The 72,089-nt window shown below is 42.5% G+C and overlaps 1 protein-coding gene across 2 annotated transcripts; it reads right to left on the bottom strand.

The window, feature by feature from the left end:
* Window positions 1-20,112: 20,112 nt before the first annotated feature.
* Window positions 20,113-57,226, bottom strand: LOC142752211 (cytochrome P450 3A29-like). 2 transcript variants are annotated; one of them, XM_075860204.1, is made up of 13 exons: window positions 56,976-57,226; window positions 48,936-49,029; window positions 35,460-35,512; window positions 29,775-29,874; window positions 29,574-29,687; window positions 27,970-28,058; window positions 27,221-27,369; window positions 26,617-26,744; window positions 25,818-25,899; window positions 25,048-25,208; window positions 23,340-23,566; window positions 22,970-23,132; window positions 20,113-20,945 (listed from the first exon to the last, which is right to left on the bottom strand). In XM_075860204.1, the coding sequence occupies exons 1-13, from the start codon at window positions 57,044-57,046 to the stop codon at window positions 20,850-20,852; spliced, it is 1,527 nt and encodes a 508-aa protein (XP_075716319.1). In that variant the 5' UTR covers window positions 57,047-57,226; the 3' UTR covers window positions 20,113-20,849. The 2 variants fall into 2 exon arrangements, with proteins under 2 accessions (XP_075716319.1, XP_075716320.1); XM_075860205.1 differs by lacking the exons at window positions 35,460-35,512; window positions 48,936-49,029; window positions 56,976-57,226 and adding an exon at window positions 31,849-31,982.
* Window positions 57,227-72,089: the final 14,863 nt, after the last annotated feature.

Below are 72,089 nucleotides of genomic sequence, written 5' to 3'. Positions count from 1 at the left end.
GGCTGTATTGGCGGTCACGCACGTCACGTGACAGCCTCTGCAGCCAATCACAGGCTGTCGCGGCCTCTGCAGCCGATCACAGGCTGCCGCGGCCTCTGCAGCCAATCAAAGGGTTTGTTTGTAATCGGTTACCGTAGAGACACACATTGTGTTTTTAACTGGGCGTGTTTATGTGTATGACGCTGACCAATCAATCAGTGACCAGTCAGCGTCATACACTCCTCAACATCTGCACGCTCCTCTCCTGAAATATTCTGTGCTGCTGTGAACTCTGCTCTTACCATTACGTAGCTCTCAGTCTGTTACCTCTCCTCCACTCCTGTCCTCAATAACACCTTCACATGATTGGCAAGTCACCACCCCGCACAAGATCCACACGCTCATCTCCTGAAATACTCTGTGCTGCCTTAAACTCTGTGGACAGGTCAGGATCCTGTTTCTTTTAAATGCTGCTGGGGAACCCGCTCAATCCACTATATAAGGCTGCGCCTCCATCCTCTTCTGCCCCAGTCACTTATTCCCAAGCACTGTAAACTTTCAGATTGGTTGCGCTGTGAATATTCGGAGAACGGGATTGGTTTATGTGCAGGGTAATGAACATATAGACAAGCAGTAGAAGACTGAATAAGGGCTGAGCATTTCATTGAATTCAGTCTTCTACTGTCTGTATGTTCCGAGCTACGTAATGGTAACAGCAGAGTTCACAGCAGCACAGAATATTTCAGGAGAGGAACGTGCAGATGTTGAGGAGTGTATGACGCTGACTGGTCACTGATTGGTCAGCGTCATACACATAAACACGCCCAGTTAAAAACACAATACACGCCCAGTTGGACATAACGAAAAAAAAACGCCCAGTTGTCCATTTCAAAGCTCATTTGCATATATGCACACGACCGTAAAAACTCCCGTTATTACGGGTCGTATTTACGACCCGTAATAACGGGCTCATAGACTTCTATTGGCCACGGATACCTTCCCGTTTTCTTACGGGAAGGTGCCCGTGCCGTTGAAAAAGATAGAACATGTCCTATTTCAGGCCGTAATAACGGCACGGGCAGCCCATAGAAGTCTATGGAGCTGCCGTAATGACGGGTGGCTACATGTGTGCACCCGTCATTACAGCAGCGTTGCTAGGCGACGTCAGTAAATAGTCACTGTCTAGGGTGCTGAAAGAGTTAACTGATCGGCAGTAACTGTTTCAGCACCCTGGACAGTGAATTCCGATCAGAATATAGAGTAACCTGTAAAAGACGTTCATACTTACCGAGAACTTCCTGCTTCCTCCAGTCCGGTCTCCCGGCCGTTGCCTTGGTGACGCGTCCCTCTCGACATCCGGCCCGACATTCCTGGATGACGATTCAGTCCAAGTGACTGCTGCAGCCAATCACAGGCCAATCACAGGCCAATCCCAGGCTGCAGCGGTCACATGGACTGCCGCGTCATCCCGGGAGGTCGGACTGGATGTCGAGAGGGACGCGTCACCAAGGCAACGGTGACGCGTCCCTCTCTTGACATCCAGCCCGACCTCCCTGGATGACGCGGCAGTCCATGTGACCGCTGCAGCCTGGGATTGGCCTGTGATTGGCTGCAGCCTGTGATTGGCCTGTGATTGGCTGCAGCGGTCACTTGGACTGAATCGTCATCCCGGGAGGTCGGACTGGAGGAAGAAGCAGGGAGTTATCGGAAAGTAGGAACTTCTATTTTTTTTACACGTTGATGTATATTGTGATCTGAAGTCACTGTCCAGGGTGCTGAAACAGTTACTGCCGATCATTTAACTCTTTCAGCACCCTGAACAGTGACTATCTCCGCCGGGTTCGGTCAAAACGTATTCGGTTGTCCCGGTTCGCTCATCTCTAGTCAGGAGACATGACAACAAAAAAATAAATGACGTTCTCTTCCCTTTCATGGCCAATTTGTTTTTGGGTGGGATCTGGATAAGATTCTGGAAAATGTTTTTGGCAAAAAGAACGGTTTCCCTGAAAAGAAAACTCAAAGAAAGATATAGATTCAGCAGTTCCAGATTTTAGAGGCAAGAAAATAAAAGGCATAAAGGTGAAACAGGTTGTTGGAGCCATCAGAAACAGAGCAGAGAAAGACTATTTCTCTTCAATCCCAATCAAGCTCCAAAACAATGAGGCCAGGGAAGTAGGAGAAAAACTATTCCTCTTAACAGAAGAATGGCTCAAGATCTGGGCTACCCAGGGCTTATAAAAGTCCTCCAAGAGAGTCAGGGTATGTTCACACGCTTAACAAAAAACGGCTGTAAAATACGGAGCTGTTTTCAAGGGAAAACAGCCTCTGATTTTCAGCCGTTTTTTAAGCATCAAGCGTTTTTTGATACGTTTTTTTACCGCTGTTTTTGGAGCTGTTTTTCTATTGAGACATTGAAAACTGCTCCAAAAACGTCTTAAGAGGTGACATGCACTTCTTTTTTACGGGGCATTTTTTTACGCGCTGTTTTTAAAAACGCCATGTAAAAAACCGCCCCGGGGGAACGAAAAGCCATTTTCCCATTGAAATCAATGGGGAGATGTTTGGAGGCGTTCAGCCTATGTATTTTCATCCATTTTTCGGGGGGTTTACGGCCCACAAAACAGCTGAAAATAGCCCGTGTGAACATACCCTTAAAAGAACAAGTTTTCCTCTCTTCCCCCAGAAAGATATCTTCTAACCAGTCTTCTGAAGAGTCTGCAGAAGAACCTTCTGGAAGGTGTGAAAGATCTCCTATCCCTTCAAGCCATCCAGCCAGTACCAAATGAAGAATGGGGTACAAGATCTGGTTCACCAGGTTATGTTCACCATCTCCACTCTTCAGCTACTAAGATGGCTTCTGAGCTAGGAAAAATCTTGTCCCATCATGCAAGACAAAATTCCTGGGACTCATTGTGGATTGATCTTCCCAGAAGTCCTATCTTCCAGTAGACAAGATATTGTCCATTGGTCAATACCTTCTCTAAGAAGTACACACCAAAGAAGAAAATTCATACAGAACCAAGAATAGCCCAAAAAAAAAATTCCTTTTATTAATTCAATAATAAAAATATGCATGTGCATATGAATATAAGAAAATGAGTACACTCACACGCTGGAAGGAACACAAAAAAATGGTGGGCTACCCTGGTGTCACAATCTGGTATACAGTTCCATAAGAAATCATGTAAACAGCTCAAAAATCAACAAAAACGCTTTTAGATAAAGATGCACGGATAACAGAAATCCATAATATTAAAAGTAATCATCAGTAATTAATAGAGATGAGTGAATCAATTCTACACAAAATCAAATTCGTTACGAATTTCCCAATAGTTTTGGATTTTAGCGAATCTGAAAGTTTTGGGATTCGCTCAAAACGGCAGGCAGCATTTTGCAGATCAAAAGAGGACAGAGAAGAAGAATCACATGATCTCAGGCGGTAGCCTGGGGGGCTTCCCCATTATGCCTTGCAGACATTCCTCACTTTAGCACAGAAAATCATGAGGGGTATAGGGTCTGGATGACATACCCAGTATAAATAGCCCAGCCAGGAAATGCTGGTGCTTTGTGGGGAGACAGAGAGGAGAGACAGGACATCAGACAAAGAGTTAGGTCCTATTACACGGCCTGACGTGGGCCATGTAAACAAGCGCTTATCAATGAGATAACGGGAGATGTGCTGCCGACAACGATAACATTTTCAGCTGCATAAACGATACAATTAGCCGATGAACGAGTGTTTGCTCGTTCATTGGCTGATCATTGCCCTGTTTACACAGAGCAATGATCGGGAAAGAGCATTCTGTGAACGCTCGTTTGCCTGATAATTTTCCCATGTAAAAGGACCTTTTAGAGAATAGAGATAGATAGTGAAGGCAAGGGCCTAGCTAAGGGTTCATGGGCCCCCGATGCAAAGGTTCTTCTTGGGCCACCCCCAAACTTCTCATGGCCGACGGCCCGCAGCTTTCAGCTGCATCGCTGGGTCTCCTAAGTGACGCAACGATGCAGCACTAGCAGCCAGGAGCGTCACTAAGGTCTTGAAACGCCAGGAGAAATAGCTCCAATACATATACCCCACCAAAAAAATGTGTGCGCGTGTATGTATAGGTGTATATAGGAGACAGCATATCTGTAGCACTACGACCCTATAGCTATGGATAGGATTAGATACAGTGGCTCAACAGAAAGTATGACACATGATAGGATTAGCTATAAGGCCAAGCAGACAGTATCACACATGATAGGATTAGATACAGCGGCTCAGCAGATAGTATCACACATGATAGGATTAGATATAAGGCCCAGCAGACTGTATCACACATGATAGGATTAGATACACCGCTCAGCAGACAGTATCCCACGTGATAGGATTAGATACAGTGGCACAGCAGACAGTATCACACATGATAGGATTAGCTATAAGGCCAAGCAGACAGTATCACACATGATAGGATTAGATACAGCGGCTCAGCAGATAGTATCACACATGATAGGATTAGATATAAGGGACAGCAGACTGTATCACACATGATAGGATTAGATACACCGCTCAGCAGACAGTATCCCACGTGATAGGATTAGATACAGTGGCACAGCAGACAGTATCACACATGATAGGCTTAGATATAGGGCCCAGATCGCTGACATTGCAGCTCCAGCGATGGAATCAGGAAAGGTAAGAATAATAATTGTTTTGCTTTTTTATGTGTTAGGGTATGTTCACACGCCCTATTTACGGACGTAATTCAGGCGTTTTACGCCTCGAATTACGCCCGAAGAACTGCTCCAAAAGACGGCGCGTAAAAAGTCGCCCGCTTCAAAGAAGTGCATGTCACTTCTTGGGACGTAATTGGAGCCGGTTTTCATTGACTCCATTGAAAACCAGCTCCAATTACGTCCGTAAAAGACGCCGTGAAAAATTCGTGCACTTGTCAAAACGTCTGAAATTCAGGAGTTGTTTTCGCCTGAAAACAGCTCCGTAATTTTAGACGTAATTGGCATTGCCGTGTGAACATACCCTTACTAATGACAACATGTAGAAAAGAAGACAGCACGGCATTTTCTATATGTTGTCATTTGCTGAAACTAACTTCAACATGCACTGAGCACCGCCAGACAAAGGCTGTCGAACCACAGGTCCCAGCAAGCTGAAACACAAAGTCTGTGACATTGCAAGCTAAGGCAGTGCCATTTTTCATTTCTACATTTTGCACAATACCGTTACTAATAAGTTCGGTTGTTGGACTACTTCAGATTCAAGGACTACTTCAATGACGGCGTATTTTTTTATTCTCAATAAAATGGATAATGAGGATTGTTTGGGGGATTTTTATTTCAATAAAACATTTTTCTATGTCTTTGTATTTTTCTAAACTTTATTACTACCGCCTTAGTAATAGCTGCTGGCTGATTGACAACGTCCATACTAAGGCGAGGCTTAATGTTAGACATGAAGAGGCTATCACTAACCCCCATTATTATCCCGGTACCCACCGCCACCAGGGATACCGGAAAGAGCTGGGTACGATCCAGTACCCGAACATCTGTAGTGAAGGTTGGGTACCAGCGCGGCCACAGGCTGGTTTTATTAGGCTGGGAAAGCCCAAAAACAATGGTCCTTCCCACCCTGGTAAAACTAGCCTGCTGCTGCTATATGGTATCTGTCTGGTTATAAAAATGGGGGAACCCCACATCGTTCTTTTTAATTATTATTATTTTTTTTAAATGACGTGGGGTCCCCCCCATTTTTTATGGTTCATGGTTTCAACAAACGTTACCGAAGTGTCGGGATTGTGAATAGACATCCCGTTCTGGCTGAATGTGATGTCTATTCACTGTCGAGACACTTCAGTAATGTTAATGTGGGTGTATGTGACAGTACACACTGTGCTGACTACATGAATGGAGAGAAGTGTATGATGCTGATTGGTCAGCGTCATACACTTCTCTCCACAACGCCCACTTGGTCAAAAGTAAAAACACGCTCAGTTGGGCATTAAGAAAATCATTAGCATAAAGTTAAAATCGCTCATAACTTGGTGAAAATAGATTGTTTTTCTAAATAAAAAACACTCCTGTTACCTACATTACAGAGCTGATCACATTATGTAGGAGATAGGGCACTTATAATGTGGTGACAGAGCCTCTTTAACTCCTTCCCACGATTGGGCGTGACTGTACATCCGGAATCAAAGTGATTTCCCGCAATAGGGCGTACAGTTACATTGTCACCATGTCAACAGACACGGTGACAGCATCCTGATCGCAACTGTCATAGACAGTTGCCGAGCAGGACTCGCGGCACAGGACCAATCAGAGTGGTCCCGTGCCGACATGAGCTGTGATTGGCCAGTCAGTACTGACAGATGTGCGATATTTCTAAAAAACTGCAGAATCAGGGCAATAAATATTCAGTTGTATGTCTCTGGTAAAAACCTTCAGTATTACAGGAAAAATTTATTCAAATGGAATTTCTGCAAAAAAAACAAATGAAATTTGCAAATTTTCCTTCCACTTTGCCTTATTTCCTGTGAAACGCCTAAAGGGTTAAAAAAAACTTTCTGAATGCTGTTTTGAATACTTTGAGGGGTGCAGTTTTTAAAGTGGGGTGATTTGTGGGGGTTTCTAATATATAAAGCCCTCAAAGCCACTTCACAACTGAACTGTTCCCTAAAAAAATGGGCTTTTGAAATTTTATTGAAATTGGGAGAAATTGCTGCTAAACTTATAAGCCTTGTAACGTCCTAGAGAAATAAAAGGATGTTCAAAAAACGATGCCAATCTAAAGTAGACATATGGGAAATGTTAACTAGTAACTACTTTGTGTGGTATAACTATCTGTCTTACAAGCAGATACATTTGAATTTAGAAAATGCTAATTTGTTTGCAAATGTTTTTTAATTTTTGGTGTTTTTTACACAAAATTATTGAATATATCGACCACAATTTTTAAACTAACATAAAGTACAATATGTCATGAGAAAACAATCTCAGAATCGCTTGAATAGGTAAAAGCATTCCAGGGTCATTACCACATAAAGTAGCACACGTCAGATTTAAAAAAATGAGGCTCTGTCATTTGGTCCAAAAGTAGCTGCGTCCTTCAGGCTGGGTTCACACGACCATGTTACGTCCGTAATGTACGGAACGTATTTCGGCCGGAAGACACGGACCGAACACACTGCAGGGGGCCGGGCTCCTAGCATCATAGTGATGTACGACGCTAGGAGTCCCTGCCTCTGCGTGGAACTACTGTCCTGTACTGTAATCATGATTACAGTACGGGACAGTTGTCCTGCAGCGAGGCAGGGACTCCTAGCATCGTACATAACTATGATGCTAGGAGCCCGGCTCCCTGCACTGTGTTCGGTCCGGGTCTTCCGGCCGAAATACGTTCCGTACATTACGGACGTAACATGGTCGTGTGAACCCAGCCTAAGGGGTTAAAGGGGTTTTCTCATCAGGGACATTTATGACATATCCACAGGATATCTCATAAATGCCAGATAGATGCGGGTACCACCTCCGGGACCAGCACCTATCTCTAGAAAGGGGCCCCCTAAACCCTGTTCCGCCGATCTCTGTTGCGGCTGAAGCGTGTGACTTCCAACCATGAGGAAGAAAACAGCGTAGCTCGCTGAGCTACGCTGTTTCCGTAGCTCCCATAGAACTGAATGGTAGTTACGGAAATAGCCTACCTCGCATGTTTCGCTGCTTCCGTGCCATTCACTACTATGGAACTTACGGAAACAGCGTAGCTCAGCGGGCTACGCTGTTTTCTTCTTTATGGTTGGAAAGCACATGCTTCAGCTGGGTTCACACGACCATGTTACGTCCGTAATGTACAGAACGTATTTCGGCCGGAAAACCCTTTAACAGAGCGGCGGAACAGGGTTTAGGGGGCCCCGTTCTAGAGATAGGTGTGGGCCCCAGATCAGGGACCAGCATCTATCTGACATAAATGTCCCTGATTAATATTGAAAAGGGAGAGATTAGAAGTCCTGCAAGGCAAAGCAGCACAGTATCTCCTCCTACAAACAGAGCTAGCCACGCCCTCCTAGAAAAGAGAAGACGCAGATGACTTTTATAGGTCACTTGTCACGGGGGCGGGGCTCGTATTCTAATATTTGGTGTTCCCCGCTTGCTTTACATATTTGCACTTATTTATCAATATCTCCCGTGTAACCGCTCAACGTTTACCTCCCACACTATGAAGAGACATATTATAACAACATAACGTTCCATTAAGCGGTGTTTCAAGCGTCGCCATAAGTTCAGATTACGCGCGGCTACCGGGGTATATAAAGAACAGGGAGCGCCTAGAGTGACAGGCATTCTGAAGACCTGACGTCTAGGCCACGTACCGAGGACGTCAGTTCCTCCCACAGCCTAGGGGAAAGTCCCCGGACCTCGGGCAGAAAGTGCCGTGTGCTCCCGAAGCGCGCAATAATCCTGCCCTACTACTCACAGCACGTCCGCCAAGAAGCTCTCAGAGCCGAGCGGCTTGGGTGAGGGCGGGACCTATCGTCAGTCGCCATAGAAACGCAGGTAGCGAGGCAGCGACCACGCTAACAGAACGGGGCTCATTCTCAGAATGCTTATTTTATTGTTCCTTCATCGTAACGTTTTATCTAAACTTCAATTAACATAACAAAACAGGCAGCGATACCCTGTAGTCATGAGACTGTGATGTCAGGACGACCCATCGCCTACACCATGTTGGTACACAATCACTGAGTAAAATAAAGGATTTTTATGGCACACTGTTTTTAATGCCGTTCACAGAAAAACGTAACATCTTTGGATAGCAGATTTTCCACTGCAGATCTGAAAGAGGCTGTAAACGTTTGACAAACTTCTGACATGTCAGAAGTTTGTATTGGTGGGGGTCCGAGCACTGAGACCCCCACCAATCGCTAGAACGAAGCAGCTGAAGCGATCATGTGAGCGCTCAGCCGCTTCGAGTCTGTTCGGCTTTTTCCGGAAATAAATGTATCGTGTACGGACGCAATAGAAAGTCTATGGGCTCGTACTCCGATACATCGATTTCCAGCACTTCAGCTGCTTCGTTCTAGCGATTGGTGGGGGTCTCAGTGCTCGGACCCCCACCAATCCAAACTTCTGACATGTCACTATGACATGTCAGAAGGTTGTCGAACGTTTAGCTTCACTTTAAGGATGGGTTCACACAGAGTTTTTTGATGCGGAAACCGCGCCGAAAATGCCTCCCATTGATTTCATGCCCTATCTTCGCGCGGTTACGCCTCTGACCTCCCATTGACATCAATGGGAGGCAGAGGAAGCGTATATCGCTGCGTTTTATGCCCGCGGCGCACAATGGCTGCGGGCGAAAAACGCTGCGAAAATCGGCGTGCAGGCAGAGGAAAATCTCCCTCAAACTTTCAAACGGAATTTTGAGGCAGATTTTCCGCCTGCAGGCTATGTTCACACGGAGTATTTTGCAGGAGGAATATCTGCCTCAAAATTCCGTTTGGAAGTTTGAGGCAGATTTTCCTCTCCCTGCACACCGATTTTCGCGGAGTTTTTCGCTGCATTTTTCGCCCGCGGCCATTGAGCATAAAACACCGCGAAATACACTTTCTCTGCCTCCCATTCAAGTCAATGGGAGGTCAGAGGCGGAAACGCTCGAAGATAGGGCATGTCACTTCTTTTTCCCGCGAGGCGGTTTTACTGCTCGCGGGAAAAAGATGCCGACGCCTCCCATTGAAATCAATGGGAGGCATTTTCGGGCCATTTTTGCCGAGTTTTGCAACGCGGTTTCCGCGTCAAAAAACTTGTCAAAATACTCCGTGTGAACCCGGCCTAATACTTCTCCATCTCCTACCTAATCTAATAAACGCTCTGTTGTAGGTAACTACTTTTTGTTTGTTTTTTTAAAAACATTTATTAGTGACAAAGTTCTGGTTATTTTTACATTTATGCAAATTTTTGGGTTTTTAGTTTCACCAAGTGGGTGTTGTAAAGAGCAGTGTATGACGCTGACCAATCATACACTTCTCTCCATTCATGCCCAGCTTGTTTCACTGCACAGCGTGATCTCACTAGATCACCCTGTGACGTGACTTCCTGAGCGACGGAAGGACCTGACGTGGAGGTCCTTCACCGGAGCGACGGGAGAATGACCAGACATCCCCTCCAGCCGTGCCAGGACTGCTGCTGAGGAGGATAATCACCCTGGTTGGAGCCGATGTCTGGTCATTCTCCCGTGGGTCCGGCAAAGGAACTGCGGGAGTAAGTGACTTCACAGCGTGATTGGTCAGCGTCATACACTTTTCTTTACTACGCCCACTTGGTGAAACTAAAAAAAACGCCCAGTTGGGCTTTTACAAAAAATTTGCAGAAATGTAAAAATTATCAGAACTTTGTCACTAATAAACGTTTTTTTAAAAATTAAAAAAAAACAGTAGTTATCTACAACAGAGCGTTTATTAGATTAGGTAGGAGATAGGGAAGTGTTAGGCTGGGTTCACACGACCATGTTACGTCCGTAATGTACGGAACGTATTTCGGCCTGAAGACCCGGACCGAACACAGTGCAGGGAGCCGGGCTCCTAGCATCATAGTTATGTACGATGCTAGGAGTCCCTGCCTCGCTGCAGGACAACTGTCCCGTACTGTAATCATGATTACAGTACGGGACAGTAGTTCCACGGAGAGGCAGGGACTCCTAGCGTCGTACATAAGTATGATGCTAGGAACCCGGCTCCCTGCACTGTGTTCGGTCCGGGTCTTCAGGCCGAAATACGTTCCGTACATTACGGACGTAACATGGTCGTGTGAACCCAGCCTAAAACTGGTGACGGCCTCTTTGAAATCCACATCATACATATTATGCCGTGAATTATCACTTCGCATAAGGGTGTAATCCCTGGAATATCTGCTGCTATATCCGGCAGAGTTTTTCTGCTGCGTCTGAACTCACCACGTGCTTTTTAGGGTATGTTCACACGGCTCATTTTCAGGCGTATTTTGGACCGTAAAAAGCTTGTATTCTGCTCTGAAATACACCTGCAAATAACTTCTTATTGATTTTAATGGGAAATACACTATGTAGTTCATATGAGGCGTATATTAATGCTGCTGAATTAAAGTGTAGCTAAACGTTTGACAAACTTCTGACATGTCATAGTGACATGTCAGAAGTTTGTATTGGTGGAGGTCCGATCACTGAGACCCCCACCAATCGCTAGAACGAAGCAGCTGAAGTGTTCGTGTGGGCGCTCATCTGCTTCATGTCTGTTCGGCTATTTCCGGAAATAAATGGAATGGTGTTCGGACTCAATAGAAAGTCTATGAGCTCGTACTCCGATACATTTATTCCCGGAAAAAGCCGAACAGAAACAAAGCAGCTGAGCGCCCACACGAACGCTTCAGCTGCTTCGTTCGAGTGATTGGTGGGGGTCTCCGTGCTCGGACCCCCACCAATACAAACTTCTGACATGTCAATATGACATGTCAGGAGTTTCTCGAACATTTAGCTACACTTTAAGAAAGACATGTCACTTCTTGAATCACTGATTTTCCATTGACACTACAAAATATGATTCAAAAAAACTTGCAGAAATCAAATACGCTTTGAAAATCAGCTCCAAAAACAGCTGGATTCAGAGGCTACTAAAATCAGGCTCACATGTTTCTGCCTCAAACATAAGCCGTGTGAACATAGCCTTATGCTCCTTGTCAGAATCTCCTGGCTCCAGAGGCGTGGCTAGCAGAGGGGGGGGGGGGTGTTTGGTGGTGGCATGTCCCGGTTTTAAAGGGAACCTGTCACCAGCATTTCATCTATTGAACTTTACTTATCCCTCACTGGCCGCTGCTATAAAAAGTTCATTGCCGTTATCCCCTCTCCTAAATTCCTCCTCTGACTGTAAATAACGGTCTGCAAACATTTTGCGCCTTTTATCGTAATAATCCGGTGTCCCTTTGTGCACACACACCAGAAGAGGACATCAATGCACAAGCTCGGGATAGTGTGTGCTGGGGGAAGGCGAAGAGCTGCCAATCAAAAGTAAGGAGGCGGGATTAACTCGGAAAGACTTGAGGAATGAAGATATGACTCTTTTCAAATGAAGATCTGACTCTTTTATGCTCATTAGCATACTGTGTGGGAACACTAAAAAGCTGAATACTAAAGCTACACAAGCGACTAAGAAGACAATTATAGGTTATATAGAAATTATTTTTCACCCTCTACCACCAGGTATTGCTGGTTTAATAGGTGAAATGCTGGTGACAGGTTCCCTTTAACTCTATCTGCATCCTCAGTTGAATCCAGTGCTGTAGCACGAAGCCGTCAACTCCCTACTCCAGCATTAACTGTGTAACGCCAGTCTTGAGCGCAGACAGGCACGATGCGGCTGTGGGGGCATTATACTGGTTGTGGGGGGCAGCTGTGGGGGGCAGCTGTGGGGGCATAATACTGGCCGTGGGGGTATTGTACTGGATGTGGGAGACAATATGGGGGCATTATAATATAGAGGCATTATACTCTGTAGTGGCAGTTATGGGGGCATGATACTGTGTAGGGGCACTATGGGGGCATTAAATTATGCGGGCATTATACTGTATGGGGCATTATATTGTGGGGGCAGCTATAGGGGCATTATACTGTGTGTCGGAACTCTGGGGGCATTATACTGTGTGGTGGCACTATGGAGGCATTATATTGTGTGGGGGCAGTTATACTGACATTACACTGTGTGGGGGCACTATGGGGTCATTATACTGTGGGGGCATTATACTGTGTGGGGAGGCACTGTAGGGGCATTATACTGTGTTGGGAGGCACTATAGGTGCATTATACTATGTGGGAAGGCACTATAGGGTCATTATACTGTGAACAGAATTAACGTAAACGGCGTAGCTCACTATGCTATGCTGTTTCTGTAACACCCATTCACTTCTATGGAAGTTTACAGAAACAGAGTAGCTCAGCATACTAAGCTGTTTACTAGAGCCTAACCCCGCCAGATGCGCCTCTACAGTTGTTAATATGCGTTAAGTTGGGGCCCACTCAGGTGTGTTTCCCCCCATCCGGTGATAAAACCCCTTGCATGCACACAGAATAACACAGACGCTGTTTCTGGACAGGGCAACTGGGAGATTTATTAACCTCTTAAAGATTGGGCCAATTTTGGTCTTGAGGACCAGAACTATTTTGTTTTCTTTGCATCTCGATGGTCAAAACTTATTATTTTTCTTTTTGTTTGACATAGCTGTATGAGGCTTTTTAATTGCGGGACCAGTTGTACTTTTTGTAGGTGCCCTTTTTTGGTACATATTTCATTTATAGGTATATTTATTTTAGAAAAAATGCAAACAAAAAGCAGTTCCGCTAAGTTATTTGTTTTTTTTTTTTACATCATACGCTGATCATCATAAATGATGCCATAAATTGTGAAGGTTGCTACGGTCGTGACAATACAAATATGTGTACATTATTTTATATTTGGGAATTATTTTTTTTACTGTTTTTTTTATTTATTATTATTTTTTTTTATTCAATTAACTTTTGTTTTTATTACCATAGGAAAATAGTTTACATTTTTGGCTCCACTGAAACCAACTGCCGCCAAAGACATGAACAGTCTAGAATTTTTAGGCTAGGTTAATTTTACCAGTGAAAGATAGATTATATTTAAAAAAAAACAGAAAATCACATTGTCAAAATTATATATATTTCTTTGCATTGTGCACAGAGAAATAAGTATTTGATCCCTTTGGCAAACAAGACTTAATACTTGGTGGCAAAACCCTTGTTGGTAAGCACAGCAGTCAGACGTTTTTTGTAGTTGATGATGAGGTTTGCACACATGTTAGATGGAATTTTGGCCCACTCCTCTTTGCAGATCATCTGTAAATCATTAAGATTTCGAGGCTGTCTCTTGGCAACTTGGATCTTAAGCTCCCTCCATAAGTCTTCGATGGGATTAAGGTCTGGAGACTGGCTAGGCCACTCCATGACCTTAATGTGCTTCTTTTTGAGCCACTCCTTTGTTGCCTTGGCTGTATGTTTTGGGTCATTGTCGTGCTGGAAGACCCAGCCACGAGCCATTTTTAATGTCCTGGTGGAGGGAAGAAGGTTGTCACTCAGGATTTGACGGTACATGGCTCCATCCATTCTCCCATTGATGCGGTGAAGTAGTCCTGTGCCCTTAGCAGAGAAACACCCCCAAAACATAATGTTTCCACCTCCATGCTTGACAGTGGGGACGGTGTTCTTTGGGTCATAGGCAGCATTTCTCTTCCTCCAAACACGGCGAGTAGAGTTAATGCCAAAGAGCTCAATTTTAGTCTCATCTGACCACAGCACCTTCTCCCAATCACTCTCAGAATCATCCAGATGTTCATTTGCAAACTTCAGACGGGCCTGTACATGTGCCTTCTTGAGCAGGGGGACCTTACGGGCACTGCAGGATTTTAATCCATTACGGCGTAATGTGTTACCAATGGTTTTCTTGGTGACTGTGGTCCCAGCTGCCTTGAGATCATTAACAAGTTCCCCCCGTGTAGTTTTCGGCTGAGCTCTCACCTTCCTCAGGATCAAGGATACCCCACGAGGTGAGATTTTGCATGGAGCCCCAGATCGATGTCGATTGACAGTCATTTTGTATGTCTTCCATTTTCTTACTGTTGCACCAACAGTTGTCTCCTTTTCACCCAGCGTCTTACTTATGGTTTTGTAGCCCATTCCAGCCTTGTGCAGGTCTATGATCTTGTCCCTGACATCCTTAGAAAGCTCTTTGGTCTTGCCCATGTTGTAGAGGTTAGAGTCAGACTGATTAATTGAGTCTGTGGACAGGAGTCTTTTACACAGGTGACCATGTAAGACAGCTGTCTTTAATGCAGGCACAAAGTTGATTTAGAGTGTGTAACTGGTCTGGAGGAGGCTGAACTCTTAATGGTTGGTAGGGGATCAAATACTTATTTCTCTGTGCGCAATGCAAATAAATATATATAATTTTGACTATGTGATTTTCTTTTTTTTTTTTTATATAATCTATCTCTCACTGGTAAAATTAACCTAGCCTAATAATTCTAGACTGTTCATGTCTTTGACAGTGGGCAAACTTACAAAATCAGCAAGGGATCAAATACTTATTTCCTTCACTGTATATGTACTGAGCTTGGTTCTAGTATTGTATTTATGTACTGAACTTGGTTCTGGGGCTGTATTTATGTACTAAGCCTGGTTCTGGTGCTGTATTTATGTACTGAGCTTGATTCTGGTACTGTATTTATGTACTAGCTTGGTACTGGTTTTGTATTTATGTACTGAACTTGGTTATGGTGTTGTATTTAAGTATTGAGCTTGGTTCTGCTGCTGTATATATGTATTGAGCTTGGTTGTGCTGCTGTATATTTACATTGAGCTTGGTTGCGCCTATCTGTTGTGTCACTCACTACAGAATTTCAAACTCTGTCTGAAGTGACATCAGCACAAGAACAGTGCGTTGGGAGCTTTATGAAATCGGTTTTCATGGTTGAGCTCACTTGAATGGGAGAAAGCTATAATATTGTCCTTCGCTGCTACGAGTGTCACGGCATTGTACTATGGAGCAGATGTGTAGGAATGAAGGGGACACAGCATTCGCCGGAGCACCGGCTAAGAGTCTAGTTGAAACCAATTGGTACATTTAATGGAAACATTTCTCTACATTTTGTGTAAAAACAAAAAAACAGAATAACAGCTCTGTTTTATATAGAGTTATAATAAAGCTGCCATTGAGGTGCGTGCTCTACTGTATGATTATACACAGAGGTCATATAAAACCATGCTGTGCTCCATCGTACTCCGAATGTACGTAGGTTTTCTATAATAGGAGTTTTTTTTAAAACAAGGTGGCATAAATTGCAATTGGAGGGAGGAAGACTGAAGTGTAAAACAAGAAAAAAATTATTTTAGATAGATCCATGGAACAGTTTTCCAACAGTTGTGGAGACACATACAGTTACAGCATTCCAAAATGCATAAGACAGGCATATAACTATTATCGGAAATGTTAAGAATTAAAAAACAGGAGGATATATATTTAAATATTTTGTACAAAAAATATACACAGTCGAGTCAAATTATTATGACCACCTCCTAATTTCGTCTTCGGCAGTGCGTAGCCCATGAATGAAGTGATGTGTCGTGGGCTGGCTTGGTGGGTATATAAGGTGTGTAATAGGCTGTCTGAACACATATCACTCGTTGTTGCCATTGGTAAAAGGGGTGATTTATCAGAGTTTCTGGCCAAGGGTGGCAGTATTTCTCAGTGCAGTTTGTGAACTGTTCGCGTGCTGCTGTCGTGAAAGTGTATCGTGAGTGGAAAAATGGCACCATAGGGAATAACTGACGTGGAAACTGTGGAGCACCATGTGCCATTGATGTAAGGTGAACGTCGGCTACGAAGGTGCTCAAGGGCCGAACGACACGCTACAGTGGAGCAGCTCACCATGAAAATCAACCAGGGGGCTACCAGACGTGCGTCTAAAACAAGAGTTCAGTGAACCCTACTGCGTATGGGGCTCCGAAGCAGACGGATGGTCACTACTCCTGTGCTAACAAAGGTTCATTAGAAAAAAAAAAGGCTTAAATTTGCACGGCAGTATCGGACCATTGCTGGAAGAACACAAGCTGGTGGCAGCAGCGTTATGGTATAGGGAATTTTTTCATGCCATTCTTTGGGCCCACTTATCCATGTGGAAGGCACTCTGAACCGATTTGGGTATGAATCCATCATTGCAGATCACTTCCACCCATACATGCTGTTTGTATTCCCTTGGGCAGATGGAATCTTCCAGCAAGACAATGCGACATGTCACCCCGCTAGAAATGTCCGACAGTGGTTAGAAGAGCAGGACCAAGACTTCCAAGTGCTTGAACCCAAACATCTGTGGGACCACCCCGATCGTCTTGTTCGCTCTATGGATCCTCCCCCATGCACCCTCCAGCAGATATTGGATGCACTGCAGTCAGCATGGCACCAGATACCTGAGACAACCTACCGGCACCTTATTGAGTCACTCCCAGCCCGTCTAGCTGCTATCCGTGCTGCACACGGCGGTTACTCTGGATATTAGCTGCTGGTCATAATAATGTGATTCGACTCTGTATATATTAATGTATATACACTGATCAGCCATAACATTAAAACCACTGACAGTGGAAGGGAATACAATTTATTATCCCGTTACAATTATGCCTGTCAAGGGGTGGCATATATAAGGCAGCAAGTGATCAGTCAGTTCTTGAAGTTGATGTGTTGGAAGTAGGAAAAATGGGCAAGTATAAGCATATGAGCAATTTTGAAAAGTGTCAATTGTGATGGCTAGACAACTGGATCAGAGAATCTTTCAAACGGCCGGTCTTGTGTTGTGGTCCCAGTATGCAGTGGTTAGTACCTATCAAAAGTGGTCTAAGGAAGGACAAGCGATAAATCGGTGACAGGGTCATCGGTGCCCAAGTGTCATAAATATGCGTGTGGAGCCTGTCTCGTCCGATCGCACAGAAGAGCTACTGTAGCACAAACTGCTGAAGAAGTTAATGATGGCTATGATAAAAAGGTGGCAGAACTTACAGTGCATCACAGCTTGCTGCGTATGGGGCTGTGTAGCCACGGATGGTCAATGCTCATGCTAACTACTGTCCATCTCCAAAAGTGCCTACAATTGGCACGTGAGCATCAGAACTGGACCATGGAACAATGAAATATGGTGGCCTGGTCTGATGAATCACGTTTTCTTTTACATTATGTGGACAACCAGATGTGTGTTTGCTTCACTTACCTTGGAAAAAGATTGCACCAGGATACAGTATAGGAAGCAGGCAAGCTGGCAGAAGTAGTGGGATGTTCTGGGCAATGTCCTGCTGGGAAACCTTGGGTCCTGGCATTCATGTAGATGTGATTTTGACACGTACTACCCACCTAAACAGTATTGCAGACCAAGGCAACAGTATTCACTAATGGCAGACGCCACTTTCAGCAGAATGATGCACCCTGCAACACTGCAAAAACTATTCAGGAATGGTTTGAGAAACAGGACAAAGATCTCATCCCTAGATCTCAATCCAATCAAACATCTGTGGGATGTTCTGCAAAAACAAGTTCGATCCATAGGGGGACCCACCTTGCAATTTACAGGACTTAAAGGATCTGCTGCTAATGTCTTGGTGCCAGATACCACAGGACACCTTTAGAGGCCTTGTGGAGTCCATGCCTGAATGGAGGAAAATTGCTGTTAACAGAGCTGTAGACCAAATTTGCAAATCTGGTTTATTACAGCAGCAGACTTCAGTTTACACATTCAGGATTTGCCACAGGGCAAATCTGATGTGGATATTTAAAAAAGAATCAGAGGCTACACTCGGATTTCTGCTGTGGATCTGCCAGCGAATCCACACTCGGATTAGCCCCATTTGCCTTAAATGTGTCTAATCAAAAGCTTTTTCTGTGCAGAATCCGTGAGAAGAATGAGCATTCTAGCGGTCTACAATTGGACCGCCTACAGCAAGTCAGACCAGGAACACACCAGCAAACAGTCACATTAAATACATATGCCCAGTGGAGTGACAGTAAAATAAACTTTGAATGCACCATAGCAGGGTTATTTGATGCTGTAGCATTACCCTTGGGCAGAAAATGTACTTGTCCTTGGAAGACAAGTTGCTGGTAACGATGCAGCACCACCACCACCAATGATCTTATTTATTTTCCTAAACACTCGTGTCACTACACTCTGGGGCGTTTTGGTCTGTAGCTTGGAATCTTAACCCAAATCGTACAGGATTCTACGATGTGGTGAAGATCTGTTGGAGGAAAATTCCCTGTTTAGCATTATGCAAACCCTATTAATGAAAGTTGACTGCTTTTGCCATGTGTATTTGATGATTTTAGAATTATTTATTGTCCGGAACAGTGAAAACCTGGTCGGGCTAACTACTTGGTCTGCCACGTGCAGATTGTTTTTACAGTAGATGTGCTTGTAAAACATTTTACCTGTGAGTATATTTAAAAACCCTTGCTTATTGGAAAACTGCAGTACTGCTCTATGTATCATTGATCTTTAAAGGTCCATGTCACACTATTGTTGGGAGTGGATATCATATCTGGAAAGAATATCTGAATGTAACCACAAGTCCTCGCAGGATTACAATGAGCAATACGCGTATAGATGCATGTCTGCTCGTTGATGGTGAAGTCCAGATTATAACAAAAAATCGGAAGAGGAAGGTTGGATTTGTCTGTACTATGGACTTGTAGAGCGTTAAAATACACATTGAGTATATTGCTTTATATGGTACTTTGCCTATCTTTACCTGCTTCAGAACGGGGTGAGTGCACTTTTGTTTATTTTTCAAACGAACGTTTCAAAATAAATTAACTATGTAGCAAAATCAGGCAGCCTAGGATGTGCTTTCCTTCTCTCTGATGGATTTCTTCATTTTTTTCAGCCTAACGATGGTCTGTTTCACTTGCATTGAGAGCTCCTTTGACCTCATGTTGTGGGTTCACAGCAACAGCTTCCAAATACAAATGCCACACCTGGAATCAACTCCAGACCTTTTACTTGTTTAATTGATGATGGATTAACGAGGGAATAGCCCATTAAATAGCTTTTGAAATAATTGTCCAATTACGTTTGGTCCCTTGAAAAAGAGGCAGCTACATATTAAAGAGCTGTAATTCCTAAACCCTTCCTCAAATTAAGATGTGAATACCCTCAAATTAAATCTAAGAGTCTGCACTTTAAGCCTATATTGATTATATAACTGTATATTCAATGTTTTGGTAAACAGCTAAAATGCCAAAACTTGTGTGACTGTCCAAATAATTGTGGACCTAACTGTGACTGCGTACACCCTCCCGATAAAAATCAGTCAACGTCTACAGTGCAAAAGAACAAGACTGCCCTATATCTGCTATCAGTAGTGGAGATAGCCGTGTATTGTGAATTTTAGGGGAAGTCTATTAAATGGCTTGAAATGAGAGGGTACACCATATGACTGGTGGTTGTGGGAAGTAATTTTTCAACGAGTTCTAACAATGGTTTTCAATAACATCTACATGCAAGTGCAACAGTCACTCAGTCACCTGTCACTAAGGAATAAAGGGTTGACACATAAGGTAACTTTATGTTCTTTATTAGTTTCTTTATGTTGCATAAGAGAATGTGTGCCGTACTTTGGCCCACAAAGTACATTGAAAGTGTATAATGCAGAGTTATGACTTCAAAACATATTGTGAAATTTAATATAAGCGACCTTTGCATTAGTTATTATTTTGCAATCCCCACCATTATGTTTACCAGTTCCCCGTGATGGGCTGTAGGTGACGCTGCTGTCAGGGGCATTTATTTGTCGTCTATAAAAGTACAGTACTACCTTCTATATATAAGATATGATAACATTGCATTTATAGAATTATTACAAAAGATCTCATATTTAATATTAGCCATGTGAGGATGGTTAATAGTATGTAAAAAGATAAGAACTACAGTTTCACAAAGACCAGTAAGTGGCTGAAAGGAGCTCTACGCATGTACCACCACTAAGCATACATTCTGAATTTAGAAATCATTCCTTCTGGACAATGGTAATGAAACACATTCTCTCTATATAGCCGTTGTATGCCCGAGACGCTGCAAACATGGTTCTGATTTCTGTCCGCAAAGAATACAAGGATGTAGAAGAATGTTTGCAGATTTTTACAGGCATCTAAATATAAAATTTTCTTTGGCATTTGTAAGATTCACATAATTGTTCATAACCCTTCTGCACCCAGAAGTGAATTGTATACTTCTGTCAACTCATTTGTACTCCATTTACTACAGATATGGAAACCATCCACAGCGGTCTTCAGGATCTAGTTTTCTGTTTTCTGGACTTCTCTTGGCACCAGGTTCAGGATAACAGGTTTGGTTGTCTTTAGGAATCCTGTGGTGTCAATTTCCAGTGGGATCTGTAACAATAGGTTTAAAATATTAAGTCTTGTATAAGATAGTCCATCCATTAACCCCTTATTGCCACAGCCACTTGGATGCCGCAGTCACTATTGACTGCAGTATCTTAGAGGTTAAATCGTCAGGATCAGAAGTATCTCCGATCTCTGCTGTTGCAGCAGGATGTCAGCTGTATATTACAACTGCACTCACTACAGATGGTGCGGGCACAGCTTCTGTGCCCGCGCCATCCCAATGACATAACTGTATGCCCATTTGCGGGAATGCATTGCTAAAATGGATAGACAGTTACATCCATTTATGGGAAGGTGCTAAAGGGGTTTCCAATGTTATGTTAATAAAGCTTAATAGTTGTATAATGAAAAGTTATGCAACTTTATGATATACTTTGTGTTCGTATCCCTCACCATTTACAAGATGTCTGTTTGCGTCACTGAATAAAACCCTGTACAGACAGTATAGTTAAGGGTGTGTTCACATCAGAGTTAGGTTCCGTTGCCGGTTCCGTCAGACCTTTCTGTCGAAGGAACCCATCAACGGAAAGGCAAATGGATAACCATAGCTTTCAGTTTGCATTACCATTGATTTCAATGGTAATGCTTCCGTTGCTAATGGTTTTTGTTTGTCTCCGTTCCGTAAGTTTTCCGTTGTTTTGGCGGAATCAATAGCGCAGTCGACGGAAAGGTCTGACGGAACCCATCCACGGAAACCAAACGCTGATGTGAACACACCCTAAGACGTATCCGTCTAGAATCCAGAATGTTTAGCTCACAGAAGATTGTCTAGACTTAGAGGTTCTGTCACCACATTATAAGTGCCCTATATTGTACATAATGTGATCGGCGCTGTAATGTAGATTACAACAGTGTTTTTTATTTAGAAAAACGATAATTTTTGACGGAGTTATGACCTATATTAGCTTTATGCTAAGGAGTTTCTCAATGGACAACTGGGCGTGTTTTACTTTTTGACCAAGTGGGCGTTGTGGAGAGAAGTGTATGATGCTGACCAATCAGCGTCATACACTTCTCTCCATTCATTTACACTGCAGATAGCGATATATCTAGATCGCTATGTGCAGCCTCATACACACACTATAATGTTACTGCAGTGTCCTGACAATGAATATACATTACCTCCAGCCAGGACGTGATGTGTATTCAGAATCCTGACCACTTCTGTAGCGTCTGATTTACAGCATAGCAGGAGTAGTCTCGCGAGATTACGACGTAAGCTGTCATTCACAGCGAGATCTCGCTGTGCTGTAAATCACAGAGATGTGCAGAGAAGTGGTCAGGATTCTGAATACACATCACGTCCTGGCTGGAGGTAATGTATATTCATGGTCAGGACACTGCAGTAGCATTATAGTGTGTGTATATGAGGCTGCACATAGCGATATAGCTATATCGCTATCTGCAGTGTAAATGAATGGAGAGAAGTGTATGACGATGATTGGTCAGCGTCATACACTCCTCTGTACAATACCCACTTGGCCAAAAAGTTTCTAAATAAAAAAACACTGCTGTAATCTACATTACTGCTCCAATCCCATCATGTACAATATAGGCCACTTATAATGTGGTGACAGAGCCTCTAATACATTGCTACGGACCCTCAGCTCAGTATGATTGTGAGTATTCAGATCTCTTTAAGACACTGTGACAGGTATTTTAAATTAACTACTTTTTGTCTTTATCTGAGCCATCACAAAATCATTTTAATCTTCAACCCCCTGAAAAGCTAGTGCTGGAAACCTCTGTCTGCCCTCATAAATATCGATCAAAATAGCGTTGAAACATCCAATCTCTATTTCATATCTTAGGAAAGTTTAGACCTCTACATTACAAGGCAAATCTTTCTTCTTTCCATTGTACAATAGGAGGATTTGCTCACTCTTCAGTTTGTTTACTTAGCTAAATTCATAGTAAATAATTCACTTGAATATTCAATCTCTAGCTTGCTAATATTCTCATTTAAGCAATAGCCATATGTAAGAACCAATCTTAAATGGGTGTCTTACTGGAGTGTCGTCACATTTTCGGAAAGAGAAGTTCTGCAGCAGCAGCGTGATGACCGATTTCATATTGATTATGGCAAATCTCATTCCTATGCAATTCCGTGGTCCAGCTCCAAAGGGTAGGAAAGTGTAGGGGTCTTGGGTGTCCCTGTTCTCTTTACTAAATCTGTGCATTAAAAAGACAAAAAGATTAGATAAAACTTAGGTAAATCATTAATGCATGGTCAGGTAGGGTCATGAAGGGTTTAGAATGTATTCGAGTTTACCAGAACAACTTGTTAATGAATAAAGTGATGTTTTTACAATGTAAACATTTCATAGGCAAGTTATATACAGAATTGTATCCCAATAAATGTTCCCATATCTATGATACCTTTCTGGACGGAATTCCTCTGGCTCAGGCCAAAGCTCAGGGTCACGATGGAGCACAAAGGCCGGGATAACAGTCACTACACCCTTTGGAATAGTCACTCCATTGATCTCAGTTGTTGCCTTACAAACACGTTCAATTCTCCCAGCAGCAGGGTAAAGTCGCAAGTTTTCATAAAGCACCATGTCAAGGTATTCCATCTGCGTCAGAGCTTCATATGTTGGAGGAGCCTGCGGACAATGAAAACATGGCTTGTTAATTCTTGCTCTACCGGAAATGACCTTGTAATGTGATGAGGCATTCATGAATTTCACCAGGTTCCCTAATGACATTACTAATCACTTTGCCCTAATTACATGATAATAAAAGATTTAAAGGAATACAAGGGTCCTTGAGATCTCTTCTGTTAACTTGTTAAAAGTGATATTCAGGGTAGTGTGACAATTGCAGTCATTACGGCTCACATATGGAGCTTCATTAGAGTCTTGAATGCACTCTAGCAACATAGTACTATGGTATGTATAAGCACATAACTAGGCAGATTTACCATAAAGAGTCTGGTGACCACCCCCGTGTTGGTTTTCAGCTTTCTTCAGAAATACATCTTAGACATTTATGGCATAATGTCTGAAAGATGCAGGTCCCAGCATCTGGGAATTATTCCGTAAATGTCTAAGATGGGAATGCCACTTTAAACTTACATTTTACCTGCTTGAGAGAAGCCAACACATGGATTGACAATTCTTTTGATTTTAAGTGTCTTCTGCCTGAATTGCAATCATGGGTTCTCCTGCACCTTTTTAGCTCAGCTACCATCACTTAAAGAGACTCTGTCACCACATTATAGATAGCAATAGTGGTTTTTATTTTGAAAATCGATTTTGAGCAAGTTATGATTTATTTGATTTTGATTTATGCTAATTAGTTGCTTAATAGACAACTGGGCGTTTTTTTATCTTTTTACCAACTGGGCATTGTAAAAAGAGAAGTGTATGACACTGACCAATCAGCGTCATACACTTCTCTCCATTCATGTCCATTTGTATTCACTGCACAGCGTGATCTCGCGAGATCACACTGTGCTGTCACATACACCCACATTAACTTTACCGAAGTGTCTTGAGAGTAAATAGACATCACTTTCAGCCAGGATGCGATGTTTATTCACACTCGACACTTTGGTAAAGGTTCTGTGGGACTTACTCACACAGCACAGAGTGATCTCGCGAGATCACGCTGTGCTGTCATTCACAGAAACTTTACCGAAGTGTCGGGAGTGGGAATAGACATCGCATCCTGGCTGAAAGTGATGTCTATTTACTCTCAAGACACTTCGGTAAAGTTAATGTGGGTGTATGACAGCACAGCGTGATCTTGCGAGATCATGCTGTATTGCGATTACAGCTAAAAATGAATGGAGAAAAGTGTCTGACGCTGATTGGTCAGCATCACACTCCTCTTTACAACGCCCAGTTGATAAAAAGTAAAAACACGCCCAGTTGGTCATTAAGAAACTAATTAGCATAAATCTAAAATTGCTGTTATCTACATTATAGCGCCGATCAGATTATGTAGGAGATAGGGCACTTATAATGTGGTGACAGCCTCTTTAATATGACAGTATATGTCACAGTACTGTGTACTGAGATAACACATACAGAACAAACAGTAAAGCACTATTTCATAACATGTTATTTCATATTCGGGTTACCTTATTAGGAAGAAAGGTGTCAATTTCCTCCTGAAGTTTGGTTTGGACATCAGGGTGAGTTGCCAGATGGTAAGCCAGAAACATAAGTGTAGTACTGGTGGTCTCATAACCAGCGATAATGAATATAAGTCCCTGAGCCAAAATTTCAGTGTCTGTCAATTCTGTGAAATACATAGAATGCAGAGTTGGTTCCATCACCTTATAAGTGAATGGTCACACAATGTCTTGGAATGAAAAGTAACTTTTTTGACTTTTCCTGCACTAAAAATCAGAAATTTATATTTTCGAACTTATATTTGCTAGAATATAATGTTTAGAATATCTAGGGAGAGCCTAAAAGCGATAGAGAGCAGGATGTATTCACCCATGATGAATAAAAAGGCAGACACATAAATATTGATTAATTGTTAAAGGCGTTTTCCATAGGTTATTTAAAAATGTTTGGGTTGTACTTCTACGATCCAAAAGTAGTATGTTGGAGGCCAGCAGGCAATGATATGATTAGTACGCAAGGGGCACTACAAAGGAACATACCCTCAGTAAATATGCTTTTGGGATAACGAGAATCTACCTACCACAGATTTTTTTTTTCTATTGCTTTATGTTGCTATGATATAATAATAAACATAATAATAATAAAAGTCTGACACTGAACTAGTAAAAGCATTATTTTTTTGGTCACAAATAGCACATATCTGTAAAACCTCATCAATGTTTGGGGCCATGCCGGTCACCCTTTTATGAGAGATCTAGAAAATCAGGGCTCATACCTTTATAGTCATGACCCTCCTCTCCTGCATTGTTGTCTTTAGATTGAGCATCCACCATGAGTTGTAGGAAATCTACACGATCCTAATAGGCCAAAGAGAGGATCAGAATAAGCAAAGATATACAGAAAATGATGTGCTAGCTCTAGGAGCTCAGTAGGTGTAATCCTTTACATTCTACTTTAGTAGTTTACACATTGCTTTCTCTAATTAGGGTTTTCTGGAATTTAAAAAGCTTTAAATTTTGTTAAAAATTAAAAAAACTTTGGAAAACAACCTGCAAAAGTCATTTTTCATTTGCGACTATTCTAGAAGACGGTCAAGCTTATGCCTTTGTATCCATGCCTTCTTTCACCACTGTTAAAAATCACATATTACTCAGTTGAAGTTAAAGGGAACCTGTCATGTCAAACATGCGGTCTCATCTGTGCGCATTGTTATGAAGCAGGATAAGATGAATAGATTAATATATAGTTTTACAGGAAAAGGTTCAGGATTACATGCAATTTTTTAATTTCAATTCCTGCTCACTGTAGGCTAAAGAGTCCAGTGGGCGGTTTCACTCAGTGGTTGACAGCTATATCTGTATGCACACCAATGCAGGTAATGCGGTCAATCAATGGTTAATACCGCCCACTTGACTCTTTAACCCACAGTGAGCAGGAATTTCAATCAATAAATTACAGGTTACCCTGAATCCTTTCCTATAAAACGATATATTAATCTGCTTAGCTCCTCCTGCTCTATAACATGCTGCCCGCAGATTGGACAGCATGTTCAACGTGACAGAACTTTCACTTACTGTGTGAATGCCTTTCTTCCTGTCTCTCTTAATGATTTTTATGGCATCCTGAAAAAAGTTTAGGACACTTATTGGAAGGAAGCAAAAATTCAGTTTTTCCAAAAGAGGAATCAGAAATGGACATAGAACTGTAAAAAAAAAGAAAAAAAAAAAAAGAATCATTCATAATGTTTATTATTGTAGACATTTCTTTGGAAGCTACAGGCCTTTTCTGTCTACTATGGGGACAGTAGAGATAATGGCTGTACTTATGGTCTTTGGAGCAGGCCAACATGCTGGTTAAGAAATGGTTTTCAAATGTCAAATTTGATCCAAAAGTACAACATGGTCACATCATCATGAAGTGTTTATGCCAAATATAACAGGACCATATCTACTGACATCAGCTACTTTATTGTTGTGCATGATAGCAAGAACGTCAATATAGGTGCCAGGTTCATATAGGTTGTTGCCAAGTATCAAAGGTCGAGACCTGGTTTTTGCATACCCTTGCTCTTGTGAAGACTTCTTCATCTTTAGATGTATTTCCTTTAATAAGTTACTTCAATATTTAACAAACTGGCCAGTCATACACAGTATCTTAATAGAGAGTTCATTAACTTACTTGTTGTTAAGAACAAGGGGTTAAAAAAGGAGAAGGAGAAAAGTTTTTTTCCATTGGTCACAAATGGATCATTGGGATTGTTCAATGAATCCACATTCACACTGAAGGATGTACTGAGAACAATGTCCATGCTGTAGCTTCCAAAGATGCTGGAAATACAAAATGAGAATGTAAGAAGCGGAGCTAAATAAAACCAAGCCCCCTATATACCACCATTCTGCACATGTGCAATGGTTAAGGATTGTGCTCTTTAGTATTTTACTGTGATGTCAAAAGTTATAAATTTATATGCAAAATTCTTTGCGTGGTCAACATACTAAATACTAAAATTTGGTATTACAGACTGTAAGATACTCGAATTACTCAAATTGCACCTAATTATATTTATGGTATGGCTGGCAGAATAAAGAGTACCACATATGCTAATGAATATATGTGCAGATCCCTATTGCTAGTCAGCCGGGTTGAAAGGGATCTGCTTCCGAGTACAGGAATCAGTCCTGCAGATCAGGTAACGTCCGTGCTCTAGTTTATATACACAGTGAATAAGGCTATGTTCACATCTGCGGTTCGACGGAACCCTTGCACAACTGAGACAAACTGAAACCATTGGCCCCGGATCCGTCACCATTGAAATCAATGGTGATGGAAACGGAAACCTTTGGTTTCAGTTTGTGTCAGTCAGGGCTCCGTTCCGACGCAATGGAGCCCTGACGCAGATGTCAACAAAGCCTAAGACATGTACTTACTCCTTCATGTTTATAAACTCTTTGTTATCAATTTTCTTCTGAATATTCTTCACTAAAAGGTCTCCATACTGTTTTATTATCGGTAACATCTGTAAGGAAGACAAAAGATGTTTTATTAACTATTTTGCACAACTATAGTTCCAGAAACCCATATTTTATCACTTATTACAGAAAGAAAAGACGTTCAAACCTCTCATTTACAATGAGGTGCTAAATAAAACAAATGAACCTCCTCTCAGTTGTCATGTGTCATGTATAGTATTATTCATACCCTTGTTATATACGTATAGGAATGGTAGGAGCAGACACTTGAGGTCATAACAATAGCGTCTTTGGAAAACACATTGATTTTATTTGGAATTTCCCTAAATCTATCACATATGAATTTGTGGTAGCCGGATATAGGCTTTATTTTGTCATACAGGTCAGTAAAAGCTGCCATTTATACATGTGTGTATGCCAGCATGTACCAACGGTCAGGGTTTCCAGTATCGGAGGTAAAAACGCTGTAACATGTTAGAAAATATGGTAGACTGTTTGTACTCAACATTTGAGTCCAATTTTTTTTACATGAACCTAAGGCCATGTTCACACGTCACGGTTTCCGTTTGTAATAAAAAAAAACGACACACTGCCAAATGATACAGCCTGGCAGAGGCTTACAATCGGGTCTGTCTTGGTGTCTGGTATCCTTTTTGTCAAATCTGACAGAGTCTACGATGCAGGCGCCGAACTATGCGACCTATGCCTGCTACCTTTCTCAAATCTTTAAGGGTCATGTTTATAGACGAGTATAAATATGAACAGTGGGGTTCCTTATAGCAAACTATCATTGGCTACTATTTTGCAAGTGAGCTTTCACGCCACATGCATACAATGCGTATTACGTGCAGATTTGCAGCGTGTATTTTCGTGCAGCGTACTACAGTATCAGCAAAGTAAATGAGATTTCAAAAATTCTCATCTACATGTTGGAGATTTTTTCTGCACATAAACTGTCCTGCGGTGCGTATTTTAAAATCTGCAGCATGTCAATTTATATTGGATTTCCACTTGTGAATTGAATGACTAATTTAAAAAAAATTAAGAAAGCCGCAGCATAAAAACTGACCTATTTTCGCATCAAAATGTAAAAATAGCACCTAAAAATGCATCAAAAAACGCACTATTACGTGCGAATTTTACCTGCGGAATTACCTGCTATTTTGATATGGAGTTGCTGCCTCAAATTCTGCAACGTGTGCAGGTAGCCGTAAGGATTTTCCGAGCAGAGACATTTATTGCTTACCAATGGACTATAAAAAGCCGATGGTGTCGATTTCGGGAAGCTGAGTGCGGCCAACAGGAGCGGAAGGGGCTTGGGAGACACCACTGACCCTTCATTTTAGCTATCATTCGTTCTCATTGGTCGGTACCCACAATTGTAAATTAATAGCATATCTTATGGTTATGCCGTGAATGATAAAAGTTGGAAAACCTCTTTAAGAAATGTGAGCGGACATCTTATTGGTTACTACACGCACCCCTTGTTTTAGTTCATTGCTTCTTCTATGATCAAGGAAATTTGCTAGTATACATATGAATTATATGTCAAAATATTTTACCTGCTTGAGTTTACCACTAGTGAATGTAGGTGACAAAACGGTTCGTATCCTCTTCCATTGGTCATCCGCGGCAATTGACACTGCTGAGTTTAAAGGTCCATTAAGGCCAAAATTCTAAAAAGAAGCAAAACATATATATAGTAAACATCTACAGAAATAACCAAAAGTGAAGAAAAAGCTGGATTTGGTTGGTAGACTTACCCTTCTGTTTGTAAATATAGTGTAGCATTCCTTAACTAGAATGGATTTAATGATAGCTGGGTCCATAACCGCAAGAACTGGCTGTCTCCCATCGTAGAACCTGAAGAAAAAAAAAAAAAAAAAAAGAGGTGTTTACATACTATGATGACCACCACTATAGGTGCATGCCAAATGCCTTCATTTATCAGGTAATAGTCGAACGGTCTGTGTCATATTCAAATACGTGTACCCTTCACCTGTACACAGTCTTGTACCCAAGTGATGACATGATAGGATCCTTTCTAAATAATATCCATTTGAGTCCAATTTATGTAGTCATTTATCATATTTTAATAGAAATAACGTCCTAAATGATTTGATCTCTTCAGCCTACAGTGATTACAATGACCTGTACAAATCTTGGGAAATAAATTATATAACAGAGCCTAAATGCTGAGGCGGACATAGACAGCAGAGGACCCCGAGTAAAAACAGTATGGAAGACTCTTAACCCTTTAGTGACCAGCCCATTTTAGGCCCTAATGACCGAGCTATTTTATTTGTTTTTCTATAGTCGCATTCAAAGAGCTATAACGTTTTTATTTTTTCGTCTACATAGCTGTATGAGGACTTGTTTTTTTTGCGGGATTAGTTGTACTTTTTAATAGCATCATTTTAGGGTACATATAATTTTATTAACTTTTTTTGGGGGGGGGATTATAAAAAAAAACCTGAAATTCCGCCATTGTTCTATGCGTTTTTAAATTGATGCCGTTCACTGTGTGACGTAAATAACATGTTACCTTTATTCTATGGGTCTGTACGATTACGACGATACCACATATGTAGAGGTTTTTATGTTTTATGACTTTAGCACAATAAAAACACTTTTGAACTAAAATTATTTGTTTTTGCATTGTTGCTTTCCAAAAGCCGTAACTTTTTATTTTTTCCATCAATGTAGTGATTTTTTGGGCTTTTGTTCTGCGGGACGAGACGTAGTTTTGATTGGTACTGTTTTGGGGTGTATGGAACTTATTGATTCATTTTTATTATTACTTTTTTGGGGGGCAATGGAAAAAAAAAATTGCAATTTCGCCATTGTTTTTTTGCGTTTTTTTTTTTACGGTGTTCACCTTGCAGTTTAAATGACATGTTAACTGAGTCATTACGGTCACGGCGATACCATATATGTGTACTTTTATTTATTTTTTACACTTTTACTAAATAAAACCACTTTTTATGGGAAAAAATGGTTTTATTTTTTTTACGGTCATTCTTATTATTAATCTTTATTTCACATTTATGACTTATTTCATTAGTCCCACTAGGGGACTTTACTGTGCGATCTTCAGATCGCTGCTATAATGCTTTGGTATACTTCGTATACCAGAGCATTATTGCCTGTCAGTGTAAATCTGGCATATGTCCAGGGCAGACCTGGGGGCTTTTATCAAGCCCCCGGCTGCCATGACACCCCATCGGAGACCCGCGATTGCATTTGCGGGCCGCCGATGAGTGACAGAGGGAGCTCACTCACCTCTGTAAACAAGTTAAATGCCGCGGTCGCTATTGATGGCGGCATTTAACAGGTTAAACGGCCGCAATTGAAGTAAATTTTGATTGCGGGTGCTGGAGCAGGAGCCCAGCTGTCATCAGAGATCAGAGCCCCGGCTCCTGCCTGCACGGGAGACCCGTGCAGGACTTAGACTAGGCTCACGTGAAAAGGCGTCAGCCTAGCCTAAGGCCCCTTAGTCACCAACGTGAAAAGGTGTATTGGTGGTCACTAAAGGGTTAATCTCCAATAGCTCATTAAAGAGCACCCCACCCTTATGGCTCTCTAACTTTTACCAATATTTGTGAGCCATTGTCATTCGCTCAGTCCTTACATGCAAACCAATAGTACAAAGCTGTTTAGGGGGACCCAACTGTATATCCGCCACTGCCTAAATGTATCCACAGAATATATTACAATTTATGGTAAATACATGCAAAATGATACAAAACTAAATAGTTCATTACAAGAGCCAAAATGAAAGCACATATTATGACTATAGTGATGAGCACTAGAATCATTAAATTGCAGTTAGTGTACCAAATAATGTGTGAACCCATATAGGCCTAAACAGTGGCTGAGACGCAGTATGGATCTCTGAAAACTGGACCATCGCACTCAGAGGACTGAGACACTACATGGATCACCGGACAACCGGACCAGTCTGGAGGAGATTCAGAAACTCAGTTACCTTTAAGAAAGAAGATGACAGATAATTCACTTTACCATTAAGATATACAAATGAGACATTCCATGGTAAAAGTAGAATTCTGCTGTTTCTGTCCTGAATAATTTATTTTCTAATTAAAGTATTAATTAAGAGATTTGGAATATTTGATTATCTAGGTTCAGTGTGTCACCATGTTTGCCCATTTAATGCCCTGGTCAGTGATGCGTTCAGTCTGTGGATTTACAAAATCTTTGGAGCTCTCCGAACTCCAAAGATTAAGTAAATCCATAGCCTGAACCTGCCACTGGCATGGGCAAAATAGAAGCGAACGTGTGCTTCAAGAAATACCAGTAGCCCACATTTGGAGCCGTCCATAATGGGCATAGAAGATAAAGTAGACTACAACTAGGAGTTCACAAAAAACAATATCATCCTCAGTAAATTCCTTCCGTTTCAGTAATTTCCACAAGTTTTAATGGGAAAGGGTAATCTGCTGGGACTGCAATAAACTAGCACTGCAGGAGCCTTTCTATACAGATTTTCTAAATAAATATATATTTTACACAAGCTGTAAACAAACTTAGGCCCCATGCACACAAACGTAAAAACGCCCGTAATTACGGCACGTTTTTACGGGCCCGTGGACTTCTATTGGCCACGGGTACCTCCCCGTATGCTTACGGGAAGGTGCCCGTGCCGTTGAAAAATATAGAACATGTCCTATTTCAGGCCATAATTACGGCACGAGCAGGCCCATAGAAGTCTACGGGCTCCCGTAATTACGGGTGACTACGTGTGTGCACCCCTAATTACGGGAGCGTTGCTAGGCGACGTCAGTAAATAGTCACTGTCCAGGGTGCTGAAAGAGTTAAACGATCGGCAGTAACTGCTTCAGCATCCTGGACAGTGACTTCCGATCACAATATAGATCAACCTGTAAAAAAAATAAAAAGACGTTCATACTTACCCAGAACTCCCTGCTTCTTCCTCCAGTCTGGCCCCTTGGGATGACGTTTGAGCCCATGTGACCGCTGCAGCCAATCACAGGCTGCAGCGGTCACATGGACTGCCGCATCATCCAGGGAGGTTGGACTGGATTCAAGAGAGGGACGCGTCACCAAGACAACGGCCGGGTAGGTATGAAATAATTTTCCTTTTCCTGCGGAAAGGGCTGTCCCTTCTCTCTATCCTGCACTGATAAAGAGAAGGGATGCCGATTACCGCAGTGTAATTTTACAGCGAAAACGTGCCCGTAAATACTGGTGCAATACGGGTCGAATACCTGTGACCAAGGACCGGTATTTACGCCAGTATTTACGGGAGGACAAAAATACGTTAGTGTGCATGAGGCCTTAGGCCCCATGCACACAACCGTATTTTTGTCCACCCGTAAATACGGGTCCTTGGTCACACGTATTCGACCCGTAATGCACCAGTATTTACAGACCCGTGCCCGTAAATACGGGTCCGGTGTCATCCGTATTCCACCAGTATTTACGGGCACGTTTTTGGCTGCAAAATTCCACTGCACTAAATCGGCAGCCCTTCTCTCTATCAGTGCAGGATAGAGAGAAGGGACAGCACTTTCCGTAATAAAAGTAAAAGAAATTCATACTTACCCGGCCGTTGTCTTGGTGACGCGTCCCTCTCTTGACATCCAGTCCGACCTCCCTGGATGACGCAGCAGTCCATGTGACCGCTGCAGCCAGTGATTGGCCTGTGATTGGCTGCAGCGGTCACATGGGCTGTAACGTCATCCCAGGAGGCCGGACTGGAGGAAGAAGCAGGGAGTTCTGGGTAAGTATGAACATTTTTTTTTTTTTTTTTTACAGCTTTATCTATATTGTGATCGGTAGCCACTGTCCAGGGTACTGAAACAGTTACTGCCGATCGTTTAACTCTTTCAGCACCCTGGACAGTGACTATTTACTGACGTCGCCTAGCAATGCTCCCGTAATTACGGGTGCTCAGACGTAGTCACCCGTAATTACGGGATCCCCATAGACTTCTATGGGCTGCCCGTGCCATAGTTACGGCCTGAAATAGGACATGTTCTATCTTTTTCAACAGCACGGGCACCTTCCCGTAAGCATACAGGGAGGTACCCGTGGCCAATAGCAGTTTATGGGCCCGTAATTACGTTTTTACGGTCGTGTGCATGGGGCCTTAGTTCGGGTTCACACGTGGAGTAAATACTGAGAATTTTCCGCAACAGATTTAATTGCGGGAAAACCGCAGCATAATACAGTAGCAGCAAAGTGGATGAGATTTGAACAAATCTCATCCACAAAATGCATAAAAAAAAAATACCCGAAAAACGGTTCATAAACTGACCTGCGTTGCAGTTTTTTAATCCACAGCATGTCAATTTATGTTGCAGAATCGCTGATTTTCTGTTGCGGGTTTTGCCTATTGAATTCCAATAACAGATGTTGCGATTTTGTGTCGAAAAAATGTGATTCCGCCGGAAAAATCGCAACTCAGAAAAAAAAATAAAAATCTTATACTTACCCAGATCTCTCTGCTCCTGCGTCCAGCCCGGCCTCCAGGGATGACGTTTCATCTCATGTGACTTCTGCAGCCAATCACAGCCTGCAGCGGTCACATGGGATGGAACAGCTCGGGAGACCGGGCTGCAGGATGTCAGAGGGATGCGTCGCCATGGTTACAGCTGGGGTAAGTATGAAAGTTTGCTTCTTTTTTTTTTAGAACCACAATGTGGTGCGGTTTTTTGGACAGAATGTGCTGCGTATTCTAGGTCAGATGCGCTGTGTAGCGCTGTGTAGCTTTACGCAGCGTATCCGAACCGTGTGAACCCGGCCTTATACAGCTTTTCTGCCTGAATAAGGAACTTATATATAAATTAATGAACATCTCTTCCCAGGCAGCTGCTCTACCTGGATTAACATTGATGCAGCATGTGTAAAAAGAACATATATGTGAACAGTATGTACTGTTAATTGATTACACAATGCTAAACTAGAACCATGGATTACTTTTGCTTAAAAACAGTTGTATATACTGTATATATTAGGTTGATAGCCTAGGATTTTAGGCTGTATCGGGTAGTCTGTTAGTTTACAGACACAGATTAGCACAGAATATTGTGAAATATAGGGAAGGACACTATGCAAGGGAATGAGTCACAACCACTATTTGGCGCATTTATTTTTAGAGCAGTTGTTTGCACCTCTCTAGACACTCAAAAAAAAAAAAAAAAAAAAAAAAAAAAAAAGGGTTCTGAAAAAGGGGAGGGCTTAACAAAAAAGAGGTGTGGTTTAAAGGGTGCCAAATATAGGACTTAAAATTATTTTACTAATTAAGCGAAATCAAGGTGGTATAAGTTGAAGTGTCTAGATACACCAAATTTATTATACAGCATACACCACTGTGATAAATTTGGTGCATCTTCTGACTGCCTGGTCTAAGTTTACACTGTCTAAATCTTAGTAAATTTGCCCCATTATATTTTTAAACTTACCCCCATATTTTTCCATATTTTTTGAAGCATTCCATGTCAAATTCAAAAACGCCCTGAAAAAAACCCAAAAACAATACAATGCTTTACAGGTAGAGAAAAAAACAAAACAATGATAATATCCTAACTAAGGACATTATTAGATGTAGTTGAGACAGTTGGCCATTACAAACAGGTAAAGCAAGCTGTCATTGCGCTCACAAAATAGAAAACATCACAGGGAAGATCTTTCATATATTAATATTGACCTGGAAATTATGTCTGTAAGGGCTTGTTCACATCAGCTTTTGGTTTCCGTTGATGGGCTCCATCAGAGCTTTCCGTCAGAGGAGCCCACCAGTTGACTGCGCTATTGATTCCGTCAAACAAACAGAACCGTTAGGGAACGGAGACAAACGGAAACCATTAGCAACAGAAGCATTACCATTAAAATCAATGGTAACGCAAACGGAAGCTGAGGTTTCCATTTGCCTTTCTGTTGATGGGTTCCTCTGACGGAAAGGTCTAACGGAACCCATCAACGGAAAGCGAACGCTGATGTGAACGAGCCCTTATATAGCAATGTGAAGGACAAAGAAATGTTATGTAACTTTTTAAGGAATATATAAAGCACAAATACATTGCTCATTGTTTCTTGCTGCTACTTGCTTCAACGTGGAAATTGCTGAAACTTTATACTCAGTGCGCTGAGCTCTTGAAACCATACGTTACAGAAGTGTGCGTTTGTATGCTTGGCTCCGCAAATCCATATATCATGGCCAATGGACATGATGTGAACGTAGACCTCAGTGTACAAACCTAAAGACTGTGCTAAAGGACCCATGTGTGTTAACATTTAGGCTGGATTCACACGAGCATGTTCGGTCCGTAATGGACGGAACGTATTTCGGCCGCAAGTTCCGGACCGAACACAGTGCAGGGAGACGGGCTCCTAGCATCATAGTTATGTACGACGCTAGGAGTCCCTGCCTCTCCATGGAACTACTATCCTGTACTGAAAACATGATTACAGTACAGGACAGTTGTCCGGCAGCGAGGCAGGAACTCCTAGCGTCGTACATAAGTATGATGCTAGGAGCCCGGCTCCCTGCAGTGTGTTCGGTCCGGGACTTGCGGCCGAAATACGTTCCGTCCATTACGGACGTAATGTGCTCGTGTGAATCCAGCCATACACTCACATGTATGCAGGTCCGGCGTCCGTTCCAACAAACCTTGGCCCATGGTAGTCCGAGCAAGCATGATTCATAAATGTGAAGCTAGAGGGCGAGGGGTTCCTGGTACAGTTAGTGTAAGATTTCAGCAAGTTCTATAATAATACAAATAGCAGCAATTCCAGAGTTGTGAAGAACTGCTTTAAGGAGAAATCTTATAGGAATCGGATACAGGTCCAAATGATAAACAATAGTATTTTATATGTTCTCAATGTATAGCTAGCTGGCCAAATGTCTACGAGTATTTTATTCATTCTGTTGACAGTTGCACAGATGAATTCACCGAGTGAATTACACTCCCATTTATATTAGGTTCTCCCTGCTGGGTGTTGTAATACTGCAGGTTAATCATTCAAAAAAACTCTATCTTACAATCGATTGTATTTTCAGGAAGTCCTGTATACCTGAACACTGTGTAGCCTGGTTAAAGGTCAAAATATGATTATGTTTTATTATGTTCAGTCACGTACCAGGGACAGATGAACAGCACGGTACATTTTTAGAGCCAGATTGACTTTACAAGCAAGCTATCCTAGCCAAGCACAACGCATTAGTATCTGCAAACAGGACTGCTATTGACATTATTTTTATCTTATCCTGACTCTTTTTTTACCTACACTGATACATTGTAACAAAAAGCAAGACAAAGAGAGATTTGGACAACCCCCTCTAAAACGTAAAATACAATCCTGTTGCAGCTTGTTATCCACAATGTCAAAGGATTTGGAAGTTAAAGTTGCAAATGCGCTTAGTCATTCGGCATATTTGTTCTCGGCAAATACAGTCTGTCAGTTCTGCATTGGTCAATAATAAAAAGCTTTTATTCCTTTTTATTGATACAGATCAGGCGTAGGCTTGGTTCACATCTGTGTTATGAATTTAGTCAAAGCAGAAAATTTTTATTCAAGGACACAAACGGCGTCCAATTGTCCTGTTTGACTTATAAAGAAGGACCGTTGGATTCCGTCATGGTGTCTATGGTTTTGAAAAAAAAAAAATCGCGCTGAATGCTGCATTATTTTTTCCTGGAAATATATGGCGAAATCTGCAACGGAGGCTCTGAAAGGAAACCTTCAACACAAGATGTGGATCTCGCCATAGAAACACAATATGTAGCATGCAACCGTCCTGTAGTAGTACAAGTGTTTGACACTCGTCTGAGGAAGACACCTGTTCGGTGTTGAGACGTGTAGTCATATTAAATAAATTTGTTTAAACGGAGTCCATTCTCTGTCCTTCATCCGGCAGCGCCCAGTTATCCTTGTTTTTCTGCTTTACTCATGCTACTTATTACAGATTCATCTATGCACAACCGGCCAAGGAAGAGCTGCAGCTGGTCCTAAGCTGCTCAAAGTTACTGTACAGAGTTGTGGCTGTTGTAGGCGGAGACGTTCGCGGGAAAAAGAAGAGACGTGCCTTTTCTTCGGGAGTTTCTGTTTCCGACCTCCCATTGACATCAATGGGAGGCAGAGAAAGTGTTTTTTTACTGCGTTTTGCCTGCTGCGCTCAATGGCTGCGGCCTGAAAAACGAGGCAACAAAACGCGGCAAAGAGAGTGCAGGCAGGTCAAAATAGGAATTTTGAGACATGTTTTCATTAACAGGTTTCTTAGTGCAGTCTAAGGCCCTGTTCACACTGAGTTTTTTTTTGCAGCGAAAACCGCTGCAGAAAAAGTTGAATATTGGGTAAAAGTGGAAGATTGTAGACTCATGGTGTCACATGCTAAACAGCTAATCAACACAAAACACCAGCAAAGGTTTCCTAAGCCTTTAACCCCTTAACGACCGCCCACCGTCTTTTGACGTCGGGCGGTGCAGGTACTCAGTCTACAGCGACGCCTTTTGGCGTCGCTGTAGTAGAGTGGGTTTAACGGCAGCCTGGTCAAGTCTGCACTAAAAACCGGCTGTAAGTAACAGGTCCGGTTCTTAGTGCAGCCATCAGGACCTGCCGATTTCGTCGTAACAGCATGTGACCGCTGTGACAGCCAATCACAGCGGTCACACGCGGTTACTGTGTACAGAGCCGCTGGGAGTGTCTAAATGACAGCTCCTGCTCTAAGAACGACCTGTTGCTAGCAGCTCTGTTCTTAGAGCAGTGATCAGGAGCCAATAGTATTGGTTCCTGATCCTTTTTGTGTTCACTATGAGATCCAATCATAGTGATCACTACTGTAAAATAAAAGTAAAACATGTATCTGTTTCTCCTCACTGTTCTAGCTGTGGAGAGAAACAGATACAAGTATGTCAGTGTCCCCTACACAAAATCACTTGTTCCTCACATAGTTTCAAAAAACAACAACATTTTTTCAATATTTTATAGTATATACATATAAATATATTTACTGTATATACTAAGAATCGTACTATAAACGACTTTCTTTTTAGGGTACGCTGTTAGACGGCGTGTACGCTGTTAGACGGCGTAGGGTTCTGTTCTGGGCTTAGGTTTACAGTTCGTGTTAGGCGTAGGGTTTAGGTTTAGGTTTGAGAAAAAAAACAAAAAAATTTAATTCCTTTAGTGTGATTAGTTGATAAAAAAATTGAAACCGCTAGTTACGTTTATTATTTGCGGTTTAGACTGTATAATCATTATGGCTGCCAAAAGATACAGCGTTGAGGAAGCCTATCAGATGCTATGCTCCGATACGGATTCTGCATCTGAAGTTGAGTTTTTTCTTGAAAGCGACAGCGAAAGTGTCGCTTGAAGGGATTCTACGGATATGAGACCCAGCACCAGTGATATGGGAGACGGCGCAGTTGCCACAACGTCCGTTCAAAGTGCAGCCCCTGAAATTGCGCAACCCCACCAAACCAATTTAGTGTGGGAACCCACAAGTCTATTTTCTCCCACCATAAATGACTTTATTGCTACTCCTGGAATAAATCCCAATGTCAGTAATTTTTCACCACTAAATTATTTTAATATTTTTATTACGGACCAAGTTTTGGAACATTTTGTGCAGGAAACAAATTTGTATGCCAGGCAGTACATTGCCAATAAGCCTTCGTCACCTTATGCCAGGTTGTGGAATCCCACAAATGCAACGGAAATAAAAAAAATTCTGGGCCTCACCCTTAACATGGGAATTATAAAAAAAAACCTCTATTAGGTCATATTGGGCATCAAGCCCTATACATGCCACCCCCATTTTTTCTGGCATTATGTCACGCAGCAGGTATGAAATACTTATGCGATTTCTCCACTTTAGTGACAACCTACAGGCACTTCCAGCGACAGAAGCCGTGACCGGCTGTATAAATTAAGGACTTTGCTAAATTTTCTTAATTCCTCCTTTTTAGGAGCATATACCCCTGAACAAAATTTAGCAGTGGATGAATCGCTAATGAATTTCAAAGGGCGTCTCTCATTCCGCCAATTCATACCCTCAAAAAGTGCAAAATACGGGGTAAAGATCTACAAATTATGTGAAAGCACTACTGGCTACACATGTGCGTTTAAGATCTACGAGGGTAAAGACAGTGAATTCAATCCACCAGGGTGCCCTCCAAATATTGGTACCACTGGTAAGATTGTGTGGGATTTAATTGGCCCTTTCCGACACAAGGGGTATCATGTATACACGGACAGTTTTTATACCAGTGTGCCATTGTTTAGCGCCCTTTATTGTGCCAACACCGGAGCCTGTGGCACAATACGCAAGAACCGCAAAGGTTTCCCACGTCAACGAGTGGATAAAAAACTACCAAAGAGGGAGTCATGCACTTTTCAAATTGAGAAGATGCTGGCTTTAAAATTTCGTGACCGCAAGGACGTCTATATGATCAGCACTGTCCATTCAAGTGCAACAGAAACTGTTAGAGAACGTGGGGCCTCTGCAGAGAGACAAAAGCCTGTGTGTGTCATCAACTATAATAAATTCATGGGTGGGGTAGATTTGTGCGACCAGATGTTACAACCTTATCTGGTTAAAAGGAAAACCAGAACGTGGTATAAGAAAGTGGCAATATACCTCATCCAGGTTGCAATGCACAATGCATTTGTCCTGTACAAAAAATCAGCGGGCAGGGCGACATTCTTTGAATTTCAGGAGAAAGTGATTGAAGATCTCCTATTTCAATCTGCAGACCAGAGAGTAGTCCATGAGTCAGAGGATGTACGCCGACTTGTTGAAAAACATTTTTTACACCCCATCCCTTCAACACCTAACCAAAAATACCCCTGACGGTGTCGGGTCTGCAGCAAACGAGGACAGCGAAGTGAGTCACGATATTATTGTTCCGCTTGTCCTTCCAACCCCGGTCTATGCATAAGTACCTGTTTTGAAATCTATCATACCGTCGCACATTACTAATTTTCTTTTGTGAGCTATAAAAGTTAAAATGCAGGATTTATTTAGGATTTTATTTTTCTGTACACCTTTTTTTTTTTTTTTTTAGGGAAGCAGCTTCGCTTTATATTTAGGAGATGCCAAAATTTACAAAATTTAGTGTTCTTTTAGAGATTTATTTTTTTTAATCACTTTTTTTGGGAGGGAGGGAGGGAAATATACTTTTCTAGACTGAGTCATTTTGGGATATAACCCAGTTATATAATGTGGAATAAGGCCCCGAAATTCATTCAAGATAAAATTCTGCCCTGAAAGCTTTTTATTTCCTTTTCCGTTATGACTATGTCCTGCCATAAATAGCTGTTACTCACTGGGGATACGGCATAATTTTTTCTTTTTATTCTGAGGATTTCTAATAAGCGAGCTGTTCCTTATCAATACACTATGGGCTTTATTACAGTTTTGTTCGGGTTTTTGGTGGACCTCTTACACCCGACAATACTTCTAGAAATAGCTACATTAATTTGGGGAGTAGTAGTCCTTTACTGTATCTATACATACGGTGTGGGACACTGCCCCTTTATATATTCTACAGGTGATTGGTTGTTTTGTGCACACGGCGGTTCCTACCTTGCCGGGCAGGGGCTTGTTATGGTGTACCGCGTCACTTAGCACATTCGTCCCTTATATAGGGATTGATAGAGCTAAAAAGACGTTGTATGACCAGTCACTTTGAATAATAAAGTCATTACAGCCCTACAAATTTTCTTTCATCCTGTGAACATGCTCTAGTTTTCCACATAGCTGGATACATTCTTCCTCCTTTTTTTTTGGATATATTGCCTTTTTCCACCAACAGTTTAATAAATTTTCCCACTCTAACTTACTATATATCAGAGCGGGTTGATATACATAATGTCTATGGACTGACATGATTTCAGGACAGCTGCTTTCTTAGCACGACATAGTCATAGGGTGTAGAAACTGTTAGGGACATATATTTCTCAATCTAGAAAAGTAGAATCCTCCCATTTTCAAGCAAAATGTGTGTCCCGAAAGCCTCCGGGTGCTCCCTTCCTTTTGGGTCCTGCCGTGTGTCCAGGAAACGCATTAGGACCACAATGGGGATATTTTTGAACACAGGAGAAACAGGGTGATACATTTTCTGGTGCATTTCCTTATTCTCATGTCCTCTGTACAAGAAATCTGACCTTAAAATGACACATTTGTGAAAAAAAGTGAAATAAAATTTTCTTTACACCTGCTTTGCATTACTTCCTGCGAAAACTGTGGGGTCAAAATACTTAGTACACACCTAGATGAATACATTAGTTTTCAAAATGGGGTCATTTATTGGGAGTTTCTATCTTTTTGGCAGCTCAGTGCCTCTATAAATGTGTAATGGGACCTGAAACATTTTCAAGCAAAACTTGTGTCCTGAAAGTCTTCGGGTGCTCCCTCCCTTTCGGGCCCTGCCGTGTGTCCAGGCAACGCATTAGGGCCACAATGGGGGCATTTTTGAAAACAGGAGAAACAGGGTGATAGATTTTGGGGTGTGTTTCTTCATTCTCATGGTCACTTTACAAAGAAATCGGTCTTCAAAGTGATACTTTTATATAAAAAGTGTTTTGTTTTTTTAAATTTCACCTGCTATGCATTAAATTTAGCAAAAAACGGTGGGGTCAAAATACTCAGTACACCCCTAGATAAATACCTTAAGGGGTCTAGTTTTCTAAATGGGGTCGTTTATGGGGAGTTTCTTTCGTTCTGGTAGTTCAAAACCTCTCCAAATGTACAGTGGGGCCTAAAACATTTTCAAGCAAAATATGAGACCTGAATGCCTCCGGTTGCTCCCTTCCTTTCGGGCCCTGCCATGTGTCCAGGCAACGCATTAGGGTCACAATGGGGGCATTTTTTAAAACAGGAGAAACAGGGTGATAGATTTTGGTGTGTGATTCTTCATTCTCATGGTCGCTTTACAAAGAAATCGGTCTTCAAAGTGATACTTTTATATAAAAAGTGTTTTTTATTTTTATTTCACCTGCTATGCATTAAATTTAGAAAAAAACTGTGGGGTCAAAATACTTACAACACCCCTTAATAAATACCTTAAGGGGTGTAGTTTTCAAAATGGTGTCACTTGTGGGGGTTTCCACCATTCTGACACCTATGAGCCTCTGAAAACCTGGCTTGGTGCAGGAAAACAAAATGTACTTCAAAATGTATAAAATCATTACTAAACTTGTAAGTCTTCTAAATTGCTCCCAAAAATTTTTTTTTTTTCAAAAGTGCTGCCAAAATAGAGTAAAGCGATGGAAATATATATTTAATAAAAAAAATTGTACAGTATGTATGTACATATGTCACATATTGCAGTTAAAAATAGGGAAAAATGATAATTTTTACAAAATTTCTTCCATTTTTCTATTTTTTAATTAATTTCCGCAAATCGTATCAGTCTACTTTTACCACTAAAATAAAGTACAACATGTGACGAAAAAACAATGTCAGAATTACTTGGATATTCAAAACTTTCGCTGAGTTATTCTCTGATAAAGTCAGACATACCAGATTTAACAAATCTGGCTTGGTCATTAAGGTCTTTTCAGGCCCGGTCATTAAGGGGTTAAAAGGACTGGTTTGTTGCTCAGTTATCCTTGTTTTTCTACTTTACTCATGCTACTTATTACACATGCATTTATGCACAACCGGCATAGGAGGAGCTGAAGTTGGTCCTAAACTGCTCAAATCTACTGTAGAGTTGTGGCTGTCGGAAACCGCGGCAAAAAACTGCCGAAATCGCCTTTCATTGATTTCAATGGGAGGTGGAGGTACTCGTGGGAAAAAGAAGCGACATGCCCTTTCTTCGGGCGTTTCTGACCTCGCATTGACATCAATAGGAGGCAGAGGAAGTGTTTTTTGCTGCGTTTTTTTGCCCTCTGCACAAAATTCCTGTTTTCAGTTTAAAGTAAATTTTGCATTTCATTTGGAAATCAAGGTCCCAGAGTCTGGAGGAAGAGTGGAGAGGCAGTCAGGGGTTATTAAACGGAGGTCAGAAACAGAAATGCCCGAAGAAAGGGCACGTCGCCTCTTTTTCCCCCGAGCCCCTCCCATTGAAATCAATTTCGGACGTTTTTCGCTGCTGTTTCCAATGCAGATTTCACGGCCAAACACTCAGCATGAACAGGCCCTTAGACTGCACTAAAACTGGTTTATGAAATGAAAACATGGTGCTCCGTAGTGAAGAAACCTTTTGGTATGACGAGAATGAAGAGGGAGATATAACTGCTCACCAGGACGAAATGTGCTAACAACAGCCACAACTCTGTACAGTAGATGTAAGCAGTTTAGGACCAGCTGCAGCACCTCCTTGGCCGGTTGTGCATAAATGCATCTGTAATAAGTAGCATGAGTGAAGTAGAAAAACAAGGATAACTGAGCAACAGACCAGTCCTTTTAAAGGCTTAGGAAACCTTTGCAGGTGTTTTGTGCTGATTAGAGTGTGACACCATGAGGCTACAATCTTCCACTTTTACCCAATATTCCAATTTTCTGAGAAACAAAATTTTGGGTTTTCATTAAGGCCATGTTCAGATGTGGCGGAATTTTTCCGCTGCAAACGTTGGTGCAGATTTGGGCCAATTACACAACGAATCTGCACCAACATTTGCATATTTGACAGGTAATTCAGACGTTGCGGATATCACAGCGGACTTGCCACAGATTTCAGTTTTTGCATTGCAAAGTTTGAAATCTGCAGTGAAATTTAGCTTCTTCTCCGCAATGGACAGTTCATACTGCGGAGGGAAAATTCTGCACCGCAGCCTAATTTCCGCAACGTCTGAAATAACTTTCCTAAAAATGTATAGAAAGAAATTTAAAAAACGTCTGCTGCAGAATTCCACTGCGAACTGTCCGCAGCGGAAAGCAACAGCAATTCGGCCACGTCTGAATGTGCCCTAACTGTTAGCCATAATCATCAACATTATAAGAAAATAATGCTGGAAATAGATCACTGTGTGTAATGAATCTTTATAATATATGAGTTTCACTTTTTGAATAGAATTACTAAAATAAATTAACTTTTTGATGATATTCTCTTTCATTGAGAAGGACTAGTGTATATATATATATATATATATATATATATATAGTTTATACCATGTTGATGTTATTGAAGACGTATATGTATTGTTCTTTGAGGGTATATGCACTTGTAGTGTTTTCAGGCGTATCTCGGGGCGTTTTCGCCTCGAAAAACGCCTGACTAAACGGAAGCAGAACGCCTACAAACATCTGCTGATTGATTTCAATGGGAAATACGCCATTCTGTTCCGACGGGGCGTTTTTTTACGCCTCATTTTCAAAAAAACTGCGTGTAAAAAGACGCCCGCGAAAAAGTGCATGTCACTTCTTGAGCAGTTTTTTGGAGCCGTTTTTTCATTGACTCTATAGAAAAACAGCTCCAAAAACGTCCGCAAAAAATGTGAGTTGCTAAAAAACGGCTGAAAATCAGGAGCTGTTTTCCCTTGAAAACAGCTCCATATTTTCAGATGATTTTTGAGTTTGCGTGTGCACGTACCCTTATTCTTAGGTCTATGTGATCTGGTTGTCAGCGGTTCTACTTTAAATTAGTAGGGCACAACTCTATTTAATGGGTCATAGGTTGAGGGAACAGTTTCACTGTACCACCTGACCAAAAGAACATAAGTGACATGAGATGCGATGTTATACACTGCAACTTTAGGGTTTGGGGTCACTGGCGTAGCTATAGGGGTCGCAGTGGTCGCAATTGCGACCGGGCCCCAAAGCCAGGGGGCCCACAGCCCCCCGCACCACATCAATAAAAAGTTATTGATCCTGTGGATAGGCCATCAATGTTTAGGGACTGCACAACCCCTAAGCCTACGATGTAGCAGGCTTAGGGGGCCCATGAGACAGGATCACAGATTGTGTGATCCTGTCTGCTGGGCCACGTATCTAAGCCAATCACATGGTAGGCTTAGATACATGGCCCATGCGTGATCCTGTCTGCTGGGCCCTGTATATAAGCCTACCACACTGTAGGTTTAGATACAGGGCCCCAGCAGACAGTAATCTTATACTGTATAAGATTACTGTCTGCTGGACCCTGTATCTAAGCCTACCTTGTGGTAGGCTTAGATACAGGGTCCCACAGACCGTATCACACATGGGCCCTGTATCTAAGCCTAACACATGTGTTACTAATAGTTTCTTTTTTTTCTTCTAGGTTCGGTCGTTGGACTACAGCGGATTCCAGGACTACTTCGATGACGGCTTTTTTTTTATTATCAATAAAATGGTTAACGAGGGTTGTGTGTTTTTTTTTTTATTTCAATAAAATATTTTTTCTATGTCTTTGTGTTTTTTTTTTAAACTATATTACTACCGCCTTAGTAATGGCTGCCGGCTGATTGACAGTATCCATTGCTAAGGCGGGGCTTAGTGTTAGCCGGTGCAGAGGCGAACACTAACCCCCTTTATTACCCCGGTACCCACCGCCACCAGGGGTGCTGGGAAGAGCCGGGTACAATCCAGTACTTGACCATCTGTAGTGATGGTCGGCCACTGGGGTGGCCGCAGGCTGGTATTATCAGGAGGGGAAAGGCCAGATACAGTGGCCCTTCTCACCCTGGTAATGCTAGGCTGCTGCTGCTTTATTGTATCTGGCTGGTTATGAAAAATGGGGGGACCCCCACGTCATTTAAAAAAAAATAAAAAAAAAATTGGAAAGAAGGATGTCGGGTCCCCCCCAATTTTCATAACCAGCCAGATACAACACAGCAGCAGCAGGCAGCATTACCAGGGTGGTAGGAGCCACTGTTTTTGGCCTTCCCCAGCCTAATACTACCAGCCTGCGGCCACCCCGGTGCCTGCCCGTCACTACAGATGGTCGGGTACTGGTTCGTACCCGGCTCTTCCCAGTACCCCCTGGTGGCAGTGGGTACCGGGGTAATAATGGGGGTTAGTGTTGGCCTCTGCACCTGCTAACATTAAGCCCCGCCTTAGTAATGGAGGTTGTCAATCAGCCGGCGGCCATTACTAAGGCGGTGATAATAAAGTTTAAAAAAAATATTTTATTGAAATAAAAAAACACAACCCTCATCAACTATTTTATTGAGAATAAAAAAAACGCCGTCATTGAAGTCCTCGAATCCAAAGTCCAACAACCGAACCTGTAAAAAAAACACAAACACACAAAAAATAATCAGTAACACATAAAGAAGCACAATTATTATTCTTACCTTTCCTGGGTCCTGCGCTGGAGCCGCAATGTCAGCGAGCTGAGCCCTGTATCTAATCCAATCATGTGTGATACTGTCTGTGGGGCCCTATATCTAATCCTATCATGTGTGATACTGTCTGCTGAGCCACTGTATCTAATCCTATCATGTGTGATACTGTCTGCTGAGCCACTGTATCTAATCCTATCATGTGTGATACAGTCTACTGAGTCATTGTATCTAATCCTATCATGTGTGATACTGTCTGCTGGGCCACTGTATCTAATCCTATCATGTGTGATACTGTCTGCTGAGTCATTGTATCTAATCCTATCATGTGTGATACTGTCTGCTCAGCCACTGTATCTAATCCTATGATGTGTGATACTGTCTGCTCAGCCACTGTATCTAATCCTATCATGTGTGATACTGTCTGCTGAGTCATTGTATCTAATCCTATCATGTGTGATACTGTCTGCTGGGCCACTGTATCTAATCCTATCATGTGTGATACTGTCTGCTGGGCCACTGTATCTAATCCTATCATGTGTGATACTGTCTGCTCAGCCACTGTATCTAATCCTATCATGTGTGATACTGTCTGCCCAGCCACTGTATCTAATCCTATCATGTGTGATACTGTCTGCCCAGCCACTGTATCTAATCCTATCATGTGTGATACTGTCTGCTGAGCCAATGTATCTAATCCTATCCATAGTTTATAGGGTCGTAGTGCTATAGATATGCTATGCTGTCTCCTATACACACACATTTTTTTTTGGGCGGACACATATGTATTGGGGCTATTTCCCCTGACATTTTAAGCCCTGAGGGTATGTTCACACGGCAGCGCCCTTTACGGCTGAAATTACGGTGCTATTTTCAGGAGAAACCAGCACCGTAATTTCAGACGTAATGGCATGTGCAGGCGTCCTTCGCTGCGTCCATTACGGACGTAATTGGAGCTGTATTTCCATGGAGTCAATGGAGAACGGCTCCATTTATGTCTGAAGAAGTGACAGGCACTTCTTTGACGCGGGCGTCTTTTTTACGCGCTGCCTTTGGAAAGCGGCGCGTAAAAAAAAATGACCGTCGGCACAGAACATCGTAAAACCCATTCAAATGAATGGGCAGATGTTTGCCAACGCTTTTGAGCCGCATTTTCGGACGTAATTCAATGCTAAAACGTCCGAATTACGTTCGTAAATAGGGTGTGTGAACCCAGCCTTAGTGACGTCCCTGGCTGCTAGTGCTGCATTGTTGGCTTACTTAGGAGACCCAGCGATGCAGCTGAAAGCTGCGGGCCGTCGGCCATGAGAAGTTTGCGGGGGGGGGGGCCCAATAAGAACTTTTGCATCGGGGCCCATGAGCCTTTAGCTACGCCCCTGTTTGGGGTCATAGACCAAAGTGATAAAAATGGGTTTTTCCGGCCACAGAGTAATTTGAGTCTCAGTTTGGGCCGTCAGGAAGGCGGTACACCATTTGCTCCGTGAGGAGAGCAGATTAATGATGTGAGGAATACTAAATCCCGGAAGCATATTTCTGGAGAAGTAAGTAAAAGTAACCTCTGACACATTGTATCTGTGGGGAAAAGAAGGACTAAACAGATTCAAATTTACTAGTCTAAAAGCCAACATTTGGGATGATGGTTTGAAATTCGTGTTATACACTGACAAATACTTATCTGTTTGGCATGGATGTTATTACCCTCAACCCTCAGAGGGTCTTATACTTACATTTCTGTTTTCAAGAAAAGTTCCAATAAATGGTAGGGGTTTAGGACCAGGTATTCCATATTTTTTGAATAATCTGTATGGCCAGATCCCATAACTGGAAGAAAACAGTAAATTAAAATTTAGTTGTATAATACATATATTTCTTAAATGTGTCAAAACTCAAAAACAGCCATTTGAGAGAGCTCCAGCATTTCACCATGGTCTGCGTTGTCGGTAGTCGAATCCTTGTTGTAGTGACCACTATACAATTGGGGCTGCCAATCACCCATAGATGTACAGGGTCTTAGGCCTTATTCACACGGACGTGTGAGTTTTGCGCGCGTAAAAAACGCAGCGTTTTCTTGCGTTGCAGTTCCGTGTGACATCCGTGTACGGAGCGTGTCTCCGTTTTTTACAGGCGCATTTCATCCGTATATATAAAGAAAGAGGAGACCATACAGGCCGGTAGGCGTTACAATGTCACAAATTTGCAATTGAGCAAAAAAAAAAAACAGAAAAGTAGCCCCATTTGAACCCGAGGACGCTGCGTTTGTAGCGAAACATGTCGGGGGGGGGGGGGGGGGGGGCTCTGTACTATATTTTAATATCAATGCTCTACTGACCTTTAGCTACGGTTACTTTTTCAATTCAGCAAATCACAGCGCACTGCAGGCGCTGTCCTAATACATATATACCGTACTGCACTGACTGTATGTACTCCTGGCAATTTGCCACGTAAATCTCTCGTTGCCAGTGAGCATTGGCTAATTTTTAACAAGTGTGATTTCTCGTTTTGGTCTCTTTAATTGTATTCAAATAAAAGTTAGATTTTACATTACACCATATTAGCTAGCCGGAAAGAAGGGCATTTTTTTTGCTTAATTGAAAATCAGCAAATTTATTTCATCCGTATGTCACGCGTTTATTACGTGAGCAAAATAAACTGAAGGAGGTGTTTTTCCTGTTCTCATCATTTCTTTAGCAACTGTTGCGTGAAAAACGCATGGCACACGTATGTGCGTCCGTGTGCTGCCCGTGATTTTCACGCACCCATTGACTTCAATGGGTGCGTGATGTGCAAAAAATGAAAAGTATAGGACATGCAGTGAGTTTCACACAACGGACACACACTGCATGGAAAACACTGAATGTCTGAATGGCCCCATTGAATTGCATTAACGCGCGTAACACGGAAGTGAAATGCGCTCGTGTGAATAAGGCCTTAGGGTATGTTCACACGCGCTATTTACGGACGTAATTCAGGCATTTTACGCCTCGAATTACGCCCCAAAAAAACCCAGATCCAAACATGTGCCCATTGAATTCAATGGGTCTTACGGTGTTCTGTGCAGACGGTAAAAAGACGCCCGCCTCAAAGAAGTGCAGGTCACTTCTTGGGACGTAATTGGAGCAGTTTTTGATTGACTCCATGAAAAACAGCTCCAATTATGTCCATAATGGACGCCACGAAAAACGCGTGCACTTGTCAAAACGTCTGAAATTCAGGAGCTGTTTTTGCCTGAAAACAGCTCTGTAATTTCAGACGTATTTGGCGTTGTCGTGTGAACATACCCTTATTGTGCAGCATGGTTTGATATTGTTCACCATTTTGCACATTAGGCCTAAATGGATTATACAGATCAATTCGGACATATCTTATAAGGACTGAACTGCAATTTTCAGTACCTTTTTGTAGATGGGTAGGTTTACATGTACTTGTGTACAATTTGATTCATTCCAGATTCATAAATAAAAAAAAATATATATATATATATATATATATCTCAATTAATGATAATTCCTGCCATTGTAAATTAAATTAATCTAAGGCCGAATTCACACGAACGTGTGTTTTGCGCACGCAAAAAACGCGCCGTTTTGTGTGCGCAAAAGGCACTTAACAGCTCCTTGTGTCATGATCATATGGTGCGCGAATGAGTGCTTTTTGATCAGCCGCCACTCTGTTTGGATGTTTGTAAACAGAAAAGCACGTGGTGCTTTTCTGTTTTCATTCATAGTTTTACTGCTGTTGCGCGAATCACGCGCGTCACACGGAAGTGCTTCCGTGTGGTGCGCGTGATTTTCACGCACCCATTGACTTCAATGGGTGCCTGATGCGCGAAAAACCCACAAATATAGGACATGTCGTGGGTTTTACGCAGCTAACATAGGTCCGTTGCACGGACGTATTTTACGTTCGTCTGAATAAACCCTAAAAGTAGAGATTCTACAAACTATTCTGGTGATTTTTGTGTGTAAAAAAATTGTCTTTTACCAGTTAAAAAGTCAAATTGTGATTAATGTTACAAATAATATGTTCACATCAAATCGAGCAATTTGTGTCTAAACATATGTATATAAAACATTTGCATAATATTAGATGTAAAATTTGATTTTTACAAATCATAGGCTGTAGACCTTGCCTTAAAGGGAAGTAAGCAGTTTAGTCAAAGATAATGGCGTTCAAACAGATATTCATGCCCACACCAACATTACTACAATAGTAACATACCTCCCAACCGTCCCGGATTCAGCGGGACCGTCCCGGATTCAGCGGGACCGTCCCGGATTCAGCGGGACCGTCCCGGATTCAGCGGGACCGTCCCGGATTCAGCGGGACCGTCCCGGATTCAGCGGGACCGTCCCGGATTCAGCGGGACCGTCCCGGATTCAGCGGGACCGTCCCGGATTCAGCGGGACCGTCCCGGATTCAGCGGGACCGTCCCGGATTCAGCGGGACCGTCCCGGATTCAGCGGGACCGTCCCGGATTTCGGGCGGTGTCCCGGGCGGCCGGAGGTATGTCCCGCTATCAAACTAATTCTGAAGCAGGGAACCATCAGTTCCCTGCTTCAGAATTAGTTCATGCTCCTCCTCTCGCCGAGGGCTCCCCGGGCACAGTTCTACTTTAAGCGCTGTGCTCACGGAAGCCCTTGACGGTACTGTCCATTTATGAGCGGAATCCCCGGCCAGAGTCGGCAACGGGTATTCCGCTCAAGGATTAGCCACTGACGTCACTGTCCATATATGGACAGTACTGTTAATGGCTTCCCCGAGCACAGCGCTTAAAGTAGCGTTGTGTCCGGGGAGCAGGGTTGCCAACTGTCTCTGACTGGGGTGACCTCAGTCAGAGACACACAGACAGTCATTGGGTCGGTGCCGGGACCAGTAACGTGTAAGTCACCTGGTCCTGACCTCATGTCCAGAGACCGGGCAGCGGGGGGTGGATTGAGTGTCCGACTCACCAGTCACAGCCGCGCTTGTAGCTTTCTTGTCCTTAATTATCGTGGGAAAGCTACAAGCGGGGCTGTGACTGGTGAGTCTCACAATCACTCCCAGTTCACACTCCATGCGGCAGCCAGTCTGACTGAGTTTCTGACCAGTCACCACCCACACGCAGCAGACAGACGTTGCCAGCAGGATAGACTAAGATAGTGCGTGTCGTTATTGACTAGCCCCTCAACTACTACTGTTTCGCAGGTATTGGATATGACAGCTTCTATAGTGTAGTGGTTAGCTTGTCTGCCTGACATATGTAAGGCTGCTGGTACAAAGCCTAGCAGGGTTTATATTTATTTCTTTAAATATTATTAATATCTTAATTGTATTAGGCTAAGTTCGCACTGGCATTAATATACGTTTATCTCTCTTCCGTCAGAGCAAGAGGGGATTGATACGTTAAACGGAAAGCAACGGTTCCATTAGAATTACCATTGAATTTAATGGTAATTCTTTTGTATCAGTTGCTTTCCGTTTGTCTCCGTTCGCTAGGTTTCCATTCTTTTGAACGGAAATAAAAGTTCTGCAGACTGCACTTTTGTTTCCTTTAAAAAAAACAGAAACTTAGCAAACCGAGACAAACGGAAAGCAACTGATACAAGAGAATTACCATTGAAAGCAATGGTAATTCTAATGGAACCGTTGCTTTCCGTTTAATGTATCGATCCTCTCTTCCGCCGATGGAAGAGAGGTAAACGTATAGAAACGCTAGTGTGAAAGAAGCTTTAGGGCCTGTTCACATCAGCGTTGGCTTTCCGTTCCGGGGTTCCGTCGGAGGTTTCCGTCGAGTGAACCCCGCAAACGGAAAGTCAAACCGAAACCACAGTTTCCGTTTGTCACCATTCCGACAGGTTTCCGTTTTTCCGTCTGAATCAATAGCGCAGTCGACTCCGCTATTGATTCCGTCGTTAAAACGGAAACCTGCCGGAATGCTGACAAACAGGAAACCATTAGCAATGTTTCCGTCACCATTGATATCAATGGTGACTGAAATGGAAGCTGTGATTTCAGTTTGACTTTCCGTTGCGGGGTTCACCCGACGGAAACCACCGACGGAACCCCGGAACGGAAAGCCAACGCTGATGCGAACAGGCCCTTACTTTAATCGTTTTTTAATTCAACTTGTGCCCGTACTCTTCTTCTTACTATCCCACTCGTGTGATCACCCTTTTAAAAGGTGTTAGTTATGCTCTTTAGGCCGGATTCACACAAGCGTGTGCGTTTTGCATGCGCAAAAGGCATTTAACAGCTCCGTGTGTCAGCCCTGTATGATGCGCGGCAGCGTAATTTTCGCGCAGCCGCCATCATTATGACACTCCGTTTGGATGTTTGTAATCAGTAAAGCACGTGGTGCTTTTCTGTTTACATTCATAGTTTTACTGCTGTTGCGCAAATCACGCGCGTCCCACGGAAGTGCTTCCGTGTGGTGCGTGTCTTTTTCGCGCACCCATTGACTTCCATGGGTGTGTGATGCGCGAAATACGCACAAAGAATGGACAAGTCATGAGTTTTACGCAGCGGACTCACGCTGCGTAAAAATCATGGAACTGTCTGCACGGCCCCATAGACTAATATAAGTCCGTGCGACGCACGGACGTATATCCCGTTCGTCTGAATAAGCTCTTATTATCACTGAGGCCCCATGCACTCGACCGTGCCCTTAATTACAATCTGTGATTACGGGCACGGCCCGCCACGGACGTCTGCAGACAGTCATCCGCATTTGCGGACCGTGTTCCCATTATAAAGTATAGGACCATGGTCCATAAAATAAAAAAATAGGACATGTCCAATTTTTTACGGAAGGTTTCTACGGCCATAGAAATGAATGGGTCCGTAAATACGGACGAAATCTACGGTCGTGTGCATGGGGCCTTACTCTTGATTTTGTAATGTGTCCGCAAAACTGTTGGTCTGTCCGTGATTTTTAGCTCAGTTATCCAGAAATGTCTGAAGTGGAGGTTGGCAACGATGCCGGGGAGTCTTCGGCGAGCGGAGGAGCTCCCTCCGCTCTGAACTAATTCCGAAGCAGGGAGCTGATAGTTTCCGGCTTCAGAATTAGTGGCTACCCCTTGAGCGGAATCCCTGTTGCCGATGATCTGGTCATTGACGTCAGTGGCTCCTCCCGGAGCAGAATCCCCGGCCAGAGTCGGCAACGGGGGTTTTCTCAAGGAGTATCCACTGACGTCACTGTCCATATATGGACAGTAACATCAGGGCTTCCCTCTAGGAGCGGAATCCCTGGCCTATGCTCTGGCTGGGGATTCCGCTTCTAGAGGGAGTCCCAATGGCGCTGTCTACAGGGTGGGGGTAGCACTATCTACAGGGGGGTGGCACTATCAACATGGAAACTGTGGCACTATATACATGGGCACTGTGGCACTATCGAGAGGGCACAGGCACTTTATATATGGGCACTGGCACTAGGGGCAGCTTTGGGGGTATTATACTGTATAAGGGCAGCTATGGGGCATTATACTGTATGGAGCAGCTATGGGGCCATTATACTGTATGGGGAAGCTATTGAGGCATTATGCTGTAGGGGGGCTTTAAGCTGTATGGGGACAGCTACGGGGCTTTATACTGTATGGGGCAGTTATGGGGCATTATATTGTATGGGACAGCTATGGGGGCATCTGTATGGGCATTTTACTGCATGGGGCAGCTATGGGGGCATTATGTTGTATGGGGGAATTTGTTTGGGCATTATACTGCATGGGGGCATATGTGTGGGCATTATACAGCATGGGAGAATCTATGTGGGCATTATACTGTATGGGGGCTTTTGTGTTGGCCTTATACTGTATGGGGGCTTTTGTGTTGGCCTTATACTGTATGGGGGCATTATACTGTATGGTGGCAGCAATAGGGCAATATACTTTGGCACTACCTACATGGGCACTGTATCACTATCTACAAGGGCATTGGAACTAGGGGCAGCTAAGGGGGCATTATACTGTATGGGGCAAGCTATGGGGGTGTTATGCTGTATGGGGCAAGCTATGGGGACGTTATGCTGTCTGTATGGGGGAATTTGTTTGAGCATTATAGTGCATGGGGCATCTGTATGGGCATTATACTGCATGGGAGAATATGTGTGGGCTTTATACTGTGTGGGTGCATCTGTATTGGCTTTATACTGTATGGGGCCATCTGTGTTGGCTTTATACTGTATGGGTGCATCTATGGGGCATTATACTGTATATTGGCATATATGGGGGCATTATACTGTATGGTGGCAGCTAGAGGGCATTATACTGTATGGGTGCATCTATGGGGCATTATACTGTATAGTGGCAGCTAGAAGGCATTATACTGTGTAGGGGCAGCTATTTGGTATTATACTGTGTGGGAGGCACTATGGGAGTATGATACTGTGTGAGCTGAATCGGGTGTGTATGGGCGGGGATTGGGTGGGATTAGAGGCGTGGCTTAAAAGAAAAAAAATTGTCCCTCTTTGTGATACTTGAAAGTTGGGAGGTATGATAGTAAGGCTATATTCACATGACAGTGAATACAATTAAGTTCTATGGGTGTATTCACATTTTCATAAAAAGATACAACATGTTCTATTTTTGGCCGTATTCACGCGAGCGCTGCATCTGAGTGGTTTTGGAGCGAGGGAGGGAGATCCCTCTCTCATCGCACCGGCAATAAGATCGCCGGGTGTCGGGTCTTCTATGGCAGCCAGGGGCCTAATAAAGGCCCCCAGGTCTGCCTGTAGTGAATGCCTGCAGTAATACACTGCAATACGAAAGTATTGCAGTGTATTATAAAATTGATCGGATGATCGCATAGTAAAGTCCCCAAGTGGGACTAGTAATAAAAAGTTAATAAAAAAAAAAGTTACATTTTTTGAAACAAAATAACACTTTCCCCCCCCCTTACAAAATGCTTTATTATTAAAAAAAACAATATAAAGTAAAAAAAAGTTACAAAGTTACACATATTTGGTATCGCCATGTCCGTAACGAACCCAACTATAAAGCTATTACATTATTTAACCTGCACGGTGAACGCCGTAAAAAATAAAGTAAATCGTGCCATAAAAAGAAGTGATCAAAAAGGTTGCATCTACTCTAAAATAGTACCAATAAAAACTACAAGTCGTCCCGCAAAAAAATACAAATTTGGTATTGTTGCAATCGTAACAACCCGCTGAATAAAGTTATTAAATGGCGTAGATTTAGGACGCAAAAAAAGTGGCAACATTTCAGGATTTTTCTATTCCCCCCCAAAAAAAAGTTAATAAAAGTTAATCAGTAAATTATATTCACCCCAAAATGGTGCTATTAAAAAAAATACAACTTGTCCCGCAAAAGACCTTATACAGCTACGTCGACGCAAAACTAAAAAAAAGTTATAGCTCTTGGAATGAGACGATGGAAAAACGTAAACAAATAGCTAGGTCATTAAGGGGTTAATGTAAGAGTGCATTTAAGGTCTTGGCTAATGCTCCTTGCTGGGAAGAATGACTATATTACCCGTTGTACCCACTAATATACATGTTATCAAAGGGAGAAGATAAATTATAATAACGTAGCACATTATAGACAATAGCTTTGTAACGTCGTGTCTGTTTAGCTTTAGTACACTTCTGGTGATCTCCGGGGCCTCAACTGCAGGAATAGGCGGGGGCAGAAATGTTTGTATACATAGGTCTTATCCTGGGATGAAGAATACAGACATACAGATTCATGAATGTAAAGTCACAATCCTTCACTTATTATATGGTTGAAAGGACAAAGGCAGAAACTCTTTAGAAGAAAGAATATAAATCTTACTAAGTGAGAAGTGCCAGCAATATGATGAGCAGGATCCATGTTTCCTTGGAGAAATCTGGGATGAGATACATGCTTAATCTTCCTTAGCTGTTGTCCTCTCTTGTATATATCAGGTCTTTCCCTTCTTCTTGATGTCTTCCTGCACTTCTGTCTCTCTGTACTCGGGTAGCTGTTTATATACTGCTCCCTGCCCTGTAGTGACGCTGATCTGGAGGAGGGATCACATAGCTGGCCACAGGCCCGGGACTTCTATAAGTGTGCACAGAGATAACATATACTTCTCTTCTGCCACATAATGTAGACTGCTGTAATATTTCTGGTGTATATAGAAATGGCAGGGTGATTAATACAATTCCGCTGCCTGAGGTAGACGGCAAATTGTGCTGCTAATAACACCATCTTATTGTTTATTATCCATTAGGCATGTGATATCCAGGGGCAGAAGTAGTAATGCCGGCAAGTTCTAGCACTATGTAAAAACTGTAACCAATTTAAGTTATATCTGAGATTTTATATCTATATATTGGAAACAATCTGTGGGTAAGGTAGTTGATGGTAGATTTGTGTCATTGAGGCTTCTTGTCTCAGTAATGTAAGTGACTGGAGTTTGGGTCCGGGCTTTAGGGGTGACTGACGATCTTATGTAAGAAGGTCACTCCATGCTCCATGCCTGGTGTTATCTATCTGAGCCTGGAGTCCAGGTGTGTCCAGGGAGACTAATAAACGGGACTGGCAGAGAGCAGTGTGGAGTCTGAGGTGCTGCAGAAAGACCAGACTGGGAGTGCAAACCCTGAATTTACCAGAGTGCAAAGAGAGAGCACATTTGGCCTGAACCTACAAAGCTTGGTGACAAGCACTGAACTTGGGTTGTATGTTATCCAGAAACCAAGGACCTTTTATTTTCTGCATTTCCTGCTAAAGCGAAGCCTGTTTAATTACTGTCTGTGACTGCACAATAAACTCTGGACAACTGTACATGGAAATCTGCCTGATTATTTGGCTACAACACTGCCTGGAAGGTCCCTTTTTACTATATATATATATATATATATATATATATATAAACATACCATTGGTGCAACTGCATAGGGGCCCAGTAGGTAAGGGGGCGCTCTGTCACCTTAAAGACATCTTCTTCTATCAGATTGCATGAATGCCTGAGGTAATACATTTTAGGGTATGTGCACACACACTAATTACGTCCGTAATTGACGGACGTATTTCGGCCGCAAGTACCGGACCGAACACAGTGCAGGGAGCCGAGCTCCTAGCATCATACTTATGTACGATGCTAGGAGTCCCTGCCTCGCTGCAGGACAACTGTCCCGTACTGTAATCATGTTTTCAGTACGGGACAGTTGTCCTGCAGCGAGGCAGGGACTCCTAGCATCGTACATAAGTATGGTGCTAGGAGCCCGACTCCCTGCAGTGTGTTCAGTCCACTACTTGCGGCCGAAATACGTCCGTCAATTACGGACGTAATTAGTGTGTGTGCACATACCCATATGGTTAACAATTACTGATTGATTGTTAGAGAGACACAAGGGGTGATTTATGATGAGATATTGGAGAGAAAGGGTCCCATATAATGTTAGCAAAAAACGTCTGAAAATAGCTGTTTTCAGAGAAAATAGCTTCTGATTTTCAGGCGTTTTTGAAGCTGAAAATTAAGCTTAATTTGGAGCTTCTTCTGAGGCGTTTTTCATAGTGCTCAATGGAAAATCAGCTCCAAAAAACGCCTCAAGAAGTGACATGCTACTTCTTTTTACGGAGCGTCTTTTTAAGCTCCGTTTTTTAAAACAGAGGCGTAAAAAGGCACCCCGTATGAACTAAATGCTGTTTTTCCAATTGATTTCAATGGGCAGATGTTTGTAGGCGTTCAGATTCAATTTTTTCGAGGCGTAAACACCCCGAAATACGCCTGAAACCACTGCGTGTGAACATACCCTTAGGGTATGTTCACACGCAGTAGCAAAATACGCCTGAAAACAGCTCCTGATTTTCAGAAGTTTTTTAACAACTTGCGTTTTTTGCGGCGTATTTTACAGACGTTATTGGAACTGTTTTTCAATGGAGACAAGGAAAACGGCTCCAAAAACGTCCCAAGAAGTGACATGCACTTCTTTGACGCAGGCGTCTTTTTACGCGCCATCTTTTGACAGTGACGCGTAAAATTACACCTCGTGGGAACAGAACATCATAAAAAAAAACATTGCAAGCAATGGGCAGATGTTTGTAGGCGTATTAGAGCCGTTTTTTCAGGCGTAATTCGAGGCGTAAAACGCCGGAATTACGTCTGAAAACAGTGCATGTGAACATACCCTTATAGTGAAGAAAGTTTCTGCTTTATTGACCCCAAAAGCGAATTTTTTCACTAAAAGCCTTTCAGTGTGCTGCCTATTTACTGTATATATATATATATATATATATATATATATATATATATATATATATGCACATATTCATGAATTTATATATATATATATATATATATATATATATATACAGTATATAACTACATTTATGAATATGTGCAATGTTTTTATCTGAGTGTGACCAGAAACCGTTAGCATAAGGGCAGAGAAAGCGTTAAAGATTAACTGCACTTTCAAAAAACTTTAGATATGTCATAACAGAAGTTTTGATCGGTGGGGTCCAGGTGCGGAGACCCCTACTGTCACTGAAATGAAGGTGCAGAAGTGCTCAGCTGTACTAGAACTAAGTTAAGTCAGGTAAAACTCTGCCATATACGTTTGTTCCATGTAAAACTCCAACTCCAAGAATTACCTGAATAAGGCCCTGTTCACACAGAGTTTTTTTTACTAGTTTTTTGGCGCGAAAACCGCTCTGCAAAACTCGGCAAAAAACATCCGAAAAGGCCTCCCATTGACTTCAATGGGAGGCGGGGGCGTTTTTTTACCGTGAGCGGCAAAAAACCGCCTTGCGGTAAAAAGAAGCGACATAACCTATCTTCAGGCGGTTTCCGCCTCTAAAACCCCATTTCAATCAGTGGGAGACGGGAAAAAAAACGCCTCGACGAGTGTTTTGACACATTTTTGTCAAACCACTGTGCAAAAAACCCCTGGAGCAGATTTTGAAGGAGGAATTTTCCTCCTGCAAAAAACTCAGTGTGAACTAGCCCTAATGGTAATCATAGGCTGGGGGTTTTTGTTTTACAATCTAGACTGGGACCACACATAATCTCTGCAGAACATACAAGTGAATCCAGTATTGATGCGTCGCAGTGACGTTTAGTGAGTCACAGGTGATGTCTTTGATGGGAGTCATTCTCCTTTTTGTCTGTTTCTGGCCCAGTTCGTTATGACACCTGCTCCCAGCCACGAGATTTAGCTATTTTGCCACTCAGATTACTTAGGCTCTTTGCTTTTGCAGCACATCCCCACACTCTATACTGACAAAATCCTCGGAGTCCCTCCCACAGTACCCCCTGAATAAAATGGTGCTACACAGACTTTGCCCCTAAATATAATAGTACTACACACTGCGTCCCCTGAATATTTAAGTGCTACACACAGTACTCTCTAAATATAATAGTGCCACATACTGTGCCTCCTGTATTTAATAGTGCTACACAAACTGCGGCCCCTGAATATAAGGCCTTATTCACACGAACATGTCCGTTTTGCACGCGCAAAAAACGCTGCGTTTTGAGCGCGCAAAAGGTCCGTGTGCCATCATCATTATGACACTCTGGTTTTATGTTTACATTCATTTATCTTACAACTGTAGCGCGCGGCACCCGGAGGTGCTTCCGTGTGCTGTGCGCGATTTGCGCGCACCCATTGACTTCAATGGGTGCGTGCTGCGCGAAACACTACCAATTATAGGACATGTCGTGAGTTTTACGCAGCGCACATACGCTGCGTGAAATTTACTGACAGTCTGAACGGCCCCATTCACTAACATTGGTTCGTGCGACGCGCGGGAAGATCACGCGCGTAGCACAGACGTATAACACATTCGTGTGAATAAGGTCTAAGAGTTATGCACACTGTGTCCCCTTCATATAACAATGCCACAAGCTGTGCCCCCTGAATATAAAAGTGTTATGCACAATGTTCCCCTGAATATAATAATTTCACACGCCGAGCCCCCTGACAGCCTCTGGCAGCTGAGAGCAGGGAGATTTGACAGCTCCCTGCTCTGTTTACTTATTCCGATGCAGCGACGTAAAAAGTCTATTGCATCGGAATAAGGCCCATTAGTGACCGACGTAGAAACACTATGGGCCGGTCACTAACGGGTTAAACCATCAGAATCGCTCAACAGTCTATTAGTGTGGTGATTATTTTTTTTTTCTCAATAATGCCGCATGCCTACCTCCCACAGCAGTGGCACATACCTTTTGAGTATCATGTACCCTGATTTTAGTACAACACCCCCCCGCCTCTTTAATGGAGGCTGTATAAATCTGAATACAGTAGCCCCCCCCCCCCCCCACCGTGGTGGCAGACAGAATATTTATTATTTCATAAATTGATAGTTTAGCAATATTGGCAACAAGCTGTCACCATCGATTCAGATTACTGCTTCCCTACATGGGGTTAGGGGGCAGCAGAAGTCGAAAACCACCTCCGTGGGTAAGGCTGCGGATGTTGTGTATCTAGACTTTTCAAAGACTTTTGTTACTGTGTTTGGCACAGGAAATGTGAATACTGGGAGAAAACATGTGTGACTAGGTTAACAACTGGCTCAACACTAAACAAGGGTATCAAACTTGGGGTTATTCAGTTTAGAAAAAAGACGCTTTAGGGGTGATCTAATTACAATGTAAAAATATGTGAATGGACAGTGCAGAGATCTTTATAATGATCTTTTTACGCCTAGGCATGTAACCATGACATGGGGGCATCATCTATGTCTAGAGGAAAAAATGTTTCACCATCATCACAGATGGGGATTCTTTACTGTAAGAGCAGTGAGACTTTGGTGCTTTCTGCCATGTGATGGTTGATTCCTTAACCCCTTCCCGCTCCTTGACGTACTATTACGTCATGGCAGCTGTATCGTTCGCGCTCCATGCCGTAATAGTACGTCTCGGGAGTAACGGCCGTTTCGGCCGTCCTCCCGACACATACAGGAGCTGTGACAGCTGCTGTCTTGTTCAGCAGCTGTCACAGCTCCTACAGCGGGGACCGATCGCTGTATCCCCGCTGATTAACCCCTTAAAAGCCGCGTTCTATAGAGATTGCGGCTTTTTAGGGGTTAAGCTGCCATCGCCGGCCTGCTACGCGATAGCGGCCGGCGATGGTGACTATGGCAACCGGACACCAAACAATGGCGTCCGGCTATGCCATAGACGGAAGCCTAGTGGGTCCTGACAACGTCAGGACCCACTATGCTTGCTGTCAGTGAGTAGCTGACAGTTCTAATACACTGCACTACGCATGTAGTGCAGTGTATTAGAATAGCGATCAGAGCCTCCTGCCCTCATGTCCCCTAGTGGGACAAAGTAATACGTTAAAAAAAGATGTGTAAAAATAAGAAAATAAAAGATTTAAAAGTAATAAAAGTAAAAATCCCCCTTTTTCCCTAATCAGTCCTTTATTATTAATAAAAATATATAAACAAACAAATAAACTATACATAATTGGTATCGCCGCGTCCGTAACGGCCTGAACTACAAAATTATTTCATTATTTATCCCGCATGGTGAACGCCGTAAAATAAAATAATAATAAACCGAACCACAATCACAATTCTTTGGTCACTTCACCTCCCAAAAAATTGAATAAAAAGAGATCAAAAAGTCACATGTACCTAAAAATGGTACTGATGGAAACTACAGTTCGTTACGCAAAAAATAAGTCCTCGCACGGCTATATTGATTGAAAAATAAAAACGTTCTGGCTCTTAGAATAAGGTAACACAAAAAGTGAATGATTGTTTACAAAACGTATTTTATTGTGCAAACGCCATAAGACATAAAAAAACTATAAACATCTGGTATCGCCGTAATCGTATCGCCCCGCAGAATAAAGTGAATATGTCATTTATATCGCACGGTGAACGCTGTAAAAAAAATAGAATAAAAAAGCAATAGTAGAATTGCTGTTTATTAGTCACCACGCCACCTAAAAATAGAATAAAAACTGATCAAAAAGCCGCATGCACCCCAAGAAAACTGCAATGAATTCCTCAAGGGGTCTAGTTTCCAAATTGGGGTCACTTTTGGGGGGTTCCCAATGTTTTGGCACCACAAGACCTCTTCAAACCGGACATGGTGCCTAATAAAAAGGAGGGCTCAAAATCCACAAGGTGCTCCTTTGCTTCGGAGGCCGGCGCTTCAGTCCATTACCGCACTAGGGCCACATGTGGTTTATTTCTCAAAACTGCAGAATCTGGGCAATACGTATTAAGTTGCGTTTCTCTGATAAATCCTTTTGTGTTATAAAAAAAATGGTATAAAGAGGATTTTCTGACAAAAAAAAAATGTAAATTTCACCTCTACTTTGCTCTAAATTTTTGTGAAACACCTAAAGGGTTCATAAACTTTCTAAATGCTGTTGTGAATACTTTGAGGGGTTTAGTTTCTAAAATGGGGTATTTGATAGGGGTTTCTAATATATGGGCCCCTCAAAGCAACTTCAGAACTGAACTGGAACCTAAAAAAATAAATAAATGAGGCAATACTTCGCTTCTTACATTATACTGATAATAAGCCGTGCCCACCCCGAGATGACCCCAGTTTTGACCGTTTGTATAAACGGAGACCCCTATTAGACCGTTCCAGTGCCCGGTTTTCCCAAGCATACACCCCAGAGAACTGTATTTCTATTGATGAGTCCCTGGTACATTTTAAAGGGAGGGTTCAATTCCGCGAGTACCTGCCGGGTAAGAGGGCAAGGTATGGCGTGAAGATGTATAAGCTGTGAGAGTGCATCACGGTATACCTACAGGTTTAGGATATATGAAGGAAAGGCCACCCCCAAACCAGACTGCATCCTGGACTACAATAGGTACATGGGAGGTGTGGACTTGTAAGATCAAGCCCTGAAGCCCTACAGCGCCATGCGGTGTGGTATAAGAAGCTGGCCGGGCACATCATACAGATGGCATTGTACAATGCGTACATTCTACGTCGATGTGCAGGCCAGACGGGAACTTTCCTGGAATTTCAAGAGGTGATTATCAAGAACCTAATCTTTAGGGACCAAGAAGGGGGGGCACCCAGTACTTCTGGAAGCGAGGCCACACGCATCGTACCAGGACGGCAACACTTTCCAGGAGAAGTTCACCAAACTGGCAAGAAGGGAAAAAGTCAAAAGAGGTGCAAAGTCTGCTATAAGAGGGCGATAATGGATGACACAATATATCAATGTGACACGTGTCCCGAATAACCAGAGCTCTGTATGAAAGTGTTTTAAAATTTATCATACATCCCTTGGTTTATAATTTACCCCAATTTTACTTACCCTGATGCACTCCACACAGCTTATCCCCCCTCGTCTTTCCCCTCTGGGCCCTGCTGTGTGTCCAGGCAGCTGATAACAGCCACATGTAGGGTATTGCCATACCCGGGAGAACCCACATTACAGTTTATGGGGTGTAGGTCTCCGGTCAAAATGCTCACTACACCTCTAGATGAATGCCTTAAGGGTGTAGTTTTTAAAACGGGGTCACTTCTTGCGGGTTTCAACTGTACTGGTACCTCAGGGGCTTCTGCATACATGACTTCGCACTAGAAAATCCCCAGTAGGCCAAAGGGTGGTCCTTTCCTTCTGAGCCCTCCCATGGGCCCAAAGGGCAGTTTATCACAACAAATGGGGTATTGCGGCACTCAGAACAAATTGCGCAACAGAATGGGGTATTTTGTTTCTTGTGAAAATAAGAAATTTTCAGCCAAAACTACATATTATTTGGAAAAAATAATTTTGTTTTCATTCCCAGCCCAATTCAAATAAGTTCTGTGAAAAAACTATGGGGTCAAAATGGTCACAACACCCATAAATGAATTCCTTGAGGGGTGTAGTTTCCAAAATGGGGTCATTTGTGGTGGGTTTCTATTGCTTTGATACCTCTGGGGCTCTGCAAATGCAACATGGCACCCGAAAACCAATCCAGCAAAATCTGTACTCCAAAGAACACACAGTGCTCCTTTCCTTCTGAGCCCTCCCATGGGCCCAAACGGCAGTTTATCACCACAAATGGGGTATTGCCGCACTCAGGACAAATTGGGCAACAAAATGGAGTATTTTATTTCTTGTGAAAATAAGAATTTTTGAGCTAAAATGACATATTATTGGAAAAAATATATTTTTTTTTAATTCCCAGCCCAATTCAAATAAGTTCTGTGAAGAAACTATGGAGTCTAAATGGTCACATTAACCATAAATGAATTCCTTGAGGGGTCTAGTTTCCAAAATGGGGTCACTTCTGGTGGGTTTCCATTGCTTTGATACCTCTGGGGCTCTGCAAATGCGACATGGCACCCGAAAACCAAACCAGCAAAATCTGTACTCCAAAGAACACACAGCGCTCCTTCCCTTCTGAGGCCTCCCATGGGCCCAAACGGCAGTTTATTGCCACAAATGGGGTATTGATGCACTCAGGAGAAATTTGGCAACAAAATTGAGTATTTTGTTCCCTGTGAAAATAAGAAATTTTGGTAAAAAATTACATCTTATTGGAAAAAATGTCATTTTTTTTATGTCACAGCCCAATTGAAATAGGTGCTGTGAAAAAACTGTGTGGTCAAAATGCTAACCACAATGATAAATGAATTCCTTGAGGGGTGTAGTTTCCAAAATGGGGTCACTTTTGGTGGGTTTCCATTGCTTTGATACCTCTGAGGCTCTGCAAATGCGACATGGCACCCGAAAACGAATCCAACAAAATCTGGACTCCAACAAACATATAGCGCTCCTTTCCTTCTGAGCCATCCCATGGGCCCAAACGGCAGTTTATCACCACAAATGGGGTATTGCCACACTAAGGACAAATTGGGCAACAAAATGGGGTATTTTGTTCCCTGTGAAAATAAGAAATTTTGATCACAAATGACATTTTATTGGAAAAAATGACATTTTTTTCATTTCAGAGCCCAATTCAAATACGTGCTGTGAAAAAACTGTGCAGTCAAAATGGTAACAACAACCCTAAATGAATTCCTTGAGGGGTGTAGTTTCCAAAATGGGGTCACTATTGGGGGATTCCTACGGTTTTGACACCTCAACACCTCTTCAAACCTGGCATGCTGCCTAAAATATATTCTAATAAAAAAAGAGGACTCAAAATGCACTAGGTGCTTCTTTGCTTCTAGGGCTTGTGTTTTAGTCCACGAGCGCAGTAGGGCCACATGTGGGACATTTCTAAAAACTGCAGAATCTGGACAATACATATTTAGTGTTTCTCTGGTAAAACCTTCTGTGTTACAGAAAAAAAAATGAATAAAATTGAAATTCAGCAAGAAAAATGAAATTTGCAAATTTCACCTCCACTTTGCTTTAATTCCTGTGAAATGCCTGAAGGGTTAAAAAACTTTCTAACTGCTGTTTTGAATACTTTGAGGGGTCTAGTTTTTAAAATGGGGTGTTTTATCAGGGTTTCTAATACATAGGCCCCACAAAGCCACTTCAGAACTCAAGAGGTACCTTAAAAAAAAGGCTTTTGAAATTTTCTTAAAAATATGAGAAATTGCTGTTTATGTTCTAAGCCTTGTAACGTCCAAGAAAAATAAAAGAATGTTCAAAAAACGATGCCAATCTAAAGTAGACATATGGGAAATGTGAACTAGTAACTATTTTGGGTGGTATAACCGTCTTTTTTACAAGCACATGCATTTAAATTCTGAAAAATTCAATTTTTTCAAAATTTTCTCAACATTTTGCAATTTTTCACCAATAAACACTGAATATATCGACCAAATTTTACCACGAACATGAAGCCCAATGTGTCACGAGAAAACAATCTCAGAATCGCTTGGGTAGGTTTAAGCATTCCGACGTTATTACCACATAAAGTGAAATATGTCAGATTTGAAAAATGGGCTCTGAGCCTTAAGGCCAAAACTAGGCTGCGTCCTTAAGGGGTTAAACAAGTTTAAGAAGGGCCTGGATGTCTTTCTTGAAAAATATAATATTACAAGTTATGGGTACTAGATTCTGGAGATGGGACGTTTTGGAGTCGGGGAGGAACTTTTCCCCTAATAAGGCAATTGCTATCCGTCTCATTGGGGTTTTTCCTTCCTCTGGTAGGATTATAATGTGGATTTGATTGGACCTCTATTTTTTTTCAACCATATCAACTATGCAATTATGAATATTGTAGTGATGCCTAATATTGAAGCACAATCTCCACAGAAATGGCAGGCAGAGGCTGGGCACGTTATTCACCAGCGCCAGCCCGTTCTATTCATACTGCAGCAGCAGAAACAAGAGGAGTGCCGGTTTACTGAGACCCAGCTCTTTACTAGGTGATTATAGACTAAGGGGGGATTCACACGAGCGTGTATTCGGTCCGTGCGGGCCGCGTGGTTTTCACGCGGCACGCATGGACCAATACAAGTCTATGGGGCAGTACAGACAGTCCGTGCTTTTTGCGCAGCGTTTGTCTGCTGCGCAAAAAGCGCGACAGGTTCAATAACTCTGCGTATTTCGCGCATCACGCACCCATTGAAGTCAATGGGTGCGTGAAAACCAAGCAGGTTGCACGGAAGCACTTCCGTGCGAACCGACTGAAACAGCGCACCAGCTGTCAAAAGGATGAATGTAAACAGAAAAGCACCACGTGCTTTTCTGTTTCCGAACATCCAAACGGAGTGTCTTTGCGATGAGCGAAGCCGGACAAGCGAACCGAACTTCACCGGGTTCGGCCGAACTCGTTTTGGCCGAACCCGGCAAAAAAATTATCGGTACGTGACGTCAGGAGATAGTCACTGTCCATGGTGCTGAAAGAGTTAAACTGTTTCAGCACCATGGACAGTGACTTCCGATCCCAATATACATGAACCTGTAGAAAAAAAAACGAAGTTCTGACTTACCGATAACTCCCGGCTTCTTCCTCAGTCTGACCTCCCGGGATGACAATTCAGTCCAAGTGACAGCTCCAGCCAATCACAGGCCAAGCACAGGCTGCAGCGGTCACATGGACTGGCGCGTCATCCAGGGAGGTGGGGCCCGATGTCGAGAGGCGCGTCACCAAGGACGCGTCACCAAGGCAACGGCCGGGAAGTTCTCGGTAAGTGCGAACTTTTTCTTTTTTTTCAACAGGTTTTTCGATATTGTGTTCGGCATTCACTGTCGAGGGTGCTGAAAGAGTTAGCTCTTTCGGCACCTTGGACAGTGACGGGCGTCGACTAGCCTCATCTCTATGATCATACACGGATGACACACGCAGCTGTCAAATGGTTTTTGCGCGCGCAAAACGCCGCGTTGTTTGCGCGCGCAAAAACGCAACGTCCGTCTGTATCTGCCCTAAATGCAATGTAAAATTTAACTACAGTCCCGGGGACTGAAAAACAAGGACTGCTGGGAAGTGTAGTATGCTTATGACATAATTGAGAAAGTAACTAACTTCTCCTCTGACTTGTTATTGTAGACTCCCCAAAAAATATTTCAGTTTATGCTCAAATCTCTGGATAAATACTTCAGTTTTTCCTGTACCTGTATACCTGATGTTCCAACTCCGAGTCCTGCCAGCAGTATGCCCTTTATTTGCAGGGGTGTGTTGCAAATTGGCCTCTCCCAGCCATAGCAGAAATGTGCCACCTCTTGAGCTTGTCAGGTTACATTCTGTTGGATTTTGAGACCGACTTCCATTCTCTACTGATGTAAAGTGATATCGCCCAGCGCTGTGTTTAATTACTTGTAACTATTTAAGTTATTGCTCCAGTGCATCTAAAATAAAAATAAAATTAAGCAACTTTGTAAACAGTCTCCATGGTTACAGACAGTGGCGTAACTACCGCGGTAGCGGCCGCTACGGGCCCGCGGCTTGAGGGGTGGTCTGTATGTGGGGATGTGGGGCCCAATCTACAGGGGGCGTCTATATGTGGGGATGTGGGCCACTATATACGTTTTGAAAAACAGCCGCGTAAAGAAACGCCTCGTAAGAAGAAGTGTGTGTCACTTCTTGAGCTGTTTTTTTAGAGCCGTTTTTTATTGCCTCGATAGAAAAACAGCTCCAAAAACGGCCGTAAAAAATGCAGAATCGGTAACGCTCTGGCCGGGGATTCCACTTCTGGAGGAGCCATGACTGCAGCGTCAGCACCCGGCAGCCATGTGAGGCCCCCCCAAGGGTAATGGGCCCGGGTGCTGACACCGGCCCTGCCTTTTGATATTATGATTTTAAATTGTCTGTCTAATCTGTGTAATAAAATTTATTATACCTTTTTAAATACATTTGGCTATATGCCCCTTTTTTTCTGAAATGGTTTAGACTCTTTGCAATGTTGGTGTATTTTTATTTAGATGCATTGGAGGAATACAAATGGGTTGTAAAAGCGTGCCTCTAAAGTAAAGCTTCACTTGTGAGCAGCATTTGGTCTGGATCCATTAAAAACAAGGGTGGAGTTACCCTTTAATTATATGTATATTGTTACAGATCAGGACCTTATACTAAACAGAATCATGTATTTATAACAAAGGCAGGACTGCTTTATAGATGAAATCAAACATTGGGCGTGGGAGCAGGTTCTCATGAAGAATGGCTGAACAGTTTGCACCATGAACCCACGAACAACCTGGCAGAATGCACAATAATTAATACTACAGATAAGGAAACTCATTGAAGAAGGAATTTATAGCTTATAAATTTTTTTTGTTTTTTACGTCATTTACCGTGCGCGTTAAATAAAGGTATATTCTAATAGGTTGGACTTTTACGGACACAACTATACCAATGTGTTTATTTTTTTTATTTTTCCCATTACTTTAGAGAAAAAAACAGGAAAAGGGTTTTTTTAACTGAATTTTGAAAAAAAATTTCACTTAACTTTATTAAACTTTTTTTTACGAATTTTATTAGCCTCACTAGAGGACTCGAACCAGCGATCGTTAGATCGCTGGTGCAATACTAATTTATTGCAGTATATTGTCATTTTTACAGGCTTCTGTTAAGCCATGCCACAGCTAGTGAGCCACAGGCAGGGCTTAACAGAGGCAGAGTGAAGGCAGACCTGGGGGCCTTCATTAGGCTCCTGGGCTGCCATGACAACCATCAGCACCCTGCGATCTTGTCGCGGGGGGGCCCGATGAGCTGTTGGAGGGAGCTGCCCCCCTCTTTTCAATGCCTCAGATGCTGCGGTCATGATTGACCTCAACATTTGAGGGGTTAAATGCCCAGGAACAGTGCGACCCGGGTGTCAGCTGTAATACACAGCTGACACCCTCTGAGTATGGAGTGTGCTCAGCCCGTGAGCGCACACCATACTTCCCTTTAATGCTTATCACGTACATGTACGTGATAATGCGTCAAGGGGTTAAAAACACAGCTAAAATGTACATTAAAACTGCATGTGCTATACAGATTTGCTAGGGAAATTTTTGTACTGAAAATGTAACATTTGAATGGGGTTGCCTCTGCAGAATGTGCTGGAAATTTTAACAAACCCCATGATGTATGGAACAGCAGAATTTTCTGTAATAAATCGCCTTGTGTGAACATACCCTTTAAGGGGTTTTCCCAATAAGCACAATGAGCACCTATACACAGGACAGGATAGGCGAACAAACCAAAGCGATTTCAACCCTTTTTCCTGCACTTTGATACTTTTAAATTTGTTATACTTATAAAATTGGAACCTTGATTCCTTTTACTTACCTCCAAGCGCTGCATTACAGTCCTTTTGTTTTTTCTGCTGTTTGCCACTGGCCGTGCGGGAATCCGTGCACTGTCTGAATAGGACACAACGAACGGTGAGCTGGTGGATTCCTCCCCCTCCCTCCTTCTCTTGACATTTATTACCTATCCTGTCGAAAAACATGTATGATCCATGGGGGCCCCATCACTGGGAACCCCACAGATCAACAGAACGTACCCTCGTTCCTCCTCACTGCACAATTGTAGTGAGGAGGATTTTGAATAGACTGAGACAGCCAAGTACCCAATTCGGGCCCATACACATTGAATGGAGCTGCAGAGTACATGTTCTAGTGATCGGTCAGGGTCCCAGTAGTGGTGCCCCCAGCGATCATATGGATAGGTGATAAATATGCGCAGTGGAAAAACCCCTTTAGGGCCATGATCATACATGCTGTTTTGATGCAGTTTGTTAAATAAGGCTTTCTGTGGTTTGAAAAAGAGAAATACACAGCAAATATAAAAAAAATTGATCTCCAGATGTAATATGTGAATTGATGGCACCATGGCTGTCACTGTAATGGTGGCATGCTGGCACCGCAGCATCTAAAAAAAGAAATAGCCACAGCACACACATTATGCTGTATACACCTGTAAAACAGCAGGTACGGTCTAATACTAATGTTATATTCATAGTGGTATATATTGTAATGAGCAATGACCTATAAGGCTAGGTTCACATCTGTGTTGTGAATTTAGTTTTTCTGTTCCGCCGTAGGAGCAGAAAAATTTAATTCAAGCTGTGACAGATCAATCACACAACAGACATAAATGGCGCTTGATGGAACCCTTTAAATTATAATGGCTTCCATCATGGTGTTTGGTTTTGGGCAAAAAAAATAGTTCTGCATGCTGCGCTATTTTTTCTTGGCAACTATGATGGAATCTACGACAGAGCCTCTAACGCAGATATGAGCCTAGAATATTACGAACAATAACATCTATATACCAATATACAGTTAATAAACAGTAATGTGGAACAAGCCTTGACATGTTCCTGCAGTGATCCATGTGTAGCGAGCCTTGGTTACAATTTGTGCTTTACAGCTGTAATCTATCTTTTACTGCAGCGGTGTAATCTTGTGCACTTTATGTAATCTAATTCAACCTGTACAAGATAATTTAAGGCCTGTTTAGAGAACGGTCCCAGCGTTGTCCGCATGTGGTTGAAACCACGTCCACATACTGTGACGAATGGCTGCACGATTTTGAATGATTTTTTTCAAAGTACTTTATTTATTGGTGGTTTTAAAAATTGTTCTGTGTAAACGAGTCATTGTTAAATTTTTAACG

Source organism: Rhinoderma darwinii, chromosome 1 (genome assembly GCF_050947455.1).
Source record: "Rhinoderma darwinii isolate aRhiDar2 chromosome 1, aRhiDar2.hap1, whole genome shotgun sequence".
NCBI lineage: Eukaryota > Metazoa > Chordata > Amphibia > Anura > Rhinodermatidae > Rhinoderma > Rhinoderma darwinii.
This window is presented reverse-complemented; position numbering and strand designations above follow the sequence as displayed.

Coding starts and splice junctions, on each gene's coding strand:
- LOC142752211 (XM_075860204.1), bottom strand. CDS start 57,046: ATGTATCTCATCCCAGATTTCTCCAAGGAAACATGGATCCTGCTCATC. Junction 23,567..25,047: donor ACACCTTTCTTCCTAATAAG/GTAACCCGAATA, acceptor CATTGTCCGCAG/GCTCCTCCAACATATGAAGC. Junction 23,133..23,339: donor GAGGAATTCCGTCCAGAAAG/GTATCATAGATA, acceptor TTTAATGCACAG/ATTTAGTAAAGAGAACAGGG.